A 72,089-nucleotide genomic window follows, 5' to 3' on the forward strand; every position below is an offset into this window, starting at 1 on the left:
CAGCAGTGTCTTCGGTCCGTCTGCCTGTTCTGCTCCCTGCTCTGTCTCTGGTGAATTCTCTCACCCTCCTGCGCCTCTGACCTGTACCCCAGCTCTTGTATAAAATAAATAAATCTTTAAAGAAAAAAAAAGGCCTACAGTGCATAAAAACCATGACTGGCTTCTATCTATACTAATAAAAGGGTCATGGAGTGGAGAAAAGAGTTGAAAACAAATAAAATCATGATTTGGCATTAATTAAATAGTTGACCACATGGATAATATTACCTGAATACTATTTGGTGGATAAAGAATGGCATATGGTGTTCAGGAAGGGTTTGAGTCTCCTGTCTACTATATAGTTTCTCTGTAGCTGAATTGTTGTTTTTTAGCAGGGACAATAATAATATCAGTGCCCAACTCAAAGGTTTCTTGGGAGGATGAAAGAATATTTGTGAAAGTATAAAGTACATTTGTGAAAATATACTTTATAAACTAAAGTACTTGCAAATGTTAGTTTTTAATATTACTTTTTTTTTAAATAATGAAAATTAACTCCTTCAATTAGAATTCTTACCAGTAGTATACCACACAGCATATTAACTTTGTTCTCTGTGTATCTTGTAAACTCAACTTTATATTCTAGAAATTTATCCATGTCAATATTTGCAACTCTAGCTAATCCATTTTAATTGCTGCACAGTATTCCATAGAGTGAATATACTGGAATGCATTTATCTTTTCTCTTACTGAAGTACATTTAGACTTTTAAATTTTTCATTATTATAATACTTCAAAAATAGTCTTTTGGTGGAGACATGTGAATTTCTTTAAGATACATACCTAGAAAAGACAATACTGATTGTAGCAAATAAACATCTTAGCTTTATTGGATATTGTCAAATGCTCTTTAAGTGTCTGAAATAGTTTATACTCTTATCAGTAGTGTGTGAGAGTTCCTCCTTCCTCAAAACCTTGGAGACACTAAGGATTGGGAAGCTTTTTAAATGTTGTCTAATTCTAAGGAAGATGGGGAATGGAGATAGAATGACTGTTGTTTAACTTTGTACTTTCCTAGGATTATCAAACATTCTTTCATATGTTTTTTAAGCCACTCATATTTTCTCTTTAATTATCTAAGTATATCTCTTGCTGCTGTAGAAAGAATGTGTTCACCCAAAATTCATCTGTTGAAATCTAATTCCTAGCACATTGATATTTGGACATGAATCCTTTGGGAAGTGATTAGGTCATGAGGAAAGAGACCCCAGAAATCTCACTTGCCATTTGTGCCATAGGGGGACACAGGGAGAAGACCTTCTCAGAACCAAGAAACTCTCACCAGACACTGCCTTGCACTTGAACTTACCAGTTCCAGAGCTGTGAAAAACAAATTTCTATTGCCCCAATGAACGAAATTTTTGTTATAGCATCTTAAACATTAAGACACTTGCTTATTTTTTTTTTTAATCTTGAGATGTTTCTGTAGTTTTTTGTAGTGATCTTTTTCAATGTTTTAGAAACAAAGTCTGTTTTGGCTGTTAACATTAAAAATACAGGCTCTCTGCTTATGGCTTGAATTTTATTTTATTTTTAAAATTTTTTTATTAAACTTTTTATTTTCTTACATTGCTGTTCATTTTTGTACAATATTTGATTTCTCCACTCAGGAGTAGTCTCAGTAAATCTTCCACCACCACAGCACCCATGAACCATTACCGTAGTCCCTTGTGCTCTTCCCTCCCCTATTTTGACCCATCTCCCTCTCCCTCCCCTACTGTATGCCTCAGATCAGATCTATAGTTTGCCTGAAAGTTTTGTCTCCTTTTTTTTGACCCTTTGTTCATCCCTATATTCCTCCTATAAGTGAAACCATCTGATATTTTTCTTTTTCCTGCTGGCTTCACTGACCATAATCCCTTCCAGCTCCACCCATGTGGTTACAAATGGCATGAGTTTATCTTTTTGATTGCTGAGTAGTATTCCATTTTGTATATACCATATCCTTTTGATCTATTCATCTGCTTGGGGGCATTTAGTTTGTTTCCATAGCTTAGCCATTGTGAAAAGTGCTGCGATACACATAGGAGTGCAAATTTCCTTTGGAATGAATGTTTTTGTGCCCTTAAGGTAAATTCCTAGGAGTGGAATCACTGGGTCATATGGTAGCTCCATTTTTAGTAATTTGAGGAACACTACATGGCTTTACATAGTGTTTGGACTAGTTTGTATTCACAGAGGTAATAAGAGGATTCTTTTTACTCTACATCCTTGTATGGCTTGAATTTTAAATTGATTTATAACATCCTCTAATGAGTTTTGCTTTTTAAAATCTACTCAATTTTATCAATATTTTCTCTTAGGATTTGGATTTTTTACATTGTGTTTAAGAAATAACTTCCTATTTTAAAATCATAATAAATTTTTATTAATAACAATTCTTCATTCAAAATAATACCATGTTTAGTTCTCTAATTACTCTGGATTATTTCAGTGGGGGATATCCCTAGGCTAATATCTCACTTTGTCAATTACCTTAGAAGAAAATTTGACACCCCTTTCTTTTCAAAATTGTGTAGGATAATCTTAGCCTGATAGTTTTCCGTATGAATTTTAGGAACAAGCTTTTTATATTTTATGAAAAAAATTGTCAATGGATTTTAACTGAAGTTGCACTGGATTGTATTTGTAATGGTGACAATGGCCTGATCTTGCTGAGTAGTCCCATTAATTAACGTGGTAGGCTTCATCGTTTATTTAGCTTTTCTTACTGTATTTCAAATCTTTAAACATTTGTTTGCACATCATTTTTAAAATATTTATTCCTAGGTCTGTCACAGTTTTCACTAGTATTTTAAATTATATATCCTTATTCCCTTTTATAATTGTTTTACCAGTGTAAAGAAAAACTAATCATTTGGTAGATTGGTAGTGCCCAGTGAAATTACTAAACTACATTAATAATGACAAAGTGTTTTTCATTTTTTGGATTTAATAAGTTTTATTTTTCTTATTTATAGTATGATATTGAAAATAAAAGGTGTATGTAGATATCTTTTTATTATTCTGATTGCTAAATAACACTTTAGTATATATTGCTAAGTACAATGTTTGAACATGAGGTTTATTCTAGGTATTTGTGGAAAACATTTATCAAGTTAAGGAAGTTTCTTTTTCACCTAATTTGCTAATAACCTTTATGTGGAAAAATAATCATTTTCACCTAATAATGTGTCTGGAGTTACTGCAGTTATCCTATATTTTTCCTGAAAACTGGTATCAATTTTTGGATGATGACTTTTGAAGGAATCCACTTTGTCCCAATATATATTTTTTAGACCACAGAATGACTGAACTTATTTCAGAGATATTTTCCTTTGTGCATTTTTGCATTTATGTTCATAAGTAAGATTTATCTGTACTTTTCATTTTCTTTTACTCTATCCATTTGTTAGCAAGATTAGATTACCCTTATAGGGTACATTTCTTACCCCTAAACAGTTTTCATAAGATATGATAAAATTTGAAATGCTAGTAAAACTGACTCAAAATAGTTTGGGTCTAAGGTTCTGGGGATTATGGCTAGAAAAAATATAATTTATGCACTAGATAACTTTAATGTTTATTCTATTAAGGCCTTTCATTTATGTTTAAGTCATTATTAATTTCTCTATAATTTTGTTCATTCTATCTGATTTTTAAATTTAATGGATAACTACCTTAAATCACAAAATCCTTATGCTATCTTAGTAAAACCTTTTTTGGTCCAAATATTCTTTATTTTTACTTAATGGTTTAATCATCATTGACAGAGGTTTGTTTATTTTATTAGTCCATTCAGATAACTGGCTCTCTCAATTTCGTCCTTGTTTTCCATTTTATTGGTTTCTGTTCTCATCTCTATAATCTAATTCTACATTTTGCAGATTTACTAGATTATTTTTACTGGGTTTTTTTTTAGTTGAACATTCATGTTCAATGTCATTTGACTTTTAATAAGATATTCTATTTACATAAATTGTATTGAATACTTCTTTGGTTGAATAAAAAATTAGAATTTGATTTTTATAAAAATATTAAAATTTTTAAATTTATGCAGCTTCATGATTTTTTTTTACAATTTTACTCGATTATTGCTTGCTGTCCCTCACATGTTTTTGCCTCTTTTGTATGTTCTGTCTATTATTTTCATCTTTTTTGACCTTAAATGTGATTATGTGTGAGATTAAAAATACTATACCACCTTTCTTTCCTAGAGCTTTAAAGTTATCTATATTTGCTTTAGATGTGTATCTTTCAAACAGCATATAAATACTGTGTGTGTATTTATATGCCTGTGTATTTAATCTAATATTGTCTGTTAATAGGTTTTGTCTACTTATGTTATGATTATTTATATTTGTAACTCTTCTTCCCATTTTCTTTATGCATTTCTGTTTGTTTATTAGGCTTTTACTATAGTCTATTGAATAGATAATGCTTACTCTATTCATTATAATTTGTCCACACTTGAAAACTATAATAATTTTTTCAATACGTTAAATTTACTCTCAAATTTAATATGTATCTTTACCTTTCAAATTTTCTAACAAAGTATAAGTAGATATAATTTTTCTTTAAAAGAAGGCAAAAGTTTCAGAAAAATCTCTGTAATTCACTTGAAAACACCTCCTCCATGCCCACACACATATCCAATTTTATCACTGTCTTTAGTCTCTTAAATGTTCCTTTCATTATTAAAAACAACATGCATATTATGCATGCCCAAAGTTAATTACCATTAAATATCTATAATTCTAATCAAATATATTTATATTTTTACACCAATATGTGTTCGCACCCAATTCTCTAACTTTATATTGAGGTTATTTCTTTAGTATTATTCATTACTTAATATTTAATTTATTGTTTTAATATATGTTTCAATGAGGAAGAAGAAAAGAACAGAAACTACATGATCATATACTCCTGGACATCAACTTAGAGCTATATTTTGGGACACAATTCCAAAGACAAGTAAAACAAAATTAAAAATAAACAAATGGGTCACATCAAACTGAAAGGTTTTGGTACTATGAAAGTAACTACTAAAACCAAAAAGGTAACCTATGGACTGGGAGATCTTTACATATCACGTGTTTGACAAGGGGCTCATATCCAAGATCTACAAAGAACACATATAATGCAACGATCAGAAAACAAAGAACCCAATCAAAAAATATGCAAAGACCTAAATAGACATTTCTCCAAAGAAGACATACAGATTGCCTAAGAGCACATGAAAAAATGTTAAACATCATTTAAGGGAAATGCAAATAAAAACTACAATGATATATCACCTCGCCACTGTGACAGTGGCTTATAACAAAAAGACTAGAAACAACAAATATTAGTGAGAAAAAGGAACATTTGTCCACTGATGGTGGGTAATTTAGGGTAGTCTCTAGGGAAAATGGGATTGAGAGTCCTCAAAAAAAAAGAAAGAAAGAAAATACCATATAATTCAGTCATACTTTATAGATGATTACACACATAATAAGAAAACACTAATATGAAAAGATTCATGCAGGGGCCTCCCCGGTGGCGCAGCGGTTGAGCGCTGGGTTGAGAAGCTGCCCGCGGCCTCTGTGGCGCCGGTTCGATCCCCGGCTGCCCCCCGGCCACTGGAGGAGGGTCCCACATGGCGCGCAGACCTCTCCTGCCGCCCGCTGCTCCCCTCAGCAGTGTACTTCGGTCCTTCTGCCTGTTCTGCTCCCCGCTCTGGCTCTGGTGAATTCTCTCACCCTCCCGCGCTTCTGACTGTACCCAGTGCATGTATAAACAAAAAACAAACAAACAAACCAGCAAAAACAAATAAAGCATGCCTCTATAAAAAAAAAAAAAAGAAAAAAAGAAAAGATTCATGCACTACTGTGCTCATAGCAGCATTATTCACAATAGCCAAGTCATGGGACCAACTTAAATGCCCATCAACAGTTATATAGAGATTGTGGAATATATGTTCAATGGAATACTACTCAGCAATTAAGAATAATGAGGCAGAACCTTTGGGGACCAAATGAACGACACTTGAGGTGATTATGTTAAGTGAAATAAGTCAGAAAGTGAAGGACAATTACTAGACAATTTCAATAATTTATGGAATATAAATAGGCAAAGAAAATAAGCTGGCAAAAGACAGCAAAAACAATTCTTAGACTCTGTAAAAAATATACTGGTTACCGGACAAGATCGGGGAGGTGGAGTGGATAGTGAAGAGAATGGGACTGGGTATTGACACTGGAGTATTGGTGGAGGGTATGTGAAGAATGTGTACATATGGAGGCATGAGGTTATACTTCAAAACTTGTGTAGTTATGTAAATTAATGGCAAAATAATATTTAGAAAAAAATAAAGACTTACATTTCTGATACATCAAAATTAATTAGATTTAACCTGCCCACCCCTTCTATCGCTGAGGAAAATACATTAACATTAAAGATACTTAGCATTTTGGTGTGTTTCTTCTGTGAAGGGGCTAAAGAGGAGTAAGGCAATAAAGCCATCTCATAATTATGGTAATGAGATCCAACAATCTATCTGCTTAAAGTTGTGCAAGGTGTAAATAATTCCTAAGAGTTTTTTTTTTTTTTTAAGATTTATTTATTTATTTATACAAGCACTGGGTACAGTCAGAAGCATGGGAGGGTGAGAGAATTCACCAGAGCCAGAGCGGGGAACAGAACAGGCAGACTGATGAAATACACTGCTGAGGGGAGCAGCGGGCGCGGCAGGAGAGGTTTGCGCACCATGTGGGACCATAGCCTGCGGCTGGGGATCGAACCGGGGCTGCAGAGGCTGCGGGCAGCTTCGCAGCCCAGCGCTCAACCATTGCACCACCAGGGGAGGCCCCTAAGAGTTTTAAATGGCATTAGCAGGATGGAATCAAAGTTTCTGCATTCTGATGATGAACTCTGAAACTAATTCTTGAGATAACTCTACTAAGGTATTTCCTGCTGATGTGTTACCTTGGCTAAGACAGCTATATTTTATGTGCTTTGTTCTCTAGTTTTAGAACAACCAGGTTATTACTCATTATGAGATTGGTAGGATTGACTTAAATAGGATCTAATAAAAGTGATTATAAAATGCAGTCATCCATGGATGTTGATTTAGATCACTAGTGGTAACTGTGACATAGAACCAGAAGCGCATGTGAAAATCGTGCCACTACAAATTAAATAGCCTTCCATTTTATGTATATATAATAACAAATTTGACATTATCTAATGAATATGATTCTAAAATTCTGTCCTTGGAGATCAATAGATAAGAATAACTTGGAACCTAAATTTAACTCTGATTAAACTATGATCAACATTGAGACCCAAAAATATTACATTAATAACATAAAACAAATTGTCATAACTCACTATTTTAAGTTCAGTCATACAAAAATACTGGGGAGAGGTAGAAAAACTTAAGCTTTTTGAAAATTATAAAAAAAATTTAACCTATCACTCAGCAAAATATTATTAAAAGCATATATTATGGAAAACTACTTTCAATGGTGCATACCATATTTAATAAGATGTACTCTCAGTCAATAAAAGTATTACACAGTATTATAAGTGAGAAATTTTTGCAGGCACTATTAATTTACTTCAAATATTGATCATGTCCATCATATTTAGTAATGAAGTGCCAATTTGTAGCAGGGCATCTCATGCCCCAGAATCAAAACTGCATTTCTGAGACCCCTTTAAGCCAGGGAGAAATATTAAGTGTTTTAAGAGTGAATGAAAATAAACATTCTCTTCTCCATTCTTGCTTGCTAACTGTAACATATATATAGACAAATATAAATATACAGTGATATGCTGTAGCGAAGCATTTTGATACCTTCTCAGCTATCAAAAATTTCTGACATGTTCTAACAATTTTGAGGTTACAATAAAAAAAATAAATCACACAAGGAGACAGGGCACCACCAGCGAAAACAAGATCAGAAATAGATATAAATAGGTTAAGGATATTAATCTCAGAAACATAAGTATGCTTAAAATATTTGAAGAAATAAAGTATACTCCCATTCCACTGACTTATCCTCTTCCTTCCCTTATCCCCTCTTCCCTCCTCCCATTCCCTCTGGTGACCATTATACTTAATAACATAATCTTGAAAGTGAAAGCGGGTTTAACATCTTTTGCTTTACTTTTTTTAAAATTTCATTTTGAAATAATTTCAGATATTCACAAATATTGAACAAATAATGAAGAATAATTTGTGTGCACCATTTGCCTAGATTTTGCCAATGTACTTCATAAAAGTACCAAAATTGACAATTACTGTATAGCATGGTTAGCCCTTCCAAAAGAAAACAATGTCTCAATTCTACAGAAAGATAGAATGTGGCACTACTGAGTGAAAAAGTTACTCAGCAGGTGTCAGTTTTCTTTAAAAACAAATAAATACATGCATGATTCTAGTCCACTTTGAACCACTGTGTATTTTTAAACTATTTTGAATGGTTTAGGATGGAGTTTTTCACTACAGTATTGTTGGTCTATTGATCAACACTACAGTATTGTTGGTCTATATTACCAACTCAGGAAAATTGTTGAGTCTCTCACTGTCAGTGCAACATCATCCCAGAAGTAATGGCATGATCTATGAAATACATGAATAGCTATTCTACCCTAAAATCATCATAATATGCATGAATATGCTCTCTTTCTCACCCTCTACTCCTACTCCCAACTCCCTGAGACACTGGGATAGGTTACCTGCTGAAAAATTCATCTCTGTGTTTCATATCTATCTCCCTCCACAAACTTTCTTTCTGGCGTTTTGAACTATTAAGCATTCAGGCAGACAGTCTAGTGCAAATAAAACCCATAAAAGAAATTTTCTCTTTACTGTTTTCTATCATTTCCTCATGAAAATCACTATAATAGAGGCCACCTTGTGCTTTCTCTGTGAACGGCAAATATGAGAATGAATTCTCTGTAAAGAAAATTAGTAGTGGAGCCTTGGTGTTTAAAAACAATGTGAATTGCCATTGAATTATGCATCAGTGTTTTTAAAATATGCATGCAATTTCAGTGTTCCAACTTATTCATAGATTTACCCGAAGGAGAGAGAAGCAAAAGGGACAGACTGGTTGAGCGCATATAATCACTGTGGGATGGATGTTTTTGTTAATTGTGCCTCTAAATTATTTGGTGTACACGCTTCCCAAAGTGACATTTCAAGATGCAGCTGAACTTTGTGATATCATTCATGTTAAAAGACAAAATCAGGAATATGGACAAACAATAAAATGTTTGACAGTAAAATGTATTTTGGGCCTCAATTTGGATATAACCACTCTTGTATAGAAGCACTAAGCACATTGCAGAGGGAAGTAGATGAGAAGAAAGGATTGCAGCTGGGCAAAGTGGTTTTGTACCCTTCCACTTAGCTGTCAAGTTTGGAAAAGTCCTGGGAGAAACCTGGGAAATCTCCCACTGTGCTTATCAGAAAAGGAAATTAGCTCTTTCTGGGAATAATCTTATTGAGGGAAAAACCTCCGGAGTATTTTAGCTGAACTCCTGACATACATATGTGCCAATGAATGCCTCTCAAAATCAAGGCTACTCTAAAATGCAAATGCATTTTCCCAACTTATAAACCCGAGGCCCTGCATCTCTATATAAAAAATATAAAAATCTTATATTTTTATATATAAAAATATAAAAATCTATATAAAAATCTCTGGTAGAACCTATATAAACAGTGTAAGAGTTCTTTGGCATTGTTGTAACAGCCTCACATAAAGGATTCCATAATCTAATTTTATGATCTACCAAGTACACAACCCAAGAAGTTTGAGATCTATGGAAAAAGAAACTTGTGTAAAGAAACTGTTTCCCCAGTAGGTCCAAAAAAGCACCAAATAAGGCCTCAGTCGAATAAGCTGATTTTACCTAGGGTTTTAAACAACTGCATCTTTTCTCATAAGCTTTTCCATTATTAGAGTAGATAATAGGTAAAGACCTTGAAGGCCTTGTTACCAAACAATGTGGAAGGGGACAGATTTTCTGACTTATTTATATCAGACAATGGCAGCTGGACATCAGCTTACTGGCTCTTTTGAATGCATGATGTTAAGGATTCTGCAATGTTTTGGTTCATTACACAGTCCTAGCTTAGCTGGACAGGCACACTGGTCTTTAGTATCTGGCATTAGAAAGAAGAAATAATGATCTGTGGAGGGTATGCATGGGAAACATACAAATTTGGAGGAGGGAAATGTGGAAAATGACTTTATAATAATTTCTGTAAATGACAGCTAAATAGATTATGAATAGTTATAAAAGCAGCATTAGCACTTACCAGGAACCAGTCAATCCAAGGAAAACTGGTAGATTTCCCTTTCTGCATAATTTTTCTACCTCTGTGACATCTTTTCACCTATGGAAACTACAGTGTTTATAGACAAAGCATTCCATTTAGAATTTATCTGAAGGTAATGGAAAGTGCAATGGACTATGAAGCAGGAAATTCTTGTCCAGACTCTGCCACCAACTTGCTGTGCGGTATTTGAGCAAGTGCCTCCACCGGTCTGTCTTCTGCTTTTACATGGAAAAGGAGACGTTTGGGTTCAACGGATCACAAATATCCCTTCTACAACCTAAATCTTATGGTTTCTAAATATTGCTCTCAAACTGTTTCATGCATGTGAAATAATCTCAGGGTTGAAAGGGCCTTAATACTCTAGAACATACACCCACTCAATATTGGAAACACTTACAATACAGCATTGATGCCAAATGGTCATTCAGTCCTACAGAAACACTTCAGTGTCCAGAAACTCACTGTTTTTTGTGCTGATTCATTCCATCTGTTTATGCTTCAGATTATCAGAAAGTTCCTAAATACATCAAAATTTCGTATTTCTGTTCAATGAAAGCCACTATGATAATATTAGCAAACAGATGATTGATCAGAAAAAGATACTTAAAATGCTGAAAACTGAAAATACCTAGTATATAAGAAACCATTAAAAATTAACAAGAAAACTATAGAAATCACAATAAAAAAACTGAACAAATTATTCAAATATGAGGTTTTTTGAGATGAGAACCCAAATAATAACAAATAACTGAAGAGATGATCTGAGTAATAATCAGAGAAGTGGACTTCAAACAGTTGGGTTTCTGTTTCCCAGCATTACATTGACCAAAGCTCCAGTAGTGAACCCTCTGCCACATGTTAGCAGGGCTGTGATGCAAGATAAGGCTTTGTAACAGCTTTAGGGACAAATTAAGTCCTTGCTCATTTTTGAACACCCACAAGAATGGTTTTAATATTTTTTTAAAGATTTATTTATTTATGCATACAAGAGCTGGGGTATAGGCCAGAGGTGTCTGTGGGGGTGGTGGGAAGATTCACCAGAGACAGAGTGGGGAACAGAACAGGCAGACTGACTGAAATACACTGCTGAGGGGAGCAGCGGGCAAGTCAGGAGAGGTCTGCTGTGCCATGTGGGTTGCTCCCTGGCTGACCTGGGATCGAACTTGTGTTGCAGTGGCTGTGGATTGCTTCACAGTGCAGTGCTTAACCCTTTGCACCACCAGGGAGGCCCTGGCTTTAGTATTTTTGATGGGTAATTTTAAAGAAAAAGGAGGAGGCGGTGGAGGAGGAGGAAAAGGAGTTAACAAAACTTTTTTAAGAATTGTTTTAATATTTAAAGTATGTTTCAAAGAATAATATCTTGTAGGTTATGACTTTCTGGTCATCCACTTATAATGCAGAATTAAATATTTTGTAGGAAATTTGAATGAAGGAAAAGTAAGGAACTCAAAGAAAGAATAGTTAGGGTTTTATTGGACATTTTTAGAGGCATTACTTTTATATTCATCACTGCATTCCACGATAGAAAAATGTTTTACCTCCTTCTAATCAAAAACACACTGAAAACTATCATAAGTTTTCACAGTCTCTCCAGAATTGCAAGTTTACTTATAAGACCTAGCATATATTTTTCAGGTTTTGAAGATGAATGTACCATGACTACTTACTATATCCAGAAACTTTTTATCTTAGTAACTAAGCATGCATGGATGACTCATTTTCATATCTACAAGTCAATAGGGTCATGAGGAGCTTCCATAATAAAAAGAAAAATACCAAAGTATAACATAAACAGATGTGACTCTCCAAACTTTCAAGAAGTCCCATGAGCATCTGGAGATAATCCATCTTGCTGTCTCTTAATTGCCAGTAGGTTTATCGCAGCTCCCACAGTTTTGATTTTTAAGCAGGCTGAACTGTTGTTATAATTAGCTTGCTAAAGTGTGTAAGGCAAATTAGAGAATTATAATTCAGTTTATAAAGACTCTGAAAAACAGGAAGTCAGGAAAGGGACTCATTCATTTTTCTCTGCTACTGTTTGGGCATAGGTAGAAATCAAGAAATTGCCTTGACATTCATTTCTGGTTGTTTAATTTTGCTAGATTTTTTTATGCAGTTTTCATCTTTGTGATCCATAATTCCAGAAGAGGATGGAAGTAGTTAAGGTGGGAAGCTTATCTGTTTTAATTTGGGTCTAATTATGAAACTGGCCACATGCAAAACTGTGATAAGCAAGCTTTAAGTCGTGATAGAAATTTGATTCAAATGCCAATAAGCCTAGTAATAGACATTACAGAATACTTAGTAGGCCAGGACCCATTGGGGAAATCAACTTTTTCTTTCCCAATATGCTCATCAAAGCTATTGGTCTTAGTCTAATTTTAGGTATACTAAATATTTATGACTTTACAGAATAGCCTAGAAGCTAACTCCCTCTGCAACAGTTGGTTGCCTGCTAACTATCTATTTTGCCCTCTTTATTCTTACATAGACAATATTTCATGTGTCCATTCCTAATCCACATAACTCAAAGAATAAGGATCTTATTCTCAGCCCTAGGCTTAAATCTTGATCAGTCAGTCCAATTGTTGCAGTGCTATTCTCATGACCAGTGTTTTAAGAGTAATTGTGTGAATTGTGACCAATGAGACATGAGTGATGATATGTTGCGAGTTTCTGAGAAATATTTCCTCATTCTTCAGAAGACACCAATGGCATGACTCCCTTTCTGCTGCTGGACATTGCCATATCTGCATGAGATACATGGAGCTGCTGCAGTCGTCTTGTGACCATTAGGTGAATCATCATTAAGATGGAGCTGATATCAAATTCAGAGAGTAGAAAAAAAAAAGACTAAAGTATCTGATCATTTAAACTATATTCATCTGGGTTCTTAAGAAATATAATTTATAAGAAATCACCATAATTACCATATCTTGTTAACCTAAGTTCTCGAGGACAATTAATAATAGTAGCTTCACTTTTCCTATCTGCAATATACAAGTAAACTAGTGGTTAAACATGGTAGATTGAATGCAGATGTTTGTTTCTGTTACCACCTGAAGTTCCTAAATAATGACAATAATAATATAATCATAAAAAGTGATGATAAAAATAGTTGACATTACCACTATGGAAAGCTGTGTGGAGATTTCTGGACCTACTAAACATAGAACTTCCATATGATCCAACAATTCCACTCCTAGGTATTTACCCAAAGGACACAGAAACATCAATTCCAAAGAGCACCTGCACCCCTATGTTTACAGCAGCACTGTTTACAATAGCTAAGCTTTGGAAACAACCCAAATGCCCAAAAATAGATGACTGGATCAAGAAGATGTGGTACATATATACCATGGAATATTACTCAGCATTCAAAAAAGATAAACACATGCAATTTGCAGCAACATGGATGGCGCTGGAAGGGATCATGCTCAGTGAAATAAGCCAAAAAGAAAAAGAAAAATACCGGATGGTCTCACTCATAACAGGAATCTAGAAAACTTAAATAAGGGACCAGGAAAATGAATAACTTTAAGAAAGTGAAAATCAAAATCAACAAAAAACTATGAACCAGAGACACTTTTAGGGGGGCGGGGGCGGGAGGGGAGGGATTGGGGTCAGAATGGGGGGGCTGCAATTGTATGGGGAATATAACAATAAAGTTTATTATTTAAAAAATAAATAAATAAATAAAAATAGTTGACATTGAGTGAGACCATCTGGGTATTTTTCTTTTTCTTTCTGACCTATTTCTCTGAGCATGATTCCTTCCAGCTCCATCCATGTTGCTGCAAATTGCATGAGTTTATCTTTTTTGATTGCTGAGTAACACTCCATTGTGTATATATACCACATCTACTTGATCCAGTCATCTATTTTTCGGCATTTGTGTTGTTTCCATAGCTTAGCTATTGTAAATAGTGCTGCTATAAACATAGGGGTGCAGGGCCCTTTTATTTATTTTTTTTATTTTTATATTAGCAAGTATATTTATTTTATTTTATTTTTTTTTCTGATAACATGTTGTTTTATTTGTTTGTTTTTTTTTTTTTATAAATTTTATTGTTATATTCCCCATACAATTGCAGCCCCCCATTCTGACCCCAATCCCTCCCCTCCCGCCCCCGCCCGCCTAAAAGTGTCTCTGGTTCATAGTTTTTTGTTGATTTTGATTTTCACTTTCTTATAGTTATTCATTTTCCTGGTCCCTTATTTAAGTTTTCTAGATTCCTGCTATGAGTGAGACCATCCGGTATTTTTCTTTTTCTTTTTGGCTTATTTCGCTGAGCATGATCCCTTCCAGCGCCATCCATGTTGCTGCAAATTGCATGTGTTTATCTTTTTTGAATGCTGAGTAATATTCCATGGTATATATGTACCACATCTTCTTGATCCAGTCATCTATTTTTGGGCATTTGGGTTGTTTCCAAAGCTTAGCTATTGTAAACAGTGCTGCTATAAACATAGGGGTGCAGGTGTTCTTTGGAATTGATGTTTCTGTGTCCTTTGGGTAAATACCTAGGAGTGGAATTGCTGGATCATATGGAAGCTCTATGTTTAGTAGGTCCAGAAATCTCCACACAGCTCTCCACAGTGGTTGGACCAGTTTGCACTCTGTAGGGGCCCTTTTAAATTAATGTTTCTGTGTCCAGGAATTTAGAAAACCTAAATAAGGCACCAGGAAAAAGACTAATTATAATAAAATCAAAATCAAAATCAACAAGCAACTATAAACCAGAGACACACTATGGGGGAGGCGAGGAGAAGGGAGTAGGATCAAAACAAGAGGGGGGTGGGAATTGTATGGGGACTATAACCAAGATGAAAATGCATATATTGTGAAAAAATGAAAAATGATATAAAATATATATAAAATTAAAAATAATAATAATAAAAATAAAAAGACATAAAAAATATTTGACATTTGTTAATCTGGTACCTTGGAAAGACACTGTTCTAAGTACTCTACAGCCCATTCAGTATCTGACATATCGTAAGTGGACAAAAAGTATTATCTATTTTCAGTATAATTATCCAGCCCCCACACCAGGAAGTTTTTTCATTTTTTTTTAAATTGTTCAGGGGCCTCCCTGGTGCACAAGGGGTTAAGCACTGCACTGTGAAGCAATCCGCAGCCTCTGTAGCATGAGTTCGATCCCCGGGCCGGCCAGGGAGCAACCCACATAGCGAGGCAGACTTCTGTCTCGCCCGCTGCTCCCCTCAGCAGTGTGTTTCGGTCAGTCTACCTGTTCAGTTCTCCACTCTGTCTCTGGTGAATCCTCTCACCCCCCACACCTCTGGCCTGTGCCCCAGTTCTTGCATGCATAGATAAATAAATCTTTAAAAAAATGTTCATAAACATTTCCTAGACAATCCAACATACAATCCAACATTTCTTTCACTTTACATACAATGGAAAAATAAGGATGTATATATACATATATCTCCAAGTAATACATATATATATATATATATATATATATATATAGCCCGTTAGTCTTCTGTGTATATTATTTCCAGTATCATTATTAATATAATTATCAGTATGATCATTAGAGGTGACACAAAAGAATCCCTGACTTTTTACCTCTAAATTCTGAAAAATAAGATATGGGTTGTCCTCTGGCAGTTTTCAATATTAATATAATATAGGCACCAATTTATTCCTTTCACAAAAGAGTACCAAAAATACTTATAAATGATTTTAACCTATAAATGGTCCCCATAATAGGTCATTGTGTAGGCTCCAAGGAGCTTTTTAAAAAATATACTTAGGAATCCTAATTTTAGGGCCTTTACCTCATCACTGCCTAAAATCTAATGTTTTCCTTGTTGTTGTCCACAATGATTCATACAGAGGAGAGCAGTAACGTATCTGCTGAGAGGTCAGTTTACATATCCCAGTCTATTCTTCAGTTTACTTATCATTTGCTAATGAACTGTAACTCAACCCCAAAGGCCATTGCTGTCAAATGAGGCATCTCGCTCCCTGAGATGAGAAATTAAACCAATAAATAACATTTACCTCTAATTTTGTACAGAAACAGCCCAGCACTGATCTGTCAAATAAAGCATAGATCTCCTTATTTCAGGGGTGACAAAGAGCTACAGCACATTGTGTGGGTATATGTAGCAGCTAAAAAACATCCAATATTTTCTTTGGAAATGACTAAGTGTGAGTTAACTGCTGATACCTCTTTTTTTTTTTTTTTTTTTTGTCCCTTTCTCTGTAAGGCAGAATGACTTCTCATGGTCACTTTCCAACTGAGTATTTTTGCTAACTCCTCTTTTATACATAAAGAAATATTTAAAATCCTTCCTTTTCCTGCTAAGCACTCTGTAACTGAGCTCAAATGTGATGCAAGTTCCCCCCAGCATTAGCTGTGAATTCAACCTGCAGTAGAATGATCTCAACAGTGGTAAAATTTAAATTCCATTGTAGGGTATAACAAGGATTGCCACCAGACATTTGGTAATTTAATAGGTCTACGTTTACCTCTGGTCTTCTTGATACAGTGCCAGGTAAATAGTAATTACTCAATAAACACATATTCAGTGAATGTCTCTTTGGTATGATAGTAGGGAAAACAAGAACCATTTACCCAATTACCTTGTCTAAAATTATTTCCTTCTCTTACTTATCATTGACTGAGGAATGTCCATGCTTCTTTGTGAGGAACCCCCCCCCATTAATAGAGAATATCAAGAAGTATTAAGTGACTCTATTAGTCTCCAGATGTTTCCTCAAATACAAATGGTGATGTTATATAAATACATGATAGCTGATATAATCCAGGTTCTTGAAAGATTAAGAAGGTAATGCATTGAATAGGTGCCTTGACAAATGCTGTTCATCTTTTTATCTAGCTATATAAAACCAAATGAAGGTGGTAGCTCTCAATTTTAATATGAAACCACAGAGAAAATTGGTGAAATCAATAAAAATGATTAAGTCTATAAATCAGGAATCAGCAAGCTTTTTCTGTAAAGGGCCAGATAATAAATATTTTAGGCTTTTCTGAACACATATAGTTGCTAAAAAAAAAAAATTATATCTTGTAACCTTGCCACAGTTTAATGTACACTTAATTTCTGGTCATGTTTAAATAAACAACTAATGGGGCCTCCCTGGTGGCACAAGTGGTTGAGCGCAGCACTGCGAAGCTGTCTGCAGCCTCTGCAGCATGAGTTCAATCCCTGGCCAAGGAGTTACCCACATGGCACAGCAGACCTCTCCTGACTCACCCGCTGCTCCCCTCAGCAGTGTACTTCAGTCTATCTGCCTGTTCTGTTCCCCACTCTGTCTCTGGTGAATCCTCTCACCTCCCGTGCCTCTGGTCTGTACCCCAGTTCTTGTATGCATAAATAAATACATCTTAAAAATAAATAAACAAACAACTAATAGACACCCCAAAGTAATGGTATAGATTTATTTAATCCTCTGATGTGTCTGTGATTTGACCTTTAAACAAAGCATTTTAGCAATGACTATAATAATTTCATGCAGGAAAAAATCTTTTGCAACACACAATTTAGAGGACAGATTACTAAATAAGATGGTTGGCAAGAAAACACTGAGAAATAAAAAGGGGTTGGTCATTTGCAGACCACAAGTTTCCATGCCATGAATATCAGTTTTCAACAGAGCTCTAAGATAGTGCCACTGATCTTTGAAAAGGAAGTTTTGTAGTTTACATTTCATATAATAGTTTCAGGGAGAAATTGATAAGTGAAAATATTATTTCAACAGAATGAACTGGAATCTCTAAAGCTGGAAGTACCTGTAAAGACATTGCTATTGTAGCCACCATAACACCATCTAAGGTCCTAACATATAAGGTCATAATATTGAGGAAGATGGCTAAGCCTATTTAAAACATACCTCTCCATTGTCATATTTTGTGCTTTTTCATCAATGTAGTAGAGGGATTTTTTTATCTTCTCAACAAGTGTTGGAAAAGTTTTCTTTAAATGTAAATTTGATGAAGATTCAACTAGAACCACAAGGTCCAAGGAATGTTCTCATTGTTCTTTTCACTGCACTTCCACCATTACCCATGATATTTTATTGATATCTTTGGTGTTGCTATTGTATGGTGTCGTGTGATGTAAGGGGGTATAAGCAAAGGATGGTATATAATGCTGGTCTTTCTTTCTTCTGTATAACACAGAGGTTTTTATCAATGCTTTGTGTAAAGATATTCATTTCTAAGTTTTCCAGGTGATTGGGACAATTACCCAGGACTTACAAAGAGTGGGATAGAATATCAGGAGCATGAACTTTGAAGTCATGTAAATTTGCGATCAAAACTGGACTACTCTTTACCAATCTGTGATTTTAGGTGAGTTCCCTAAATACTGTGAGCCTCAGGATATTGCTTATCTTGCTTTGCTATTTGAAGAATAAATGAGTTAATATAAGACAACCTACATTATCTAACACATAGTGAAAATTTAAAAATGGTAGCTGTTGTAGGTTGAACCAACAAGCCCAGAAAGTCCAGAAAAATGTTAAATCCTTTGACATACACAACTCTTATAATAAGTGCCCCCTCCTTCTCTCAATTCCTTCCCCGTATACACATGACCACACAATGACCACCAAGGTAATTTTTCACCACAAGTGAAACTCTATCAATATGATCTAAAACTTCATTAGTACAGTTCAGTATCTTACACCATTTAACTTGGTACAAGTCACACGTTCTTTTCAAAGGGAAAGATTTATTTTTATTGTTTTGGAGATGTCACACATCACTGGAGTAAAATGATAAAAGAAATAAAACTTGGGAAATGCAATTTCAGTTGAAACTTCAGACCAAGATAGTGGCAAGGTCCCAAAATGTGTCTGGCTCTCAGGAAATCGTGACCATACAGAGTAAGTGTTGGTTTTTCACTTTATTTTCACTGCAGCCTATGCCTAGGCTGGAGTTGTGAAGCTGGTGACAACTTCTGTAAATCATCATGAGCAGTAATCCCAGGATGCCAACTCACTTTGCAGGTGTCACGGTCACCAAGAAAGACAACAGTCACACAAGCATTGGATGGAACAAACTTGACTCACATAGAGCAGAGCAAGATCAGTTTCAGTAATGAGTTTTGGTCTCCCATAGTGAGTGTCTCACAGGGAGATGGTTTGCATGCCTCCTTCTTGTGCTACTAAGGAAGAGTCCCATTTCCTCCCCTCTAGGAAGAGATAAGCACTGGGGTTGACCAGATGTCATATGCCACGGATACTTAAGCAAAACAAAAAGTTATACATCAAACCAGGAACAGGGAACAGGGAAAAATATTCCCAAAGAAGTAGGCCAAGCACAAGCTTGAGGACTCAATATCTCCTTGAGATGGAATGTAGTGAGCCCACATACAGTCTTATGTGACCATGTATGAGTCAAAACACTACATGCAAGTAACTGCCTTTTCCAACAGAAATGCATCTACAAATTTCCTATATAGAGATATCAAGTATGCCATCTTCTATGCTTCTTCTTCTGTGAAAATAAACCAAATACTTTAAGTTTATGACTAGTCATAAAGCTTTAAAAATGCATTATAAACACTGAGGATTGAGATACCATGACTCTTTTGTGATTAAAAATTTCTCCATATCTTCCCGATCCTAAACTGTTTTGCTCTTATCTCAAAGAAAGAGAAAAAAAAAAAAGGAACTCTACCTTTTCTCCAATGCTCATTACCTCGAACCAATGCTATCTTCTCTTAGAACTGGCATCATTTTTCTCTCCTCTATATCTAATTTTTACTCTGCACACAAACTTGCCTTCTGGCTACAAATACTTTCAAGTAGCTCAAATCTTTGCCACACTAACAAAAACCAAATTCCCTTAATTTTACCTCCATTTATTCCTTCTCTTCCAGATTTCCTTCTTTTCAAAGCTTTCTCACCAGCTATCCTCCAGAACCATTTACTGTTATTTTGATGCCACTCCTATGAAACGACCCTCTCAAAGATCATCAATAACCATTATTAACAGTCCTCTAAAGTTCCCCTTTGTATCTTTCTGCTTTTTAAATTCAATCTAATTGGATGCTTTTTTACTCTACTTTCATTCTTTAAATTAAAACATGTCTTAAAATTCTGTTATTGGCCTACTTTGTCCATACTGTTTCTGATAACATAACATACTCCTATAATTTCAGCATCATCCTAGCTTCAGTGACTCCCAAGTCTGTATCTCTAGTCCTGATCTTGGTCTCAGATTCCACAGTTTAATTACAACTGCTTGCCTTGTGAGTGTACATAGATTTTCCACTGGCTAAGGAAAACACAAAATGTCCAGTCCAACATCATTTTCTTCTGTTCCTTCATTTGCTCCTCTACTGTGCTTTCTAATTCAGATCGTGGCAATAGCATCAACCTAGTTACTGTAATGACACAGACTCAGAATGAACTTCAACTCCTTCCTTAGCCATCAGAACTGTACCTTCAGAATAATGGCTATCCATCCACCTTACAGTCTTTGCTTCAGGTACTGGAGCTGTATCAAAAGAAGCATAGAGTTGTCATTTATATCATTCTTCTAGCTAAAAACTCATTCTTTTTTGTTCTCTCTCACTCCATCTTTAGTTACTAGATGCTACTAATTCTATATCTCAAGTATTTTCAATTTTATCACTTTCTTTCCATTACCACATCATCATCTTTTATCGAGACTATTCTTTTGACACAGCCTCTAAGCCATTCTATACTCTGGATATCTTAGGAGCTCAAAAAAGGTAGTATACTATAAGAGTAGTATTTCTGGTTACTTGAAACCAATGTATTTTAACTTCTGATATTACTAGTTTTAAGTTTTCCCACTTTTTGTATTAGTAGATGTCATAGTTTTGGGGATAAAATAGAAAGACCATTAGAAAGTGAGATCATTGATTAGTTCTTAATTTCAAATTAAGTCCTATGGTTGTATATTTGAAGTCTGCAATGAGAAATCCAGTCGGATAATCCAGGATTTGTTGAAAAAGTATAGTGTGTTTATGTTTCCATGTATATGTGTTTCTAAATTCTAAATATTCGAAATTCCAAATATTTCTTTCTAAAAATATCAAGAGCAAAGCATAGAATTATAAATTACTGATTTCATCAAAGTCATAAAACAGAGCAAATACAAAGTAGATTTCCTGAGACTGGAAGGGAATAAAAATTGAATAAAAAATATATTCACAGGTTATGAGATTAATGTTGAGATGTTACCTGATTTCCTGAGAAAATATGGTGTATACTCATTCCCTAATACTCAGCCACAAGCAGTAGAAAGGCAGGTAAGAAATTGCAGATAGGTTTTTGGAGGAGATAAAGTCAGAAATTCATGGTTTTTCAAATAGAGCACTGAAAAGAGACCACATTATTGAGTGATCTACTTCAACATAAGACAATCCTAGTAGAGAGAAAATGGAGGCTTACCATAACTAGGCAAAGCTGTCAAGTGTCCCACAGCCAGCCATATGCCAAATATGAAATCTGGAAGTCCCCACACACCTTAGAGGAGGGTTGCACAAGTCCTGAGAAAGCAAAGACCTGGGGTCTGGACAAGGTGACCACATAGTGTACAGACCTCATGAATGGAAGTGTCAGCCAGCAACACTTCAGCAATCCCATCAGAGTCTTACTCATAGCCAGACCAGATAAGGAGCATCTTGGTAGAAGCCAAGAGGGACCAGGGGACAGCATGGGAAATTGAGGTTTTTCACATATTATAAGGATATATTTAACATACACTTTTTGTGCATCTAGACACCAAATTGAAAAGGAAGAGAGGAAAAAACAATATTCTTTGAAAGAGCAAATGCATAATGAAAGGCAAGTTTCACCTTGAATTGTCAGGATATTTATATAAATTATATTGTCATTTACGTTAGATCAAATTTCACCCAGTAAGAGAAGGGAAGGGAGAGGGGGAGGGAGGAGAAGTGGGGTGAGGGAAGAGCACAGTAGACTGTGGAGGGGGACTATGGGTGCTTTGGTGGTGGGAGAGCCAAGGTGATCACATCTGAGGGGAGAAATCTTATACTATCAAAATTTTAACAAGGATATAAGAAAATGGTACTTCATTAAAATTTTTTTAAAAAATATTAAATCACCCTCACTGCAAGTCCATATTCTTTTGTTCCCTCAGCAGGTATAGGGGCTTGAGGACAGGATGCATTCAGAAAGAAAATGAATACAACTTCAATTTTTCAAAACATCTGAGTCATACTGGATATATTTTTACCCTGTCCTCTGCAATCTGGCCCAAAATTTTTCTTTCTACCTTTAAGATACTTTCCCTTTACATTTTATTAAAGCCCTAACCTAGTCAAAGTACTCACCATGAATCTATACCCCTCCAATGACTGACTGCTGTTTTTCCTTCCCTCAAGCTCACATGCTCTCTGCTTCCTCCACCCATGAAAGTCTTACTTATCACTTCTTCCACAAAGCCTTCCCAATTGTCCCAGACCTGGTCCTTTTTTGGAAGTGATTGTACCTTCTTCTACCATCCCCACATATCCCTCTCTCTGATTGAAAGACTTCAGGATGCTTAAGTTGAACTGAATCTCCTTCTCTGCTCTAGCATGCTTAGTAATTTTTATTGAAGATTGAAGCCTGGAAAAGGTCTCAGATTTACTGTTCTTAATTTCAATGATCACAATATAAAGCTGTAGTTATTGAAAATATGGAAAATCTTTTAAGCTATTATTGGTGTTATATCACTAAATGAATAGTGCTGTAATAAATACCAGATTTCCCTCAGCTTTACTGAGGTAAATTGGCAAGACTGTAATATTTCTAAAGTGTACAACATGATGATTTTATATGTGTGTGTATCTATATATATATATACACACACACACATATATATATATATATAACATATGTAGTGCAAAGATTCCCCATTGAGTTAACACCTCTATCACCTCACATATTGACTTAAAAATAAATCTGATGTTTTAAAGTCACTTGTTCCTTTAAATGAGAGACTTCTTTTAGAGTTACTTAAGCCATTTTTGGGAGGAGATATTTTTGGAGTCAATTATAGAATCCCTTAGATAATTTGAGATGGCGTTTACAAAGAAAAATTAATGTACCATGTCACACCACAGGAGAGTTACATTAACAGGTATGAGATTCATTGGGAGAAGTTCAATAGAGGTTTGACTCAGATGTAATTGCCTAGGCCAAGTGAAAGGGCATGAAATTAAGTGAGCTGCATGATCCATAACTGCCACTAGAGGGCTCAGTGGGAGCATTGGTACAGATTATCCTGGAAAGGTGCTGGGAGATAGCCACAAGCTGTATTCGGAAGGGAGACTTCCCTGATGCTGACCAGCTTCCTGTAAACTCAATGAATGGATATAGGATATCGGTATCTGTACATGGAGGAAGGCAACCTCAGAAATGTCATTCCACATTCTATGAATATATATAATGAGCCTGACACTTTAGGAGTTATTTCAGAGAAGACAGATCTTGTGATGTTAAGAACAGCCAATGGACAGGACATCTGGAGCTTTACATAGAAGAAAAATGCATTAGGGGACATCAACCAGAAGATAAAGCATTGAGCTCTGGAAAGCTTTTCAACCTGGATGGAGGCCACCAGACCTTCTTACCCCCCAGAATGAGCCACCCAATGAGGTAAAGGGATCAGTCATTCATCTTGCTTTTGTACCTTGGGGAGGAGGGTATAATGATATGATGGGCTTCCTTTCACTGAATCCCCTTAAATTTTTCAGCTATGGAACATAATCCTTTCTTGGTTTTGAAGTTGATATTATTCTTAGTCAAGATAATAGACGGGGTTTTCTAGCCCTATTTCAGAAATTCAAGATCAAGTCAATCTAGCTATGATGCCATCTAACTTTGTACACCAATTCTGCTGCTTTATTTACAAATACTCAAAATTTCCTCCAATTTCTGGTTTCCCAGTTTTATTTTTTCTTACCAGTTACACTATAACTAATGTCCTTTCTTGCTTAGATGCCACCTTAGAAATCTTGTACCCTGCTATCTCTTCCTGGAAATTTCCGACAATTCCAAAAAAGGGCTATACCCTTTTCTTTATTGATTCCCATTTGTAACCCTGGGGTTGTGATAATTGCCTGCCACTCCCTAAATTCTACCAAGTGTCTAGAACTATCCTTTTCCTTTCTCTATAGTGTCTCCTTGCCTAAAAATTCCCTTGTTACTAGTTGTTGCTAGTTATTCAGAAGAGCTGCATTAGGTAGAATGAATCATGATTATATACTCTGGGGATCCACAACCTTACTTAGCAATATGGCCTAATCATCTAATTCCTCAAAATTGGGTAGAGTAGTGTTAATGAAAAAAAATGAATCCAGACACGTTAAAGATGGTAAGGCTGACTTCATTCAAGAGAGGCTACTACAGTGGAGTTTTTTGTAGTAGGGGAGAGAGACTGAGCAACTCCTAGAAGGACAAGTAGGAATTTGTAATCAAGAATCAGGGTGGGTTCAGTGGATGGAAAATTGCCAAGAGGAAAACTCAAGTGTAGGGGAATCCTGGTTAAACTGACTTGACAGGATTTTCAGGTAAGACATCAAGGGATCTGGGATAAGATATTTGATTAGCTATCAAGGTTAGAAGAGTCTCACTAAACTTGTCTTGTAGGATTCTTGTTAAAACTGGAATAAATAAGACAAACAGAAAAATTCAAGGGTAAGACCTTGTCAAAAAGAGGATTCAGAGAAGCTTGTCTATACTTTGTTCAAAGGAGAGAATCTTAGTAAATAGCTAAGCCAGGGAGAGAAGTTCTGAACTACAACCTGTCCCAGAACCGGGAACCAGAGATTGTGTTGCTTAAGAAGAGGACCAGACTAGGCTCTACCTCTCTCTTCCTTAAGTTCAAGAATCTCTGGAAATTGCAAGGGCAGAGTTAGGGATTACTAAAGTAGACCTATTTTATCAACATGGTTATGTGTTCTAAAATAAATCCAGGATTGTTTTTCGTTGTTATGTATTTGTGGGTTACATAGTAGTTTTCTACTAACCATTTTGACTTTCTGTATCTGTTTCTAACTTCACAAAGTCAAAATCATTCTTCTGAAATATGAACTTAATTAATCTTATTTGTTCCTTCACATATTTTCTTAATTTAAGTGAGTCTTGGGACAGAGAAGGAACACAAATTTTTCTCAGAGAACCGGTCAGGAAATATAATACTGCTAAATTTCTGCAACAAAAAAAGGGATCTATAAGCTCTTTGAAGTCACACATTAAAGCTGAAAAGATGCAAAACAATTGCTCATCTCCTCCCTACTTCCACAACCCACCAGCAGAATCTCAATAGAGTAATTACAAATGTAAATTTTGCCAGTTGCCAACTCCCTTAGAGACTAATCCCCCTTCTGTAAAACTTGTTAAATGAATCTGTGAATTTAACTGATTCCAAACAACCACTCTGGGGAAATAATGAGCTGTGCACAAATTTCTAGAATGTAAGTATTTATTCAGTAAATAATGAGCTGTGCACAAATTTTAGAATGTAAGTATTTATTCAGTAAACACACATTGATGTTTTGTAGTGTGTCAGACACTGCCCTAGGCACCATAAACACATAAACAAAAGGTTCCTTGCCTGTCATCAAGGAACTCACTGTGTAGTGGGGGAACAGTCAAATAAACAGTTAAAATACATTGCAATTTGCTCTAAAGTCAAATGGCTCTAAAACCAAACCATTCAATGTGAATCAGCTCCTGCAAATGGAAGGTGGTATTGTAACAGGGTGGTCCCCAGGAAAAGGGGAAGATCCAGGCTCCCTGCCCCACCCGAAGGAGGGTGGAGCTGAGGAGAGGAGAAAAAGCTGGAAAAGCAACTGAGGAAGGAAAGAAGCAGTATGGAGAGCCAGGAGACCCCGAGGAGGCACATAGAGCAGAGAGACACGTGAAGAAACTGCACTTGCTTTTTAGTCCTGGACTGGTTGAAACAGATGTGGGTGAGAGACCCGTGGAGAGGTTAGCAATGGCAGCTTTTATCTTGATTTTGATTTTGCTCTTTTCCTCCCAGACTTGTCTGGTTGTTTCTGATCCTTTTCTGTGGGTCCCTACTGGAAGGTGCTTTGGACTTGTGGCAGGCTTTTGGGCCTTGCTCTGGGCCAATCCTGTTTGGATGGACTTTTACCCACCAGGGGATGAGTAACTTTGGGTGCTTGATTTAGAAACTATATTCTTTGTCTTTTCTGTATTGTTTACTAATTGTATTAAAGTTCCTTTCCATTAAAGTCTTATATGTTTTGTGTTGATGTGGCATATGGAAGAACCTATTTAGAATAAGCAGGTTTGGGGGCTCTGGGGTATTTTTAAGAAGCCTCTAGTCAAAATTACTTGGGATTAAACCTCAGCTCTGTCACATGTCAAACCAGATGTCTTTAGGCAAACTATTCATCACTCTATGCCTCAGGTTCCTTACCTGTGAAATGGGGATAAATTATAACAACTTTCATTTCATGAATGCATATTCTTAACACTAGAAGAAACACAGTGTCATTAAAAATAGTCTAAGTTTTCTTAAATTATTAAACATTTTAAGAATTATTTGATCAAAATTTGATTCAAATTGGGCAATATCCAATCTAGCAGATAGAAAGGAGCCCCGGGGGGCTGTCCAAAATAAGACTTATGTAGGCAAAAAGATGTTATACTAGGCAAAAAAGAGGTTGGTTATTGCAAGATTATTTTCTTGTAAGGAGATAGAAAAGGTCTATAGGGTAGATTACCTAACTAGTACTGATTCTGAGACAGCCTAGGTAAAAGCAATTGTGCACTTGTGGGATAAGAGTTGCCCGAGTCTGATGGAACAGGTGGACTACGTCATGGACTGGTGAGCCGTGTCCTAATATTCTGTCCAACAGCTGAGCCCACTACATTGGCCATAAGGCACCATGCTATACCAGAAAGGTTAGATCTTGACTAATTATTACCTCACAGTTTCCTGGAAGGAGAAGACTGAGATTCTGTTTTTGTAGTTGGAAGGTAATCGGCCCACCCATGCCCCGGGTAGCCCAATGCAGAACAAGCTAAGACTGCTCTCCTCCACCCCATTTTGTGCATCTACCCTTAAATATCCCCTAACTCCCTTCAAGGAGCCAGGCTAAATCCTCCTTGCTGGCACTGGTTCCCTCATGTACAAGCCTCTGTGAAAGCATTGCCTGGGTCAACTGTTCCTAACATTCTCTGGTGAATTCTCTCCCTGGACAGCAAAGGACCCACTCTTTTGAGTTGGAGCTGTAACAAATCCTTATTGATGCATTTAAGATTCCATACCTGGGAAAGCAAAAACTGTGATTACTTCCTGGTTTAGAGATGTGAGTCTTAGCATAAATGACTTCATTTTAGACCTGTTATCTTGTTTTTAACAGTGCTTAGTTAATTTTAGTTATTATTGCCATATCGTTAAACTGGAAAAAGCTTTCCAGAGGACATGACACTTATACTGACTGGAGCAAGATTTATCAGCCTCATCACTACTGACATTTTAGGGCAGCTAATTCCTTGTTGTTAGAGGATATTGCTTAATTTTAAGAATGTTTAACATCACCCCTAACCTCTGTCTATCCACTAAAAGTCCCTCCAAGTTGTAATAAGCAAAAAAAAAAAAAAAATTCAAGATATTGCCAAATGTGTTGCTCTGTTACCAAGCAAAAATCTAGGAAATGAGTCAAAACCTCTCTTGCTGGCTCTGGGGCTAGGCACCCACCCCCAAAATGCAAACACAAGGACGTTTGGTTCAGTGAAAAGAAAAAAAAATGATTTATTTTAACTTATAGTGGAGAGGGGGAGAGAGGAGGTCCAGTTACCATCATGGTGTGTTCTCGGCCCAGTAGGCTACACTGGGTCCCCCCCAAGGTGCTCCAACAAATCCTGGTTTATCACGATGGAGAGAGTAAGTATTATCAGAATATTCTTTTAGAAAAACAACTCTAGCATTACTTAGGAGAATAGATTTAAAAGAGGGAAAAAGTGGAAGTAGAAAGAACCATAATTTTAAAAATTCTTGATTGTTCTCTTTTCCTTATCTTCCACATCAGCAACTGCTGTCATCTCTTACTCTAAAATACACTGGAAATCTAACTATTTCTCACCATTCCAATCCTAATCATCTCTCATCTGGACTCATGCATTAGCTTTCAATATGATATCCCCATGTCTATACTTGCTCTTCTATGGTCTCTTTCCTACACAAAAGTCAAAATGTACATCAGATCATAACTTTTCATGATTTACATTTCCATTAAACCTAAACCTGAAATCAAGTTAGGTAGCATACCCCAAACAAGCCTATATAATCCTCTCCTTGCCTCCCTCTAACTTCATCTTCTTTCACTCTTCTCTACCACACTTCTGTCACAGTGACCCTTTTACCTTTTGGAAATAATTAAGCTCATACCTCTTTTGGGAGTTACATTTGCTGCTTCTTTCTAGAAAGCTCTTCCTTGATTCACTTAACTGTTTTCTTTTTCATCATTCAGAGCGCCATTCAAATCATATTTTCTCAAAACGGGCTTTCTTAAATACTGTGTCTAAAACACAAACCACATGTACACACACACACACGCACACACATGCACACCCAATCTTGATTACTTTACCTTCATTTACTTTTTAAAAAAATATTTATTTTATTTATTTATGCATACAAGAACTGGGGTGTATACCAGAGGTGCAGTGGGGGGGGTGAAAGGATTCACCAGAGACAGAGTGGGGAGCAGAACAGGCAGACTGACTGAAATACACTGCTGAAGGGAGCAGCGGGTGAGACAGGAGAGGTCAGCTGCACCATGTGGGTTAGCTCCCTGGCCAGGAATCGAACTTGTGCTGCAGTGGCTGTGGACAGCTTCATAGTGCTGAGACTTAACCCCTTGTGCCACCAGGGAGGCCCCTGCTTTACTTTCTTAATAAGACTTGTCACTGTTTAAATTATATTATTACTTCCTCACCTGTTTATAGTACTCCAGCAGAAAGCAAGTTTCATAAGGATAGAGATTGGTCCATTTTGCTCATCACTATATCGGTGAACACAAAACAGTGTTTCACAGAGAATAGATGCTCAGTTAACATTTATTAAATAAATGAGTTCACAACCTAGGAATGAAATGATGCAGGACTGAGTTAAGGCAGTAGCAGTGAATAAAGAAGAAGGAACTACATTAAATTAGTAGAAGAGGACTTGGTGATTAATTGGTTAGGAAATACACTTAAGAGAGAAGAATTAGAGACAATTCTTGGATTTCTGTCTTGGAAAATGAATGAACATCAGTAGATAACATCAAGAAAGTAAACATATAAAGAAGAAAATAAATGGGGGGAATGTTTGAAGACACTAAGTTCAGTATGCTTAGTATAGCCATGTAGACATATCTGATAGACAATTGACAAAAAAACACTAGAAGAAATAAGAAAAGTCATTAAAACCTACATTTACTGAGGCCATACCCTTACTGTGCTTTCAACTTTTCTCCTTGAAGTTGGAGATAAGGTCACCAGCTGAAAAGAGTAAAACTAGGTGGTGGAGAACGGAGTTGAGGACAATGATGAAAATGTGAAACAGCTTTTGTGGTAAATGGGAGCAAATTACTTCCATATTTCAGAGATATACTAGAGTTACATTTTGCCAACATCTTTGAATACGTTCTCTTTTAAAATATCTGGAGGCATAAACAGAAATCTGCATTGACTTCCATGAATCATAGACCTTGGACAAATCAATTAAAATTTCCTGAGTCTTAGATTCCTGACTCTATAAAATGAAAGGTTTGGACTTGCTGGCCTAACTATCAGGTTTTTTATGGTTCTATGACTTTGGTTCTGTTGTCTCTAATCAGAAATCATAATAAGACAGTGTCTGCATTTCGTTTCCTTCAATTTTGTGACACACTGAGATCACAGCAGCAAACCCGTGGAGAGGAAAATGTAGGAAACAGACTATAGGACTGGTAGAGGAAACAGAGGTAGGAATGAGAAGTGCATTTGTGTTATTACCCCAAAAAGCAAAGTAATCTTGGGTGTAACCTGTATTGGTGATATCTAGCAATCACTCAATATAATGGTTGTGTTATAGCAGCATTGATTTCAAATTCGTAGTGATATTTGGTATCAGATGGATTTCCACATCATGGTTCTGGGTTTAAAGCATGGTACTGTCCTAAAACTGAGAACAAAGAATGCTGGATACAATTATTAAAAGCAAGGGTGTCGGGCCTCCCCGGTGGCGCAGCGGTAGAGCGCTGGGTTGCGAAGCTGCCCGCAGCCTCTGCAGTGCCGGTTCGATCCCCGGCTGCTCCCCAGCCACCGGAGGAGGGTCCCACATGGCGCGCAGACCTCTCCTGCCGCCCACTGCTCCCCTCAGCAGTGTACTTCAGTCCTTCTGCCTGCTCTGCTCCCTGCTCTGACTCTGGTGAATTCTCTCACCCTCCCGCGCTTCTGACTGTACCCAGTGCATGTATAAACAAAACAAACAAACAAACAAATAAATAAAACATGCCTCTATTTAAAAAAAAAAAAAAAAAGCAAGGGTGTCAGCCAAGTATACAGTCATAAACAAATCCAATCAGAAGAATTACTGATAAAATCAGAAAACCAAGTCCGTATCCAAGAGATCCAGATTTCACAATCTTGCTCAGTGGGCATGTGGAGGCTCAAGTTTTCTTAGACAAGGTTTACCAGATTTCAAACTATAAGACCAATTCCATTTCCCCTTGCTCAGGAGATGGAAACCCCAAGGTAAAGTTTATCTGATTATATTTAAGAATCGCCATAGTTTTCGTCTATCTTCCTGCTCCCCAAAAGGAACTTAATAGCACATTAGATGTAGTCACCATCCATGGAGTGCTTCCAACTCTGTCTGTATATTTGCTCCTATAATTATTTCTATTTGGAATGCTCACCTCATTTTTCCATCTATCTGAAGTCTATTTCATAACCCAATATAATATCATCTATTTGCTTTATAACTCACCATCTGAGGTTATTCTATATATCTACACTGTTACTACCTGCATTAAATGGATATTAAAGAGAGGATTTGACCCTGACTATATTATATCTATTTGTTTTATCTATGCTTCTTAGCACCTCGTCTTGTGCATAGAGCAGACACCCAGCTTTTGATGAGGTAGCATGAATGTTTACGTACACACTCAGAAAAACTGCAGACAGAGAAAGAGAGCATTCTCAATGACACGTCACTTTGGGGGCAAATATTAGGCATCCTCTTTTCTCAGACTTTCAAAGTTTATTTTACCAACTTGGAAGGCCCTCAAATGAATTGTGCTGTAGGATAGTAGGGAGAATAGAATTGTAGAATGACAGTATAAGAAGCATTTTCCTTAACTCTGTGTGTGTGTGTGTGTGTGTATGTTTTACTATTTTACTAGAAAATAAGTCCTGGAAAGTGATCAGAATGCCTTATAATGTTAATAAAAGGCAAAAGAAGATAAAGAGTAGACAGTAAAGATTGAAGATAATAAATCATGATCATTAAATAATGAACTAATTTCATACAGACTAAAATTATTAAATCCTCATCCTCTTGGAGGATGATTTTTCACTAAAGGAACAATACAAATTTGAAGAATGACCTGAGCAGACACAATATATTTAGGGCTCCTGTCACTACCACTCAATTCCATTCTGAACTTCTGGATACTGATGTGTAGCTGACATTTTAACTTTGGCATAAAGCAGTAAAGAAAGGAGTCCATATTTAAAGGGATAATATGAAAAATGAATGGTGTTGTGGCTTATAAATCTAAAACATGACAAATGCCACGACATTCCAGAAAATAACCCTTCTATTGTTTGTGTATTTCATCTTCCAAAATGCTATTCAAAGTGGTAAAAGATGGACCACAAATGTGAGTTGGAACCAATTCCCAAAAAGAATGTAATCAATAGCTCTGAGAGAACACTGCTCCATTTAAAAACTGATCTCTGATAGGGCTTTATTTCAAGATGATTGTAATTCTATTTAGCTATAATGGTAAATGGAGCATGTTCAACTTTCAAATTCTGAATCTGCCTCCATCATCAAAGAAAGTTAAAACTGGAAGTCAGTCACCACGTGCTGAGTGGCCAATTCTCATAATTTCATGACTACATTGATTCAATATGAAATATTATTGCTGCTAAATTGTTTGAAATATTAGAATATTTTCAGCCTCATAATGCTAGAATTGCATTATGGTGAATAGTGCCAGAAATGAAATCTCTGACTTTTTCAATTGACTCGTGATCGAGAAAAAATGTAAAGCAAATCCTTGTCAGGTATCTCTAGTATATTGGGCAATCAGAACAAATTCCAGATGTTTTAGAAATCAGGGATGGATTTGGCCCTACTAGTTTAGAGTTAAGTAAATGGTTGAAGTAAGTTTGGGGACAATTTACAAAGTACGAGATACTAATGGAAGAAGCTATAGGAAAATGAAAAGAAAGAAATAGTTTTGAAAGATTATCGCATTAGTGGACTTCTTTTCGTAAGAACTTTTAAAGTTCCATTACCATTCATACTTTTACCATGGTTCTTAGTAAATAAAAATTCTTACACATTGATAAAGGATGACAATAAATTCAAGGTTCAACAGAAATGGTTAGATGACTGACAGACACCATTAGCATGATGAATAAACCACTGCTTAGGATCTGATCCTTGACAAATTGGGAGAGTCAGATTATGTTTATAACACAGACTGTCAATAAAATTACTGCAGTAGACAGTCCTTTCAATTGTCGTAGTACTTGTATTTCTACCTAGGGTACCCTTTTCTGGTATTCAAAAATCCAAGAAAATGAAATGAGTAATTAGGCTGCTACTTTGTCAAGATGGAATCCCAGCGAAAGGAAGTGCATGATTGAGAATTATATGTCACAATGAAGCATAGTGCATCATTCCTACTCTCATACAGATTTAATTTCTCCAGAGACTGCAAATTCAGTCTCTGTGTAATGTAAACTTAATGGCTTTTAAGGGTCCCCTGTCTGTGCTCTAGACCAATACTACTTCAGCTCTCTCCAGACCTACTAAGCAGGTCAACACATCCAGAAGTGAATGCATTCTCACTTTGTGTGAAGAAACAAAAAAAGCTAAGTGATAACAAGGAATTAGAAAGAGATAAGTAAAATCATGCCCAAAGGAAAGAAATGATAAATGTGAAACTAGTAGTAATCTTTTGGCCCTTTTAAATGAAGTAAAAATAGCAGCACTGATTCCCTTGGTTAGCTGGAATTTAGGAAGATGTGGTTGTGGAGCAGATGGTGAACAGCATGCAGGGCCAGGACAGGAATAAGCGACCACAGTGGCACAAGGTGTCCAGAGGGACCCAGGGCCACTGAGAGAGTGATCTACAACCTTGGGTTTCAGGAATGGTAGCTCTCGGCCTCCTTAGCTCTGGGGTTAGGAAATCTCAGACTCTCCTCAGACATGGCTGGGTCCACCCCCTCACCAGCCTTTTTGATGTGGGACCCCAAGGCCTAGTTCAGACTGGTGGCGACCCCGAATGCAGAGACTGAATTGTCCCAAGATGCTGAAGCTTCCTCCTGGGTCACCCAGGATGATCTCAGTGACTAGGGCAAGGACTGTAGAGGCACTAAAAGAGGAACCAGTGAGGGGGCCTCCCTCGTGGTGCAAGGGGTTAAGATGCAACCTATGAAGCTACCTGCAGCCACTGCAGCACGAGTTTGATCCCTGGCCAGGGAGCTACCCACATGGTGCAGTAGACCTCTCCTGTATCACCTGCTACTCCCCTCAGCAGTGTATTTCAGTCAATCTGCCTGTTCTTTTCCCCATTCTGTCTCTGGTGAATCCTCTCACCCCCACGCCTCTGGACTGTACCCCAGCTCTTGTATGCATAAATAAACAAATGTTAAAAAAAAAGAGGAACCAGTGACAACTAAGTTTCATGATCATCAACCGGAATTAGATCCCAACCCTGTGGAAGAGTGTTGCAAACTGCATCCTTGGAGATGACTCAAGGCATTTCAAAGGAAAGAATTCACATAACGTCTACTCTGAAAATGAGAGAAGTGATATCAGCCCTCAGGAAGAACTTCACTCCAGATTTCCCCAGTTCTCTACCACTCCACCACCCCCAAAATAGTCTGCCTATCATCAAAGCATTCTTGGTGGCAAGTGAGAATAAAAGGCATGTCTCCCTTTCATCAGGCTATCACAGAGCTCAGGTAATCCATTACTGTCAACTTAAGAGAAGTCCAAAGAATGCCAAAACACTAATTTGAGTGGCTGTATGCACTCTTATGTTCTTTGCAGCATTATCAGCATTATTTACAGTAGTTGAGTTATGAAAATAACCTAGGTGTCCAAAGACAGATGACTGGTTGGGAAGGTGTTGTCTATATGCACAATGGAATACTACTCAGCTATAAGAAAACACAAACTCTTAGCATTTGTAACAACATGGATGAAACTGGAGGCGATTATGCTAAGCAAAATAAGTCTGAAGGAGAAAGAAAAATACTGGATGGTGTCATTTATATGTGGAATATAGAGAAACAAAACAAGGGGTCCGATAAAACCAAACTAATGAGTAACCCTGCAAATATGACTATAGAATTGAGGCTACGGGGGTGGGGGGCAGAGCAAAGTGGGAAAGGGGAGAGCGAAGTAGGGAGAGGACACGATGGACTATGGTGGAGGATTATGGGTGCCTTGGAGGGGGTGTGGTGTGGGAACATGCACCTGAAAGTTGTTGTGATCTTCTACCCCTAAATCATACACAGTGTTATAAACCAATGTTACCTAAATAAATAGAAATAATTAAAATGAGAAATTTAATGGGTTTTCTCTGTCCTGCTTTCTAGTTTCCACTTCTCTGCTAAGAAACCTGAACCTTTCCTAAGAGGCACAGAAGGCTTTGATCTTGAACATTTTAGAGCCACAGTATCTTCTCTTTCTGAAGAATTGAAACATTTTGCAGACATTCTGGAAGGTAATGGAACTCTACAAAAATGTTTTAAAGATTCATAGAGAAAATCATCTTAGTTATCTCTATAAAAGTAGCAGCTCAGATGAACGAATTCTAAACAAAATTTTCTTTTGAATTTCAGACTGGGGATCAGCTCTTGCTGCACCAGCAAAAGGAGGCAGAAGTGACACTAGCAGGAGGATGAACTGACAAGAGAATTACTGAAGTTAAAGTGTAAACTATGACCTACCTTGGGTTTACCCAGAATTAAGTCCATAATGTGAAGCTCGACTATCACAAATTATTACAGATCCAGAACAAAGTCTTTGATTGCAAGGAGCTGGTGATGGATAAAACAACAAGGATCCATGAAGCAGTCGCATGCCCTTATGACTGACAGTACCTAGTGTCTCCAGTAGGTGTCAGTGCAGCTTGGGAAGAGAGGTGTACAAGGATTAGATCCCATACCAGCTAGAAATTACCCAAGCTTCACCTTTGAAATCTATCTACCAAACATTGCTCTTGCTCTTGCTCTTGGCCTTACTGCAGCTTTTCTGCCATAAGGCTCTCCAGAGGAGAGCAAAGGGAAGAGTAACCCCATGCATGGCAACTGTGTGGCAATCTGCCATCTCTTGTTATTTTTGAGGTACAGTGGCTGACTGTGAGCATTTGGATTTCTTAAATGATGGAATTATGCATCGGAAGAATGTTGTATAGACACTTTTTCCAAGAATGTGAAAAATGCATGAAAATTCTCTTTTGGAATGACTTTCAGAGCTACTGGCCCATACTTTTTTAATATACATAATTTTTTATTGAAATAACATTGCAGTATATAACATTATATAAGTTTCAGATGTACATCATTGAAAGTCAACATATGTATAAACTACATTAAGTTCACTGCTAGAATCTAACCTTCACCCTTTTTACCCAATTTACCCATACCTCTTCCCCCTTTCTCTCTGCTAATTGCTAATTTGGTCTTATGGTCTAGAAGTTTATTTTTGTTTTATTTAGTTCATTTGTTTGTTTCTATATGTACCACATATGGGTGAGATTATCCTGTGTTTCTCTTTTTCCATCTGACTTATTTCACTAAGCATAACACCCTGTAAGTCCATCCATGTTATTTCAAATGGACCATTCTTTTAAATATGTTTCATGGTAAGAAACCTTCACTGTGTGAAGGTTTTAGTTTAAAGGAGTAAGACTGATTTTTTTTTAGCATGGCTTTGAAGGTGATTTTAGGTAGAAGAGCTTGAACATTGTTTGTATCATGTTGAGATATGTGTGTGTGTGTGTGTGTATATCACTTTATAAAATGTCCACACTGAAGGAAATACTACTCATTCTCTATGTCTTGATCACTATAGTGTGGCTTGGCTTTTAACACTGAGTTGATATCCTAAATCCTGGATTCATGAAAAGAAGGGTCTAAGGAGTCCTATCCATTGTCTCTGTACTTGTTAACAACCTCCATTATACTACTCAGCTATTTAAAAACCAAAATAGTGCCTTTTGGGACAAAATGGGTTGATCTTGAGGTGACTATGCAAAGGGAAATAAGTGCAAAATGGGAGGACAGTTATGCAGACTAGTGGAAAACCAATAGTACTTGGAAAAAAATAATCTCCATTATAAAAGTGCACAATTAAAAAGTTTTTCCTGTCTTTGCATATATTTTGAGTGTTTAAGAAAAATTAAAAGGCAGGGAGGGATTCACAGAAAATAAGATTCTTTGCCAATATGCAGAAGTAAAAAGTAGGGGGGAGATATGCTTCAACATCAATTATTAATAAAGCACCAAATGAAACAACAAATAAAGCAAAACAAAACAAAATAATAGTAATTGAATCCCATTACCAAATCGAGAAAGCACTGATGATTCAGAGAAACAAGGTAACCTTCCTAAAAATGTTGAGGGGTCTCCTGAGGACTTTGTATACTTGCCAGCAATTCATGGCAGTTATGTGATGTTATTATTTTTATGTCCCTATGAGAAGTACTTCTTGGTACAATCCTGAATTAAAATATTCAGTAACTCCAGCACTGTGCTAATTTATCTAGGTATTCTAAAGATAACTCTTACTATTTGTTTCTAATAAAAAGCATATTTTATGGGGCCTCCCTGGTGGTGCAAGGTGTTAAGACGCCATCTATGAATCTGTCTGCAGCCTCTCAAACACGAGTTCGATTCCCCGGCCGGCCAGGGAGCAGTTGCCCACATGGCGCAGCAGACCTCTCCTGACTCGCCCACTGCTCCCCTCAGCAGTGTACTTTGGTCAATCTGCCTGTTCTGCTCCCCACTCTGTATCTGGTGAGTCCTCTCACCCCTCACACCTCTAGCCTAAACCCCAGCTCTTGTATGCATAAATAAATAAATATTTTTAAAAGCATATTTTATGAAACTGGGGACTCCCTGGTGGCACAAGGGGTTAAGCACAGCACTGTGAAGCAATCTGCAGCCTCTGGAGCCCCAGTTTGATCCCCGGCCAGGGAGCTGACCCACAGGGCACCCCAGACCACTTCTGTATCCCTGCTGCTCCCCTCAGCAGTATATTTCACTAGATCTGCCTGTTCTGCTCCCTACTCTGTCTCTGGTGAGTCCTCTCACCATTCCCCTCACCTCTGGCCTGCACCCCAGTTCTTGTATGTATAAATAAATAAATCTTTTTTAAAAAGCATATTTTAGATATACATAAAATAAAAATAAAAGTATATATGATTACATAATATTCATTTATGAGAATTGGAAACAAAATATATTTCATTACGCACCAGCTCTTGGCCCATCAGGAACCTCTGTAAACCAAACAAGGTGTTCCCAACCATTTTTTAGAGTAATTTTTCTAGAAAAGTTTTTGCTTTTCTAAATAACATATAATAAAGTTGATGAGTTTTCTGTTGCTTAAATTATAATCATATTCATGTTCTGGATTCTTGTAATTGTTCCCAGGTTATCTTGATAGGTGTTTTGGGGTCTTCTCTATTGCTTGAGTCTTATATGTACAATACTGTGATTTAGCATATAACAGATGGATATTCACATTAATCGTGAGTTCTTCTGGGTTAGCTATCAAAAGCCATCATTATTTCTAAGTCATTGACAAAGAAATAGTACTGTGTCATTACCATCATGTACAGTAATTTTTTTAAAGATTTATTTATTTATGCATACAAAAACTGGGGTACAGGCCAGAGATGCAGGGCAGGGGAGAGGATTTACCAGAGACAGAGTGGGGAGCAGAACAGGCAGACTGACTGAAATTCACTGCTGAGGGGAGCAGCAGGCAAGTCAGGGGAGGTCTGCTGTGCCATGTGGGTAGCTCCCTGGCAGGTTGTGGATTGAACTCGTGCTGCAGAGGCTGCAGATTGCTTCATAGTGCAGTGCATAACCCCTTGCACTACTAGGGAGACCCCATCATGTAAAGTAATAATAAATTTTGCATTTTATAAATGCATTTTGTTATTTACAAGTCATTTTAAATTTTCTAACCAAAAGACAGGTTAGCAAATATTTTTGTGTTCATAGTCCTAGTAAAAGCAACATCTTTCTTATGTAACTTTCTCAGACAGCATAAATATAAAGAGTTTTATCTAATGAATATGGTCATTGGTCTTCTCTGTTCTAGTTTTTAGTTTGGAAAATATATATGTCATGATTGTATATGCAATTATTTCAGAAGAAGAGATTTCAAATTCTATAATGAAAATAAAAAGGAAATAGTATGTTATAAATAATTTAGCTGATTTTTTTGTAGTTGTCTATTCTATAAAGTGAGGTTTACCTGTAATAATCACACATTTCAAACGAGATTATGCATAGTCTTTTAGAGTCCCTTGAAAGGTGCTAGTAGATATATGATGCCACAGGGCAAAATGCAGCATTTTTCTAGAGAGTCATTTTAATTCATTTCATGTATAAACAAGCATAATATATTGAGGAAGAGGATGAAAAATGTACTCACATTTTTGAAGATAAAACAGTGGCTCCTCAATGCTTTCAGGAGTGGCTTCTCGGTATAGCTTAGGTAGTCAGGATACCATTCCTTGAATTGAGGGGGAGAGGTTTCATAAATATAGTGACAATAAATTGTACTACAATTTTGAGTTCAGTACTGTGTACGGATGTCACTTTAACAACTTAATGATTTACCAAAAGGATATGATCTCTTTTTATTTTACATTAAAAGTATTAATAATGTTAAACCCACTATTAGATAATGCACTATTTAGCTGTGTATTTCCTGCAGTACCTAACTCATGTTTGTACTAGGTAGATACTCAGAAAATATCTGTTGACTAAAAATTGTTCAGTTTGCTAATTACCCTCAGCTCATTTATATAAATAAAAAATCTTGTTTGTAGGCACATCTCTGGTATCTGTTAATTTCTGACCTTGCTGTCATTCATACTGACCTCATTCTGATAGCACTGCACCGACTCTGCAAAATCCCCCATGATCTATACAATGTACAGTGTTCACCATCAAAGGAAAAGACCAGGTGTTCCAAGCAAGCTGAAAAGAGCTTTTAAATCTAGTCTAGTTCTTGGGACGTTTTCTGTGCTTTGTTCTTGATGATAAATCTTGCAGTTTCCATTATCTTATTGAGCAGAGACATAGATCCTCCTTTTACTCCAATTTAGAGTACAGCTAATGATGGTTTTTAGAGAATTTCACTGCAAACTCCACACAACTAAACAAAACATGCCAGAACACACTCATGCTGAGCACATAAGGGAGAAATTCTTCACCTGTTTTTTTCTAACAAAGAAAATAAGCTCTTAAAAAAATAATGTGCTTCCGACTTGTGACAGAAATGGGATTACAGTCCTTTAATGAAAATGCACTATCAAAATGCTCACATAACTAGGTAAACAACATTTATGTCTTGGATTTTCAAAAGATGAGAAAATCCTTTTATGGATGGAAAAGGCGCTAAAAACAGAGGGGAGAAATGGGAAATGCAGCTGTTTTCAAATTTCAAATGTATATCCATTCCGCCCCCCCCCCCAGTTCCATTAAGCTGTCTCAAGGGCACCTTAAACAATGTATCAAAAACTGAGCTCATGAACTTTATCCCACCAAATTGCATCCTCTTGCAGTACTTCTTTTTTTTTTTTTAGATTTTATTTTTATTTATACAAGAGCCCGGGTACAGGCAGGATGCGCGGGAGGGTGAGAGGATTCACCAGAGACAGAGAGGGGAACAGAACAGGCAGACTGATGAAATACACTGCTGAGGGGACCAGCAAGCGCGACAGGAGAGGTCTGCGGGCCATGTGGGTTGCTCCAAGGCTGGCAGGGATCGAAACAGCACTGCAGGAGCTGCAGACAGCTTCACAGCACTGTGCTCAACTGCCTGCGCCACCAGGGAGGCCCTTTTGCAGTGTTTCTTATCTAACGGAATGGCATCATCATATAGCCCGATCTATAAGAGGGAAATAAAGGTGGCAACACGGACAACCAACATACTTACTTACAGTCCTTCTTCCCCCATATCTAATATATAACCAGACTCCTCTGATTTTGTCTCCTACATATTTCTAAAATCTGTCCCCTATTCTCCATCGCCACTTTCACCAAAAGAGTTATCTAATATTCCATCACCTCTCAGGATTACAGCAATATCCACATACTTTTCCTGTATCTGTTCTCCATCTTCATCAATCTTTATCCAATGGCCACAGAACACTTTTTAAAATGCAAAGCTGATCATGTCACACATGAATATTTCCAACTTAAAATCTTCCAACAGACTTAGAAAGTAGACAAAAATTCTACAGCATCCTACATGGTCTGGTCCTTGTATATCTCTCTACCTTTATCTCAACCAGATTGTGGCCAGTTTTCCACACCCCAATTAGGCTGACCTTTATTTTCCCACATGTTTTAGCACATGTTCTTCTTGCAGTTGGGAACATTCTTTTTTCCTGCACCAACATCATTCCCCCTTACATAGTTACTGTCTGCTTGTCTTTTAATACCTTACCACAGATGTCACTTCCTGAGGAAGTAGTCTCTAATTCCCTAGGGTAAATCAGGTCTTCTTGTTTTACAGTCTCTTCTATGACACATCTGAACAGCTGTTGTTTTTTTTTTTCTTATTGTACCCATCATGGCTTATGACACATAAAATCATCGTTATCCTCTGTATTTTAAGTACCGTGTCTGGCTTTTGTTTTGTTTATAGTTTACTGTATGTTTTCTCTTTTAAAAAAACATTGAGGTGCAAAGTGTATTTAAAATACATTTTAAGTATACAGTTCAAGGAACTTCAACAAATAATACCTATGTAACCAGTAGCAAAGTCAAAATATAGAACATTCCTGTTACCTTAATTGTATACCTTGCAAGTTTTCTCTTAACTCCAATCAAAAAGAACCAATTATTTGCCTTTCCTCATTCTGGATAGTTTTTCCTGTTTACAAATTTTTGTAAATGAAATTAAAAGTAATGTCTTATATGAGGCTTTTTTAAATCTCAGTATAATACTTTATATTTATACAGATTGTCATGTGTATCAGTACCTTGTTCTTTTTATTTGTGAGTAGCATACTATTTTTTTTATAAATAACTGTTTGTTTAATCATTCATCCATTGATGAACATTTGGAGTAAGTCTAGTCTCAAGCTATTATGAGTTCGTGTGTATAAATACTGGCTAAATTTTTTGTGTGTAGGAGCATATGTCCTCATTTCCCTGAGCAACTATTAAGAACGGAATTGTCAGGTAGAACATAACTGCATATTTATAAGAAACTGCCAAATCTCAAAGGCTTTGAGGCACTGGGATGTGCTGCCTTGTTGTTGTCAGGGGCTCTCTGTGTATAACCAAGCCCCAGATTAGACACACCAAAAAGGACTCATGCTTCATGTTGTTTGTGAGCAGAATGAGGGGCACTATAGGACCCCCAAACCTGCCTGTTCTAAGTGGGTTCTGCCATCTGCTGCATAAAGACAAACATGCTCTTAGTGCATAAAACCTTCAATAGAAAAGAACTTTAATATAATTAGTGTGCAATAGAGAGAAGAGAAGAGAAGAGAAGAGAAGAGAAGAGAAGAGAAGAGAAGAGAAGAGAAGAGAAGAGAAGAGAAGAGAAGAGAAGAGAAGAGAAAAGAACATAGTTTAAATAGTTTTTCCATGAAACACCAAAAGTTACCCAAACCCTGGGGGTAAATGCCCAACCAAAGAGGGTTGGCCCAAAGCAGGGTCGTGGAGGCCAGAAAGCTTGCCATGGGTCTAAGGAACCTTATGATGGAGAGCAATAGGAAAGGAGCAGAAGGAGTCAGGCAATTCTATAATTGTTAGGGGAAAGGTATGCCCTGAATAAACTCCACCCCCACCTCCATGCCTAAGAGATCCCAGGTGCCTAGGACTACAACTCCCATCATGCCATAGATCTGCCATAACACTTGGAATGGGATTTCTGGGAACGAAGGGTGGGGTTAATCAGTCATGTCTGGTATAAAACCAAATACCTGTGGGCTTGAGGGGTTTGATTTTGCTTGCCTTCAGCATGCACTCAGGGTCCCAGCTCAGACAGCATTACTGGTAGGACATATTAACCAACTACTTTCTATCTCTCTCTCTCACTCTCTGTGCTCCCCTTGTAAATAAACCTTTCATTAATATTTCTATGTGTCCCTTGAGTCTTGTTCCAAGTTTTTCAAGTGCACTTAGGGCATTCCATTTCTCTTTGGGGTTGCCCTGCAATAGCTGGAAAAGAGCAAAATCAAAGTCCAAGCAAGATAAAGGTCTCCATTGTCAGCTCTAGGACACTAACACATTAGTGTTTGGAAAAAGTGATTTGTACATTAAATAAAATACTATTTTCATGCCACCTCATTTCCAAAAGATGGTACCATTTTATATATCCATTACTAATGTATGAAGAGGGTAACAGCTTATCTATACCCTTCACCAACGCTTGGTATTTATTACATGTCTTTTAATTTTAGTCATTCCATTGAATACATTTTGGTATCACATTGTGATGTCAACTTGTACTTCCTTAATAACTAATAATGCATGTGATTTCTAAGCATTTGTAAAGTTTGAAAAATTTTCTAGTCATTTTTAATTATTTTCCTCTTTCTATTTTTGAATTGTGAGGGTTTTTTTAATGTTATAAATACAAAGCATTTGTTTTGCCACAAGTCCTTGACTGGCTTTTTCATTTACTAAATGATATGCTTCAACAAAAAGAAGTTTTAAAATTTGATATAGACCAGTGTATCACTAACTTTCTATGGTTTGTGCTTTTGTGTCCCATATAAAATTATAAAAATATTTGTCTAATCAAAAATAACAAATATTTCTCCTATCTATTCCTCTATACGTTTTATGGTTTTGAATTTTATCTAAAGTCTAACAAACATCTAAATTTGAGTTATTGAGGAGGAGTGAGATATAGTCAGTTCTCCCAATAGCTTTTTCTACTCATTGTTTTAAATAAAATGTCATTAATAGCTTTTCAAAGGTATTAATGTTTGTGTGGGACTTTCAGCTCTTCTAGTTCCAGTAATCTGTATGGCTACTCATATACCAATGCCATGTTGCCTTCTCTACTGTAGCTTTAAATTAAGTCTGAATTACTCTCAAATTTCTTTTTAATTTTTTTTTTTTTTGCTACTCTAGGTCCTTTGCCTTTCTACATGAGTTTACAAGGAATGGGTCAATTTCTTCAAAGAAAAATCCAGGTTGGATTTTAACTGATTTGCTTTAAATCCATAGATGAACATGAGAAGCATTGCCACCTCTGCTTTATTCAGTTTTCTGATCTAATATACTTATGCTGTATTATATTGTATACAGAAGAGCACCAAATGAAAAGTAAAAACTTAATTGCCCTTGAAAATATTTCCTAAGGTAAAGCTAACATTTGAGAATGGGTCATGGGAAAAGGAATATAGGTAACATTAATTATGTATTTATGCCATGCCAGATATGGTATCATGCCAGATATGGTATCATAGACACCACATCATTTAATTATAATGACAATCTCATGAGACAAGGAGTATAATATTTTACACATCATCAATGAGAAAATTGAGATTTGAACAGTTGAGTAATACTATGTAACTCATTAACCTAAATTTAAATGTCAAGTTTCGAATCTAAACCTATATAATTCCAATGACCATGCAGTTGTTCTCTAAATAATACTAACGACCAAGTTCCTATATTCTGAAGGGCATAAGCCCTGGAGAAAAATAATCTCAGGCCATACAATGTCCTCTCCTACAAAAAATTTTAACATTTTCATATACAATTGGTCTTACCAAACCTTAGGATTACATTTTTGCAAAATCTTTATAAAATTAGTACTTATTTTGATTTGCATTTCAGTAGTTTAGAAACATATATAAATGTTTAAAAAGAACTCTATGAAGTAGCATCTGTTTTTTCCCAAGACAAAATCAACCACAGTTAAAGTGTTTGAATAAACTGAATAAGCCATTCTAGACATTTGCTTGCAAAATTGTTGCAAAGTCTGGGAACACAGGCTCTGGCAGCATCTAGAGCAATACCTTCCAGAATATCTTAAAACTGATCACCTAAAGGTGTTTCTGCTTCTATTACAATCAGAAAAGGGGCAAATAAGAAAATAGGTTCTGTATCAATGAGTTCAAGATCACACTATTACAACTCTGATATAGGAAAGCCATTGCCAGTACTGCCACAACTGCCCCTCAACACAGCGGAGTTTGCACATTGACTCTGAAATGCTGACATTGGTCATAGCATCTACTAAAAGTCAGCATAACCTAGGGGCTAAGAGCCATGTGAAAGATTTATCTGGCTTCTACCATTTATTATTTCTCTTGTGCTTTACTTACCTGTATCCCAGTTTCCTAACTGACAAACTGGGAATAAGAATACTAGCTCCTAGGGTTAACGAGGGTAGTATACAGCCTGACATTCAGCTTGTTGATTGTAGTGCAAGTGCCTGACATTAAATTTTTGATTGCTGAGGCATCTACTTCAAAATGAGTGTCTCTACATGTCACCCCTCTGAGTGTCTCCTTCCATGTCTCCTTCCCAGCAGTACCAGCATGTAAGTCAGGCCACAGAAGAAAAAGCTCTTTTCTTTTTAACTCATCTGTCTTCCACGTTATGTACTTTCACTTGGCTGCTCAGCAACACCCACTTGTTCCCAGTAACTAGTCCCAGGTGGCTGCAAGTAAGTGGAGATAGGAAACATGGTACCTTCCCTTAATGGAAGTGTACCCGTAGAAAAAAGTGCATGCAATAAATCAATGTATTTATAAGATTATCAACTATCGATTTTCCCAAACATATTTAATGCATGACTTCTATACATGCAAATTTATTTGTTTTAAACTACTATACAAGCAGCATGAACTTGCAGTTTTAAAATCCTGGAACATCAAACCTCTAAAAAGGCTTAGCATTTGGAAATGCAATACTTCAGAATAAGGTCACCCTTGTCTCTATATTCTCGCTGGTGCAGTTTGTTCTGCTTGCTTAGAAATCCGCATGCATTCAGGAACTTTTATGGAACAACATTGCATTTAATGCTATCAAGGGTCACATCAATATCTTCTTATTCACAATGGAATTTTAAAGCTTTAAATAGTACTTTTCTTAAGTAGCCTGGTATTTCACAACCTAAAAACGAAATCAACCAAATGGAGGCATTTCCCACAGTTGGTTTAATGCTATGAATTGACATCTTTGCTCCTCTCTGCCAGTGACATTGTTTTGCTTATTTCAGGCACCTTCAAAAGCAAAGCTATATAAATTAGTGCACTTTTTATGTAAACATTTAATTTAAAATGAGAGTTGCTGTTTGCACAATATATAATATTTAACTTAAGTACTTTCAGAAAACATACACATACATGAGAAAAAATAATTCTCTGCTAATCAAAATAAACCTATCTGGTTTATATTGTGTATTACACAATTGTTCGGTGGCATCATGCTAGTTTAAATACTAAATTTAACTATGCTCACAAAACTTACAATTCCCATTATTGCAATTCCCTGAGGATTTTAAGGATTGTGAAAAAAAAAAAAAAACTATTTTTAACTCCTTGTGATTTTTCTCATCCAAATATTGTTCCTTTATAATTTGATTGCATACTTTATCACCCTTCCTCACCTGCCCCCACTCTCAATACTACTTCTGTCCCTTCCTTCACAGCTTTTTGTTTCAGAGCTCAACTTTTAATTCTGCCTATTTCCACCATATAGACAGAAGAACGATATCTATGTCTATTTCTATTTTTCTTAACTATGTTATTTTTTATGGAGGTAACACTGGTGTACAACACTCCATGTTTCTGAGGTTCACATCTCTTCAAACTTATGTTACCACACCATGCCTACCCTCAAACCACCATCCACTCTCAAATTTTCAAATTTTAATTTTGGGGTTACATTTTTGCTCCTCCATATGTGCACATGTTCCACTCACCCTCCACCAAACCACTCTTGTCAATACTCCCTCTGCTTCCCTCCCCACCTCCCTCTGGTAAATATTAAATTCTTTCACTGAGTGCAAGATTTATTTCTTCTGTGTTTTGTCTGTGTATGCTGTTTGGTAATTTATAGTCCACGGATGAGTGAAACCATCAAATATCTTTCACTTTCTGACTTCACTTAACATAATCACCTTGAGGTCCATCCATTTTGTTCCCAAAGACACTATTTCATCTTTTTTTTAAAACAGTTTTGCAGTATTCCATTGAGTATATAGCCCAGAATTTATTTATCCATTTGTCTGCCATTGGGTACTTAGGTTGGTTCCATGACTTGGCAATGTGGACAGTGTTGCTCTGTACACTGGCATACATAAATCATTTTGTGTTAGAGAGTTTTCATATTTTGGGGATAAATACCTAATAAACAAGTTGCTGGATCATAAGAGTTTCCATTTTTGTTTTTTAAAGAAATCTCCATACTGTTTTCTATAGCGGCTGCACCAACATCCATTCCCACCAAGAGTAGAGTTTCTTTTTTACCACATCCTCACCATTTGTCATTTCCATTCTTCTTAATGAGGACAATTGTCACTGGAGTGAGGTGGTATCTCATTGTGGTTTTGTTTTGTTTTGTTTTTAAAGATTTATTTATTTATTTATACAAGCACTGGGTACAGTCAGAAGCGCAGGAGGATGAGAGGATTCACCAGAGCCAGAGCTGGGAGCAGAACCGGCAGACCGAGGAAATACACTGCTGAGGGGAGCAGCGGGTGTGGCAGGAGAGGTCTTTCACCCCATATGGGACCCTCGCCAGCGGCCAGGGATCAAACCGGTGTTGCAGAGGCTGCAGCCAGCTTCGCGGCCCAGCCCTCAACCACTGCACCACCAGAGGAGGCCCTCATTGTGGTTTTGATTTGCATTTCTCTTCCAATAAGTGATGCTGAATAATTTCTCATATGTGTGTAGATCATATGAATGTGTTCTTAAGAAAATTGTCTAATTAGGTCTTTTGCCCTTTTTTTTTTATTGGATTGTCTGTTGTTTTGTTATTGGATTATATAAGTACTTTGTGTATTTTGAAAATTAACCCCTTGTCAAATGTGTGATGTGCAACTACTTTTTCCCATTCTGTAGGTTGACTTTTTATTTTTTTGTTATGGTTTCTTTCTACCATGGCTCATGATTTATGAAGATGGAGGCTCCTGGTGAGGGGAGCGAGCTCTGGTCCACAGGGCTCATACTCCAGCAAGAGACACCCATGCAGGGCATGTGCCCATTGTCTAGCTAAGGCTGCAAGCAATGACCACCACTGCCACCCCCACCACTGCCTCACAGATTCTTGAGGAACTGGAACTATAAGCTCTGTGTACCCACTTGGTAATTTCCAAGGGATTGATGAGATCTCTCACTAGTGCTTTCTGCTATTAGGCCTGTGATGGAGCCTGGTCTGGCTCAGCCTGGTGTCTCTTTCATCTCTTCTGGGAGGGGGATGTGTTGTGGGAGAGCGTTTCTTGCCAGAGCTGGTCGCAGAGTTTCCAGTATTCTGGGCTAGACCCATGCCTGTGAGTGAGCAAAGTGTGCAGTGTCCCAGAATACCTTACCATGCCCCGGATAGCAAATAACCAGCCCATTCTGCCAGCTGGTGTATCTACTCTTCCAATCATGTTTCTCTTCCATTTTCCTATTCCTTCCTCTCATTAGCCACTAAACCTAGTTTGAGTTCTCCATGGGAAAGTCCTGGAACTCTATCAGGGAACATCTAAGTCTTCCTTTGAGCAATTTTTTTTCTTTTTTGTAGTTGCTTTAGGGGATAAGGTGATCCCAACCTCTCTATTATACCATGTTGTGGGTGGATTCTCTAGAAAATCTATAATTTTAAAAGGGCACATAATGTCAAACCTTTTCATAGCAAAAAGGCATATGGCTGCAGTAAAACTTTATATTTTCATTTAAAGTCACAGAACTATTTGTTTGATATTATAGGTATGATTATTTATAGTGTCTACCTAAATTCTTTTGTCTTACAAGAATTTTTCTTCATTAGAGATGAACTGATAAGCAAAACAGTTTTACTGGCCTGGAAAGCATTTTGTTTTATAAACAATTGTAGCAATGAACTCAAGCATATTGTAACATAATATCATCTAAATGCTATATAAACATTTCCTTTCTAACAACTACACTATGTAGGTACTACATTAAAAGCTCCATTTTACAGAATGAAAACTGAGAATAGCAGAGAGATTTAGCAATTTGTGAAGGTTACAGAGCCAGTAATAGTAAAATTTGAACCCAGGCAGCCTACCCTCAGAGGAAATGCCACTGCTATACATTACCTCTACCTGATTTTGTCATGAGGTCAAATGCTTATAAAGATACTTTCATCCCACAGCAAGGAATTGAAAAGGCTTTTGTTTATATAAAAATATATTTCCTCTGGCTTTTTTCATAAGTGCCTGTTACAAGTACTAAGAGACAGAAAAATCACATAGTGATAGCTGGGAATTGAGAAAATAGTAACCCAACAACTAACTCCTAAAATTTGCCAACCTGGAATTTTAGTATAGATAGGGAAAAATGTACAATTTTATTGCTAATAAGAATGATGTCCACAGGCAGTCATTTCCTTTAGTTTACAGTCAAATTCAGAAATAGTTTTCTGGGAAGTTGCACCAAGCGGAGGTATTGTTAGTGACCTACCTGGGTCATATCACTAGCACTCAGAAAGTCAGACTATAAACTGTGAGATTTTTTTCCACAGTGGAAACAATTAATGAGCTGTACCACCAAGGGAAAATGGGAGTTAGTATTTTAAAGAAACTGTCTTCAAATAGTAAGTGAAAGAAGATTATATAGGAAAGAAAGGAATGCATGGATGTGATGGGTGTTGGGGCAGTTTCTTCATTCTCAGGTCTGGGTAGGCACTGGCATTTTAGTAATAATTTGTCACTGTTTTACAGATGACCTTCCTGGAATAGTTGCTCTCCTCTTTGCTGTCAGTTTAAAATGGTCTGTGGGTGTTCATCAGGCAATGATGTTATCAGCATCCTCAGATGCAACAGAAATATTTTGTTAAGCATTGAGTAACCCATTACCATTGCTTGAAGAACATGGCATACTGTGTTGAACTAAACTGCTAGATTAAGGCAGGGTTTGTGCCATTGTCCTTGGCTTAGGCCCTATCACAGTATTGCTCCATGAAAATATAATTCTTCTTCCAAAGGGAACATGTAAGTAATATATACAAGGCTTTAAAGGTATATTATTTTAAAAGTTATTTTGAAGTAACTCATTTCAATTAAAAACATATGTTATTTACTCACTACTGTATTTCCTGACATGTCTTATGTTCAAGTTCTTGCAAGAAATAGCTTCATCAGGCATCTTCATAATGCCTGAGATTTCTCTAACAATTCTCTACCTTCACCTCATTGCTCATCATAATTACAGTTGTGTCCCTGTCAGAGGCAGCTGTGAAAGAATCAGAATGTTGAAAGCTAATCAATTCGCAGCTGATCTAAATGTGCTTACCAGATTCAGATAAATGTATGGATTATACCAATCAAAAGCAATCTAAACAGTTTTTATAAAGTCTAAACACAAATAAAGAAGGTCTTCATCCTTCATTAGGTGGGGCAGGAAACATGGAACCTCCTCTTTTTATGGAGATCCTCTGTAACAGGTCCACAAGATGAGGTAGAGGAGAGCAACATCATATCTTGTCCTGCGTTGGGCTATGCACAGCCATGTGCAGAACAGGCTACATTCCAACTGAGCAGGAAATTGTGATAATCATTAGTGAGGATCTAATGCCTTTTTCATCTAGCATGGCACCTTATGGTCAGTGTAGGGGGTCAAATAATTTGGACAGGAAGTTGGAGAAGAGCTTACCAGTCCATGACTTAGTTCACATGCTGACACAGAACTTAGGACAACACTTATTCCATCGGCTCACAATTTCTTTTACCTAGACTGTCTCAAAAGTGCCAAGGTATGAAATGAGATAAGCATAAATGGAATGTGTGATCTCAAAATTCCTAGAAATCTGCAAATACAGGTGCCATGGAAGTTTTTGATTATTTTTAATCTTTTTTGACTTTGTTCACAGGATTTTGTCCATATAAAAATGGAAGCCACTGTTTATATAAATCTAAAGATTTGTAGGTTCATGTCACAATATATGGGGAAATTGCCCCACCCCTCTGGGTTTTTCTCAGGCTGGACTAGTGAGCAAAATAACATCAGACAGTTTAACACTACAAAAAGCCTCAGTTGAAAACACATGTATGGAGAATTTAAGTGGCTCTAAATTTTAAAGTAAAGTGGGTATGTAGGGGAGCAAAAAATATACCATCATAAAATACTTTGTTTTGGCAAGAGGCTTATTTCATGGGAGAGACTCTGGGGGCTGGGCAGAAGCTATTTTGATATATCTAAACCTCTCTCTGTAAGGGTCTTTTCCAGAAAGACCTAATCCCCTTATCTTTTCTCAATGAAAGCAGATGTAAGCACCATTGCTTGCCCCAGTAAATACCCTGACTTCCTCTTTCTTCCCCCAACCTCCCTTCTCCTAGCTAAGCTATCTATGAAGACATCTGAAGCCATTTGGGAGAGACTCAGTCATGCTGGGTACAGGATAATTTGCTTTGCGCCCCAACAAAAGACATTTTCGGGCCACAATAACAATACTATTCCCATGGTGTTTGACTACCAAGGAAGAGAATATACAGAAAGAGAAAAATCTGGGACATATCATTTGGGAAGGACAATAGTTCCAGTTGCAGCCAAGTATGATTCAATTTTCTAAAAATAATGATATATGATATTGGACATTTATGGCAAGTAAAAGCAGAAACTGCTGGATAAGACTTTCAAGATCATCTAACCCAATACCTTCATTTCAGGGATATGGAAAGCAGAGAGAAGGTAGGTCTTGGTCCAATAGGTAATGGTGGTAATCTTGATATCAAAGGTAGTTTTCCCTTCAATTTCTAAGGAATAATGCTTTCCTCCTCAAAATGTCAACTGTTGGAAGATGAAGCAAACTCTGAATCTGTGATTGATGTCTTGAATGAACTCCACCCTCACCTCCATGCCAAACAGGTCTCAGGCATCAAGGACTATACTTTCAGCATACTCTCAGCATGCCATGGATCTGACTTTCTCAGTGGGTGGTTGCTGGGAACTAGGGGTGTAGTTAAGCAGCCATTCTTGGTTTTATAACACATATGTGGCTCAGACTCTTGCTTTTTGACTTTTGACTTGCATTTGGAATTTAGGACATTTAGAGTCAGAAAATTGTTGGAAAACACACAAATGAAGAATATAGTGGACCCTGTACATGACAGCATCATCTGACACTTCTTGATCCATAAATGAGACATATCACTTCTGCTAACATTCTGTTGACAGGAGATACACATATGAATGACAGGTTACTGTTATACCTCGTTGAGCAGACACATATTAGAAACAACTCCATATTATGGAAGAAGAATACAAATCTTTGATGGCAAGCTAGCTTTCTCTGCTATAGTGTCTAACTCAAGAAGATAGGGCAAGAATAACAGAATAAAACTAAAGTCAGCAGAAGAAAGAACAAAAGAAAGCATGGCAGGTACTTAAAAAATCAAGCAAAGTGGAAATAATTAACAAAACCAAAAGTTAGTTCTTTGAAAAGATAATAAAATAGACCAAGCTTTGTCAAGATTTAGTGCATAAATAAATAATATTCAGAATGAGTATTATGAAAGAGAGGACAAGCAAAGATAGATTACAGATTATAGTAGAGAACTATGAACATCCTATGTTAAATTTGGAAACTTAAATTGAATGGGAAATTACTTAGAAAATATAAATTTCAGAAATGGTTTTAATATTTTTTGATAACTGAGAATATACATGTAAGCACTAAAAAATAAATCAATGCTGTAGCAGTCTGCCCAGCAAAAATCCTCCACTAGAACCAGACAGATTAATAGGTGTGTTCTATCATATATTTCAATAAGAGAAAGAAACAATCTTATACAAAAGTTCAAGGAGAAAATAGCAAAGTACTCAATATCCTTTTGTGAGAGCAGTATATTCTTTTTGCCAAAAACTAACAAAGATAGTAAGAAAAAAGAACAATTAAAGTCAAGCACATTTAGGGACATAGATACACAAGTTTTAAATGAGATTTTAACAATGAAAGACCATAAGTGTATTTTCAAAGTGGCTTAGGATAAAACTAGATTTCTACTAGTAATTAAAAAGTAGTTTATCATTAAAAATATACTACTTTAAATCACTACATTATCAGATTAAAGGAACAAATTATATAGTCTCAATACAGTCAAATGATTGATTAAATTTAACATACTTTTGTGATAATAACTCATCAAACTATAGACTGAGGAAATCTTTATAACTCATTGAAATGTGTCAGTAAGTTTCTACAACAAACGTTGTATCTATTACGTTGTATCTAAACATTGTCAAAATTAAAAACAACCCCTTATTCAAAGATTACCACTTCAATTTACCATTTAAAATGAAGGTACTAGAAAGTTCAATAGCAAAAATTAAAAATTAAATTCATAAGGAACAGATGGAAGAAGCAAAACTGTCCTTATTTACTGTCCATATATTTGTTTATTTAGCAAATCCAGAAGAAATTGAAAGTAAACTATGACAGATATTTAGACTTAAGTATTATTTTTGTACTCAAAAGCAATAAAAATAAGGAATTGCTCAAATTCAAAACACCAATGAAATCCAGATAACCAAACTGTTAGACTGCTGTTCACACTGGAGATAACACAGTTGTGAATGTACTCATATAGGTACAAAGTACATAAGTTTTAACCCACAGATGGTTTGATATATGTAGAGAATTCTCACAGGTCTTTAGTTCATGTTACTTCAAGACAGGATTTTTGCATTCCTACCATCAATGAAATAAATATTTTTTCTGTATTCTCATCAGCAATTTGTATTCTTAGTGTTTTTGTTTTTTGTTTTTGTTCAACAAACATCTTTAGCATTAGTAATTTATTATTTCATATGATAGTTACCTACCTGAAAATCCTCACTGAGAAAAATGTGTATTCAGTTTTTGGGGGATGCAGTGCCCTATAAATGTCTATTAAACCCATTTGATCTAGACCTTTGTTTAGGGCAATTGTGTCCTTGTTTATTTTCTGTCTCATTGATCTGTCCACTGGTGACAGTGGGAAGTCTCTCAACAATGTCTGTTTTCTGATTTCATAGTAATTGCCTAATGTACCTTGGTGTTCCTTTCATCAGTGAATATAAATATTGAGTGTTATGTCTTCCTGGTGTATTGTTCTTATTGTTTTTAATTATGGCAATTTTGAATTCTTTATCTGATAGGAAGAAAAGCTCGTCCATGTCTGTGTGGTTGGGTAGTGGAATTGTGTTTTCTTTCTGTGGTGTATTGTTCCCTTAAGGACTTGGTTGAACATTTGTATTTTTCTTTCTCCCCATTGTTTGCCTTCATGTATACTCCGTTGTGATTGAGGTTTCTGTTGGGCATGGGTCTTCCTTTCCCACTATTCTATGTGTTCACCAGGTGGTGGGTACAAGTAGCTGGGGCCTCCTGTGAGGCAGATTCTAACCTGTGGCTGGACAATGGGGCAGTTGGTGTGGCTGGGCCAGTGGGTAGGACCTCAGTCACACTTAATGATTTTAAAGCAAAGTTATTTGACTTATCTCCCTAGTGCTATAGCATTATATTAAAATAAATGCAAAGTTTCAGAATTGTCTGTAAGACACATATAAAAAACTTGTTGAGATAATGATAAATACAAGATTAGGAAAGTCTCTAAGATCCTCCTTCTCATCAATTTCTAAAAAGATGAGGATAGAGTCACAAGATAGAGTCACAAGAGAGAGTCACAAGGGATGAGATATTTCCTGCCCTCCAATTGTTGCTCACTCTCCTCCAGATTCTCTCCATCCAGCTCTATCCATTTCTTTTTTTTTTAAAGATTTATTTATTTATTTTATATAAGAACCGGGATATAGGCCAGATGTGTGGGAGGGTGAGAGGCTCCACCAGAGACAGAGCGGGGAACAGAACAGGCAGACTGATGAAATACACTGCTGAGGGGAGCAGCGGGCAAGACAGGAGAGGTCTGCTGTGCCATGTGGGACCCTCACCAGTGGCTGGGGATCAAACCGGCACTGCAGAGGCTGCGGGCAGCTTTGCAGCCCAGCACTCAACCACTGCGCCACCAGAGGAGGCCCTCGATCCATTTCTTAAGAAATGTGAAAGTTGACCACAGTCCCCAAGTCTATAAGAGGTCTCCCTCCCTGGGTTGTAATAATGTCACACATTGACCTGAGTAGGAAACTGGGAGAATAGAGTTAATGAAGTGAATTTTGTTTGTGTTTTATGCCTTTAAAAATACACTTCCCCTCAGGACCATTATTAGTCAACATAGAAAACCAATAAGAAATCTTGGAACAGAACTTGATATTGATATTTAATTTTCACTTTCTTCATTAAATCTTACACTTTAAAACAATGGCTAAGAAAAATGAAGAAGATCTTTATTTTAATGAATTTTTTAAAAATCCTCTGTAGTAAGCTAGTATATAACTATTATATAGTACCTCAAAATGCTTAAAGATGCATTTCATTGTAATAACATAATTACTTAGATTTGAATCAAGGTCAATGAAATTCTCTACAGATTGTTTTGTGATTAAAGATGCTGTCAGGATCAGCAATGGTAATCTTTTACAATTCATTTATGTTCATTCAAAGGAATGTTATCATGCAAGAAAATGAAGTCATTGATGAACTTTAGGCTAGAAGAGAAGCCTAAGATATTGCTAGTAGCAAATATGGAATTCTACATTAGATGGAATATATCATGTAGTATTTAAAAGCCTTTAATATAGACTTTAAAAACTGTCTGGGTGCTTGTTTTTACTAACTTTCAATGTTCTTTGCCTTCTTCAATTATACTTGCATTAGAAATACAAAAAGTTTCAGAGAACTTCTTCAAATTAGCACAACAAAATAAGTTCAACTCCAGTCACCAAATATTTTAAAACAATTTGTTAAGACCAAATCATTATTTATAGAAACTCTTTTTACCTCCTACACATATTTCCCAAACACATAAAAAGAATCTCTACAAATAGTTTATATAATGCATGTAATATAAAAAACCCCAAATCAGAGCTTTCTACTTCAAAAACTTTATTGTTTGCTCACACTGCATTTAGGTCATTTTGTGTCAACTGTGTCTCAGTTCCGTGTGTCTTCTCATTCTTTAACCTAGGGTAAAGGAGATTGTCCTATGAGAAATGCTGCTCTTGTAGCAGATTGCAAATGGAATGAGCCTTCGTCATTTTCTTCTAAAATGAAAATGTATGGTTTTTGTAATCATACAATGAAAACAAAGGCTATTTTAAAAGAAAAAATCTACATTTCCCTAGAAACCATAGCTAAAATGCAATGATGTTAAGCTATTGTAATCTTTTTTTAATATATAATACATGTGACAGTGATTATTCTTTTTTTAATTTTATTTTTATATTCCCCATACAATTACAACCCCCTTATTTTGACCCCAACCCCTCCTTTCCCCGCCCCCAACCTCCATACAGTGTCTCTGGTTCATAGTTGTTTGTTGATTTTGATATTTTCTTTCTTATAGTTATTCTTAAGCTTACTGTGTGTCAAGTTAGATTTCAAATACTAGTAGAGTGAGGTATGTGCACATATGGAGCTGTGATGTTCAAAATTATATCGTTGTGTAAATGAGTAACAAATCAATAAAATTTGAGGAAAAACTAAAATTTACATAAAAACTGCAAACCTCCCCACACACAAGTGGAGGTGTGAATGGACTCATACAAAAGGTGACAAAAAGAACAATTCATGAGAAAACCTGCAGATGCTTTAGGTAATGTGATATTCTGATCAGTCTTCAGGATTATTCCAGTCTCTTTTACAAGAATGTTAATATTGTAAGGAGAGGTTTTCATAGCTTGGTGACACTCCTTTAAGATTGTCCAATTCTCCCATAAACTAATAATATCTTGACATCATTGCTATTTTTAATAGGCTTTTATTATAGTGTAACATATAAGGAGAAAATACATAAATCATAAGTATACAGCTTGATGGGTTATAAAAATTGAGCAAGCCTGCATAACCGCTATCTAATCCCTAGATTAAAAAATAGAACATTGTTAGCATCTCAAAATCCCCCTTTCTGCAACCTACCAAGTTTGTACCAATCTCCAGTTTCCCAAAGGTTACCACTATCATTATTTCTTTTGCCATGAATTAATTTTGTCTGCTATTGAACTGTATAGAAATGAAATCATATAGTAGATTTTCATTTTTGTCTGAATTTCGTCAGTCAACATTATGGTTTTGAAAGTCACTCATGCTGTTGCATGTAGCAGTAATTTTGTTCATTTTCATTGCTATATTACGTTCCATTGTATGTATATGGCATGTTTTGTGCATATTGCTATTGATCAATAGCTATGTTTTTTCCTGATTTTGACCTTTCTGTATATGATGATCATAGGCAAATTCATCTAGAAATTAATGAAGCTTGAACTTCATGGGTCCTTATTTGCACAGGACTCTGTGAGGGCTTTGAATTGTTAAAATTTGTGGAGTATACTAAATAGGGAAGGGGAGCCATATTCTATAAAAATCTCAATAAAGCCTTTCTGGAAAATATATGGAAAGGTTACAGAAGAAACAGAATTTGATCTTAAAGCCTACTACTGCGAATGTACTGTTCACATATTTCACTCTAATTTCATATTCATTTCTTAATCATTCTTACATTGTATTTTATATTAATCAGAGTCCCATAAGTCTATTGTACCAAAAGAAATATATATAAATTTAATACAATCAGCATCAAAATACCAACATTATTCTTCAAAGAAATTGAATAAAATATTAAAATTTATATGGAATCATATAATAGCTAACATGAGAAAGAAGGAGAGAAATGGAGGCATCATGTTACCTGACTTCAAACTATAGTATAATGCAACAAAACTTTAAATAATATAGTAATGTAATGAAAACATACAAAATGATCAATGGATAGAATTAAAAGTGCAGAAAATAAATTTATGTACTATATGTCAATACATAATTCATGGTAAAGGAGCTAGCTAGGACCATACAATGGGGAAAGGAGAGTCTGTTTAATAAATGGTGTTGGAAAATTAGACAGAATGAAATTGGATCTCTTGACTCCATGCAGAAAAATAAATCCTAAATGGATAAGCCCTCTAACAACAAAATATGTTTATCATATGATTCAGCTACTCTACTCTTAAGTATATACTTAAATATATACAGAATATATACCAAAAATAAGGTATATTTAGTGGTTCAAAAGTATTTAAGTATAGGTTTTATTTGCCTCTCATCTAGTACTTGAATATCAGCAAGTGTCTTAAGAGATCGCCAAGTTTACCTCTCTTTGGCTTCTTCATCTCCCAAACTTTGATCCCACAAGATCTACTACCATAATAGCTTCTCGGTAACATTAAAAAAAATTAAAATACTTTGTCTACCTTTTTAGCTGCTCACTGCAACAACTTCATTCTGTAAGTTAGTCCAAGAATAGATGAAGTGGAAATCATTTCCCATGTTATCATATTCATCATTGTAAAAAAATTATATGTACTTGACACATGTGAAAATTTATTATAAACTTTCCTGTAGTGGTTAAACATCAAGAAACTGAATAATTGACTGAGTATAGGCTCTGTATTCTGAGTACCTAGGTTAAAATCCCAGTCCTGCCATTTAGTAATTTTGTTGCCTTGGAAAATTGATTTAACTTCTTTTGGGCTCCATGTCCTCATCAATAAAGCTGGAGTTGTAAAAGCATGTACTTAATTGCGTTGATATAAGAAATTGATGAAGTGGTATGTATAAGGTGCTTAAATTAGTATCTGTAAAATAATATGTCATATAAGTGTTTGTAAAATAAATTATCTTACATTGTAAGACTATTTTTACTAAAGATTAGTTACTTGACTTCTTTCAATCTTTTATAGATGCAACCAATACATAACTTAGTGAAATACAAGACAGGATAAAAAATGTGGCAGTGTAAGTTTTTTAAGCAAATATTTGTTGAGAAGTGTTACATAGAGGGATCACTAAAGCTTTATGGGAGAGATGATACTTGAGCTACAATGTTAAGATTGGATAGTAATTTGGAAGGGGAGATAATAAGCAGGGGAATTTCATGGAACAGAAATAGCACAAATAATATTTTGAGAGTGGATAAATACCATGATTTGGCAGGAATATGAAGAAAAAGTATGAAGGCAGATTCAGAGAAAAGTAGAGGTAGTTTGCAACCATTCTGATGCCACTCAAAGGAATTTGCACTTAATTAAATGAGCAAATGAAAACCATTCAGTGACCTAAATATCTAAGAGTAGGGGAACACTTTTGTAAATTATAGAACTTTAAATCAATGGGTTATAATGCAACTATTGTATAATTTGAGATAATTTGGAGATCATGGAGCAATAGTCTCAAGTTTTCAAGAGGAAAAAATGATCAAAGTGGAACATAAACTTATATCTATGCCTTATTAGTAACTCAGAAAATTTGTATATCCTGATGAATAAGGATTAGAGAAGAACAACATAAAATAAATGGTTTTAGAGGGGGTGCTGTTGAAAATTATGTCTCCATGTGCCTCTCACTACCCACCTTTTGTTGTATAGAGCCAAATTTCCTCAGTGTCTCCTGTTGTGTGTGGTTGGTTTTGGTCCCCAATGTCCTAGAGGTATTCCACTTTCACCCCAAGTTATGTGATTCTCTGAGTTCAATGTCCCCCAATACAACCTCAAATCATGCTCTTAGGAGCAAAGCCAGGAACCTCCTTTGACACCATCTTCCAACATTTTCTGACTTCCTATTTTAACTGGTTAGTTTGTATAGCGTTTGGCATTACCACTATATATTATAGTTTTATAATAGATCTTGATATCTGAAAGTGTAAATCCTCCAACTTTGTTGACTTATTTTGTTGGCGAACTATCAGTAGAGGCTAAAGGAATGAGCTTTATGTGCCAGTAGTATTATAACATGTCTTCTCCAGATCATTGCTACTATAGGCAAATATTTTGACAGTTTTAACTAAGTGTCCAAATTTTGAGGTCAGCTCTTAACTATCAACTTCAAACAGAAGTTTATCTCTTTTCAATGCATATTAGACTGTATACAATCTATATGATAACAAAGAAAAACATTAAGCGACACCAAATAAATATATCTGTTGGACTGACCCATTAAAAATATTATGGCCAAAAATTGCTACTCTTCTTGAAGGGTATGTCTCAATCAGCTGCAGTGGCACTAGCATCATGGTACAGCTCAGGACAGTCCCCCACAGCAAAGAATTATACAGCCAAAATGTCAGTAATGCCATTGTTGAGAAACTCTGATCTTGAGATAGATGTAGTACTGAAGGAACCTGACTGGAAGTCAACAAGAGTTTCCAGAATAGGGCCTCCCTGGTGGCGCAGGGGGTGAGTGCTGGGCTGCGAAGCTGCCCGCAGCCTCTGCAGCTCCAGTTCGATACCCGGCCACTGGCGAGGGTCCCACATGGCACACAGACCTCTTCTGCTGCACCCCTGGGTCCCCTCAGCAGTATATTTCTTCAATCTGCCTGTTCTGTTCCCCGCTCTGTCTCTGGTGAAGCCTCTCACCCTCCTGTGCATCTGGCCTGTACCCCAGTTCTTGTATAAATAAATATATAAATCTTTTTAAAAAATAAAAAAAGAGTTTTCAGAATAGAGTCAATAGTTACAACAATTAACTTAAATCAGTGCTCAGCCTGAAAAGACAACAGAAGTCCTCAGTCATTAATATTTGCCAGGGCATTTCCTGGCCACCATTGCCATATGTTCTAGGAATTTTGCTGCCATTATTTTTCAACCTTAGGTTATCACAATATTTTGCAATCTCTTCAGGAACTACCACAGTCATTCATACAAGGAAGAAAAGAGCTCAACATGAGTATCTTAGGCATTTTTTCAAATGAACTATCTTAGGCATTTTTCATGAATAATTCCAAGTTATTCTCACAACAATATGAAGGAAATATTAACATATAGTTTTAAATGTCAGGACAATTTTAAACTAGTGAAATGGAAATAAGAAGAAATAATTTTCTTTAGGTATGGTATATGATTGATACATCTCCCTGTCAAAGAGCTTTCAGTGTAATCAGAAGTAATATTATACATAACATACAGGGTATAACTGCAGTTTGGAATTCATACTCACATGCCTTGTACTTAACACATACCATCAGAATAGTCTACGCGCAACAACTTGATATTATTTACATTAAATCTGTAGAGAAATTTAAGTTCAAAGAGATGAAATTAATTGTACTGGGCTGTACAACTAATAATTCATGGTCTGTTAGATTACAAAATATTCTACCACTACACTGCTATATCAATTGATGTATGTACATATATGCAAGTTATCAACCAGGAATATATACAAACAGTGGTGCAATATTCAATCTGGAAGTAAATTAAAGAAATTATGCCTTTACCATTACCAATAATAGGAAGAGAGAAATGTGTTTTTTAATAACTATGTGCTTCAAACCTCTTACTGACAAAAACTATGTGAATTCCTATGGGATTTGTTTCTTGATAATGTACTTAAAGTTTTTTTCAGATATCCTCTAATCTGTAATTCTGCAATCTATTGGGCTGAAAGCTTTCCTTAATACAATTACTTTTACTAGCTAATCAAATGGAATCATGCAAAATTTCTTGAAATAACATTTAAGTAATTTTTCTCAATTATTTAACTTTATTACTCATAATAGAATCACTGAGCAACTGTCTGTCTTTGGAGATTATTACTGTCAATATCTTCTCCAGAATTGAACTGTGTAGAGCAACAACTTTCAAGTGTGAGTTATTTGCATTTGACAGTAATGGTTCATGTTTTAGCTAAATTCTTTCAGAAGTTTATTGGCAATTGCTTCTCTGAGCTATAGGCAAGTAGAAATTCTCTTCAAATGTAATTTTGAAGTTTCAATATGCTGTGCATAATTTTATAAAGAAGAAAAAAAAATTACCAAAGTTTCAAGAAATGCACTATTATAGAGTACTCATAGTATCATTCTCTGCATTTCTTTTTTTTTTTAAAGATTTATTTATTTATTTATACAAGCACTGGGCACAGTCAGAAGTGTGGGAGGGTGAGAGAATTCACCAGAGCCAGAGCGGGGAGCAGAACAGGCAGAAGGACCGAGGTACAATGCTGAGGGGAGCAGCGGGCGGCAGGAGAGGTCTGCGCGCCATGTGGGACCCTCCTCCAGTGGCCGGGGAGCAGCCGGGGATCGAACCGGCACTGCAAAGGCTGCGGGCAGCTTCGCAACCCAGCGCTCAACCGCTGCGCCACCGGGGAGGCCCTGTGCCAAATATTTTTTATCCATTCCCAGTTGAAGGATATTTTAACTATTGTTAATTATTATTAATAATGTTTCTTTAAACATTCATGTACTTTAAACATTCAAGTCTTTATATAGATACTTTTATTTCTTTTGGTTATATACTTAGTAGAATTGATGGATCATATGCATAGCATTTTGAGGAACTGCCAGGCTGTTCTCCAAAGTTACTGAACACTGTACCTTTCCATCAACAATATGTAAGGTTTTTGGTTTCGCCACATCCTCATCAATACTTGTTATTTTTAGCCTTTTTTAATATAGCCAACCCAGTGGGTATGCAATTGCATCCCATTATGATGTGGATTTATATCTCCTTAATGGCTAAGGATGTTGATAATCTTTTCACATGCTAATGCCACTGGCATTTCTTGGAGGAATGTCCATTAATATCTTTTGTCTATTTTAAAAATTGAGTTATTGCACTTTTGTTATTAACTAAAAGCCCTTTTTGTTATTAATCAAAGCCCTTTTTCATCTCTGTTTTTGTATATGAAATAAAAATTTCATGCTACATATTAGTATCTTATAGGTACTGAGAGCAAAAGTTTACATACAGCATACATTTTAAATGCTACTATTTTTCTAAAAGAACTCAGGCAGAAAACATTAATTACACAAAATAAAATATTTTAGATTCCCAGTTTGGTGCTAATCCTCTCATTTCTCCTGAACAGAATTTGAATTTACTCATATTTTCTCTGTGTGTTCTTTGAAAGTTCTTTGGTTCAGTAGTCTGTCTTTGAAAGTTCTTTGATTCAGCAGTCTGTAATATATTGGAGGTTTTAAATAGCCTTTAATGTTTCATGACATATCATGTGGATATTATGACAAATATCCCCTACTATTTTGGCTTCAAATATCTCTGGCTTTTCCTATGCAAACTCTATCAAAGAATCATATATTTCTAGCCTGCCTATGATGTGTGAATGATGTATAACTGAAAAACACCAGAAAAGATTGCAGGAGCAAAGAAGCAATTTCTCAATACCTCTCTGAGTTTTCCTTAGGCTGGTCAGGCAATCAAATAAACATCAGCTAAATTAGTAGGAGAAAAGAATACATTAATTACATACCTATGGAGAATCTACGTGGATGTAAATTCTAAAACGAATAGGACAACATAAGTATATTTATCCTGATCTACGGAAGGGATAGGGACCTGAGGCTTACAGGAAAGTGGGGCAGGACTCACATGACCAAAAAATATGTTTCTCTTAATTATATGTTTGCCCTGCCAGATAGGTAAGTTTTTTCCAATAAAAAGTTGTTTCTGATGAAAGCTTTAACATTGGGTAATAACCTCAATTGTCATTCTTCTAGGTAGGTAAGGGAATGGTAAAATTTTCTTGTGAACCTACAGGGTCTTTTCTTTTTCTTTTTTTTTTTTCATTTTTTAAAATTTTATTTTATTTTTTTATTTAAATTTTATTTTTATATTCCCCATACAATTACAACCCCCTTATTTTGACCCCAATCCCTCCTTTCTCCACCCCCCAGGGTATTGACTGACATCAGCTTAAAACAATCCACATGCCAAAGTGGCACGTCTTAGGAATGCCTGGCCACAAAAGCTCAGGGAGGCTTATTCTTCAAGATCATGCAGTAAATTCTTTGATAACTTGAGAACCTTATGTAAACAACTTCTCTGTAATTTAAATCTTTTGTAATTCTTAGTTTGGATATTGCCATGCTTTCTTCAAGCAGGATCAGCTGTGGGGTCAGTCTCCACAAGTGTCAGATGGGCCTTTCTCAATATGCCCAGAGTAGGCTTCTTGACATCTTGCTTAGGAATTAGAGGTCAGTCAAAGCCCTATGAGCTTCAGAAGGTCTATGACCATTACTTTCAGAAGGAAAAAAAGTTTTTTTAAGATTTATTTATTCATTTACACAAGAACCAGGGTACAGGCCAGATGCACGGGAGGGTGAGAGGATTCACCAGAGACAGAGCAGGGAACAGAACAGGCAGACTGACAAAGTACACTGCTGAGGGGAGCAGCGGGCTCCATAGGAGAAGTTTGCAGTGCCATGTGGGACCCTCGCCGGCCAGCCAGGATCAAACCAGCGCTGCAGAGGCTGCGGACAGCTTCACAGCACTGCGCTCAACCGCCTGCGCCATCAGGGGAGGCCCAGAAAGAAAATTGTTTTAGAAGAGTTTAAAAAAGAAAACCAAATAGATTGTTTTGGATTAAAAGCACTGAGAGGCTTGAGGGTAAGAGAAGCTTCTGTGCTTGCTTAAATCCTTCACCTCTTCCTAACTGAAGAGATACCTAGAGGGCCTCACCCTGTTTTAGGTTTATCAGTGAACATGTACTCTTCATCTAAGAATCTTACCTTTCTCTCAGAGTGAGGATGAGGTAACCCCTTCCCCTCCTTGTCTATCATCTGAAGTCTCCTACTCTCTCTCCTAGTGCTCCAGTCCACAAAGGCACCATGAATATCCCTGGTCTGCTGCTTTAATTCCTTAGAATTAAAGCCATATAAACGCTCCAAGCAGATGTCATTAAATTGATTGTTTTCCCTTCACTAAGCCATGTGATGTTGTTTTGATTAGTTGTCTAAGCCATGATGAACCCAGAGGGGAATGGGATGATTTTCTTTGCACCCAAACATGGCTACCTTATATTTCTGTGTTTTCTTCAAGGAATCATGAAAACTTATTGCTGGATAGAGAAACTCAGGATCAGAGAGGATGTTTTGTTTTTTTTCTTTTCTTTTTTTTTGGTGAGGTTGTCTTTTTCAAGGTCACTAACCAGTTAATAACAAAACCATCATAATGAAAGTCCATATGGTGGGTTATTTTTGATTGCTACTATTCTTGTACATGATCAAAAACTCAAAATAGAGATAACATTATTCTAGAATGAATAAGCTTGTATGAAATTAATTTCCTATAAAGCACACTTAAATTGGACTTTATATGAAATATACCCTAGATAAATTCTGAGTTATTATTTATTTCCTTTCTGGAAGAATTTTTGATAATTCAATCAGTCATTTCTTATGTTAATATTATGAATGATAACACGGTATATGCTTTTGGAAAAAGATTCATGAATGAGGATAAAATGTTATGACTTATAAAGAAATATAGAAAAACTATAAACAAAGATATTTTCATTGGATTATTAGCAGAATGTTGTGGCTAGGGGTTGTCTTTACATTTGCTTGTAATTAAAAACAAAGTTCTATATGACTTTAAAAATATATTCATATGGACTTATAATTCAGAATATTAAAATATATGAAATTGAAAAAGAAATATAAATATATCTGAAACTTTAATAACAATTTACTTAGTGTTAAACACATTAAATAATTCAGTTTACAATTCCACAGGGAATTAATTTCCTCAAAAAATTTTGATCACTTGTAAGCTAAAGCAGGAATATTGTTTTGAGGTTTCTAAAATTTAAAAATGAAACCCTGGTGTTCAGATGTAACACCTAACATTTATAGCTATTTTAGCATTCTCACTGTGGAACATGTAACCGAAAATAGGGCAGACAAATCTATTGTATTTATTCTTGTTATTTTTCAGCCAAACAACATCATGTTCAGTCTGGAATTAGTTCATTTAGTTTAAAATGCACTGTTTGGACAAAATCTACTGCATGTTTACTAAATCAGTCATCAAAATTTCAGAGATAAATGAGTTAATTAGCTGAAGAAAAGGACTGATTTCCCACTTTCAATAAGTATAAATGTGTTTACATTCCAGTAGCTCATAAGCAAAATTGGGAATACAGCATATCTTTTCATTCAGGGGAAAATAGGCTTTCAATGAAGTTTATTTCTATGCTATTGTAAATTTAAAAGAGTGATTTTAGGCAATGAAATTAATTTCACTCCCCAAAGCATCATAATATATAAATGGATTTTCTTCTGACACAGGCAACGAACAAACTTTGAAAATTTGTGACTCACATTATAGGCAGAAATGCTCAAATGAAAGGGTAATTAAATCATTTTATGGGCTAGAAATATGAGGACAAAGGAAGACTTCTCCTTCCTCTAATGCTACTCTAGAAATTGTGGTATAGTCTTTCTTCTTCTTTTGTTGTTTTTGCAAAGTGTTAGTTGAGATAATATACCAGCATGTAAAGGGTGTATATTTAAAACCTTTTATTGCAAAATGAAAGCCATATTTTTTATATTAAATACTTTATACTTTGGCTTAAAGATGTTTAAGACAATAGAGATAGAGCTCTGGTCCAACTGGTCATATAAGAGGCCCCCAAGTCAAATTTTAATCATGGGCTAGGTGGCACATCCGAGCTCTTGATGTATCAATTTCTTGACTTATAAAGTGAGGATAACAATATGTCATCTATTTTGAGGAAATGAAACAAAGTAATTCATTAAGGTTTTCACCGAAGAACCTAGTTCCTGGTAAGCACTCAAACCAGTATCTATCCCAACTTGAGAAAAGTCAGGGAGCACTAACAGATAACCTAGAGCAGAGTTCTCAACCTTTACCTTGCATGAGAATCCCCCAGGGGGCTGATCCCAACACAAATATTTTCAGGATGAGTAGAATATTTTCAGGATGAGTATTTCCTACTTTACAAATCCTTTGTAATTTGAGTATGAATGTAAAGGAAATTTCATTTGTATCCATAGGTTGAGGAGACAGGTTAGGTTGTATGGAAATGAATGGATTTGAAAACATGATTCTTAAATTCCCTATGTGAACTAATTACCATTCTCAGATTTTTTTAACATTTAACATGGCACCATAAACATATGGATGCAGTAATATCTTACTCTGATGCAAAAGAAAGAGCACATGGTATTCTGAAATTCGTATTCTACTTGATTTCTGGTAGAAGATGACATTTTTCCAGTTTCATTGTGATAAAATTCTACACTGTAGAATTTAAGGTGTAGTGGACAATGGTTTGACTTACATATATTGTGAAATAATTACCACAATAAGTCTAGTTATCATCCATCATCTCATATAGATCTAAAAAAGAAAAAATGGGGTATTTTTTATTTTTTTGTGTGCTTAGAATCCACTTTCCTAACAACTTCCAAATTTATATTGTGGCAGTGTTTAACTGTAGCCATCACATATATTAAACCCCCAGTACTTATTTATTTTGACCAACTTCTTTCAATTCCCTCCCTTTCCCTCCCTCTGGCAGCTACAGATCTGATATCTTTCTCTATGAGTTTGATTTTTTTTTTTCCTGGCTCCACATATAGTGAGATCATTCAGTGTTTGTTTTAGAAAGTGACTTTGTAAACGGTGCTTGGTTTTTATGAGCCTCCTCTGCTTCTGGAGGCTGAGTAGAAGAGAATGCATCACAATATCATTCAGTGCATATTTAAACATAGTGCCAGGCTGCTGAGAATACGCCATATGTTTCCAAATAATATGGGAAATCAGTTTCATCAGAAAAACCAAAGTGCACACTGGGTATTTGGCACAGCAGTCAGATTGCAACCTTTTATTCTGATTGATCCAGACAGCTGTGGAGGGAACCAAACAGGAAACTTAGTGAAAGTCCTATTAAGCTGCATTACACCTCAAATGATACAGGGAAGAACTTTGCAAGCCTAAGGCAATTTTTAGAAGTTTAAGCAGCCTACAGAACTCTGGGCATTACGGGACAAAGAAAAAGTTAAGTCAGTTTTTCTACAGAAGAAAATGCACTGTGCTCCTATTGAAGGCCTGCCTTTCCAAACGTGCTTTGCATTCGCTTACCTCACACCACGTGATTTTTGCTTCTCAATTATCCCTTCTCTTTCTGTTGTATCATCAATCTCTCATTTACTACTGGATCATTCAATATATGTTCTCCATTAACTCCATGATTAAATCAACAACAAATAAATAAAGCTCTCTTGGTTCATCTTCCTCCTTCAGCTACCATTCTATTGCTCTGTTCCCTTGAACAGCAAAATGGTATGTCTGATCTCCATTTCTCCACAATCAGTTTACTTTACTTTTCATTGTGAAATACTTTAAGCACATAGAAACCTTGGTGAATAACACAATGTGTATAACCATGTGTCTACCACACGGTTAGCAACACTTAGTATTGTACCATATTACCTCAAGATCAATCATTTTCTCCACCCTTTAGAAATTAAACCTACCTCTCCAATTTTATTCCTTCATTTTCAAAAATTAACCACTATTTTGGTATTGTATTAATATGGCTTTGCTTTTTATTTCAATTATTATTACACATATGTGTAGCCATTGTATATGTGTATTCTGGAATATATACATATATGTGTATATATAACGACTATAGTTTTATGTATATGATTTGAAGTACACAGTATAGTACTGTTAATCATAGACTATATGTAGTACAGGATAGCTCCAGAATTTATTTATCTTGCATAACTGAAACTTTTACAGCATTATAATAACATGTCATGAGGTCATGCAGTATTTGTCTTTCTGTATCTGGATTATTTCACTTAGCACAATATTCTCTAGGTCTATCCATGTTATACAAATGGCAGGATTTCCTTCTTTGTTAAGGTTTAATAATATTTCACTTAATGTACATACAACATTTTGGATACATTCATCTTTTTTTTTTTAAAGATTTATTTATTTATTTATTTATTTATTTATACAAGCACTGGGTACAGTCAGAAGCGTGGGAGGGTGAGAGAATTCACCATAGCCAGAGCGGGGAGCAGAGCAGACAGAAGGACTGAAGTACACTGCTGAGGGGAGCAGCGGGGCGGCAGGAGAGGTCTGCGCGCCATGTGGGACCCTCCTCCAGTGGCCGGGGAGCTGCCGGGGATCGAACCAGCGCTGCAGAGGCTGCGGGCAGCTCCGCAACCCAGCGCTCAACTGCTGCGCCACCGGGAAGGCCCTGGATACATTCATCTTTTGATGAACAGTTAGGTTCATCCATATATGGCTTTTATGGATACTGGTATATGAACTTGGGAGTACAAATAGCTCTTCGAGATACTGCTTTCATTTCTTATGGATATAAATCTGAAATGGAGTTGCTGAATCAAATGGTAATACTATTTTTAAACATTTAAAGCCCACCATATTATTTTCCATAGTGGCTGCATCAATTTGCAGTCCCATCAACAGTGTCTAAGGGTTCCCTTTCTTCTCCTTGCTGACACTGGATGTCATTTTTTCCTGATAATAGACATAAGTGTTAATTCATATTTCATTGTGGTTTTGATTTGCATTACCCTGACGATGAGTGATGTTGAGTCCCTTTTAATCCATCTGTTGGTTACTTGTGTGAATTCTTTGGAGAAATGTCTATTCAGGTTTTTTGAAAATATGGAATTTTTCAAAAATATATATTCCTAAGGATCTTGTGTTTTTTGCTATTATAAGTTGTTCTTTTTTAAAAAAAAAAAAAGCTATATTTTATGATTATTTGTTGAAGTGTATGGGAATACACTTTTATTTTTATTTTGGTTTTTACTATACATTGTTTTTAGAAGAGTTTAATAGTTAAAAGAAAAATTGTGAGCATCATACAGAATTCTCATATTTGCCAGACACTACTGCTCCATAGCTGATGCCTTCTATTAGGATGGCATATTTGTTACAACTAATAAAACTGCACTGATATATTTTTTTAAGATTTATTTATTTATAGAAGAATCAGGGTATAGGCCAGATTCGTGGAAGGGTGAGAGGATTCACCAGAGCCAGAGAAGGGAACAGAACAGGCAGACTGACAAACACACAGCTGAGGGGAGCAGCGGGGGAGACAGGAAAGGTCTGTTGTGCCATGTGGGACCCTCGCCGGGATCAAAAGGGCACTGCAGAGGCTGCAGACAGCTTCACAACCACCTGCACCACCAGGGCAGGCCCTGCATTGATATATTATTAACTAAAACTCATAAGATACCACATTGCATTTACTCATCATGACTCCTTAGGCGCCTTTTAGCTGTGACAGTTTGTCTCACAGATGTCCCTTATTTTGACGACCATGACAATTTTGAGGCGTTATGGCCAGGTAGTTTAGTATGTCCCACAATGGCTTTTGTTTTAGGGATTTTTTTTTGAATGATTATATTGGATGTATGGGTTTTCAAGAAGAACAGAGAAAGAAAGTGCCATTTTAATCAAATCATATTAAGGGTATATACTATTAACCTTAGTTATCTCTGATAATGATGACTTTGACTACCTGGCTGATATAGTTGTGTTAGTGAGGTTTCTCTGCCATAAAATTACTCTTTTCTTCACCCTTTCTATATTGGATTCTTTGGAAGAACTTCCCTATATTCAGACCCTCGCTTAAAGAAAGGGGAGCTGTACTTCACCTTCTTGAGAGTGAAGTATCAGCATAATTTTTTTTCAGCTCTCCTTCATAGGAGGTTTATTTTTTCTTGTTTATTTATTTATATAACCATTTATTTATATTAGCATAAACTCCTGGGCATTTGTTTTGTTCTTTGGGTAATAATCCAACACTATTTTATTTATTTTGTTACTGAAATTGTTCCAGTTTGGGCCATTAGGAGTGCTCTCAGCTCGTTCCTTTGTCCATTTTACTTACTAGTATCATGGAAGTTTTTGAGCAATTTCTTACTTTATGGCACTATATAAACTAACAAAAGAGGTAAAAGACCTATACAAAGAAAACTATAAAACACTGTTAAAAGAAATAGAAAAAGACACAAAGAAATGGAAAGATATCCCCTGCTCATGGATTAGAAGAACAAACATTCTCAAAAAGGCCATCCTACCAAAAGCAATTTACAGATTCAATGCTTTTCCAATATAAATTTCCATGACATTCTTCAAAGAAATAGAACAAATATTGATGAAATTTATATGGAGCCACCAAAAACCCCAAATAGCCAGAGCTCCCCTGAAAAAAAAAAAGGGAATGGAGGCATCACACGCCCAGACTTCAAACTATGCTACAAAGCCATAATAATCAAAACTTCATGGTATTGGAACAAGAACAGACACATGGATCAATGGAAATGAATAGAAAACCCAGAAATAAACCCACAGATTTACAGTCAACTAATCTTTGACAAAGGAGCAAAGAATATGCAATGGAACAAAGAAAACTTGTTCAATAAATGGTGCTGGGAAAACTGGGTTGCTACATGCAAAAGAATGAAGCTTGTCTACTACCTCACACCATGCATAAAAACCAACTCAAAATGGATTAAAGAACTAGACATAAGACCTGAAACCATAAAATATACAGAAGGAAATATAGGCAAAACACTACATGACACACTTCATTAACATCTTTAATGACTCATCACCCAAAGCAGTGATAGTGAAGGCAAAGATAAACAGCAGGGACTACATCAAATTAAAGAGCTTCTGTATTCTTTATTTTATCAAAATAAAGAGCTTCTGTACAGCACAAGAGACAGCAACCAAAACAAACAAATACCCCACTGACTGGGAGAAAATTTTTGTACACAACACTAATGATAAAGGACTGATCACAAAAATCTACAAAGAGCTGAAGAGTCTCAACAAAAACAAAGTAAATAATCCAGTCAAAAAATGGGCAGAAGAGCTAAAATAGAACTTCTCCAAAGAAGAAATGCGAATGGCCAACAGGAATGTGAAAAAATGTTCAGCATCACTTGAAATCAGGGAAATACAAATCAAAACTACAATGAGATACCATCTTACACCAGTGAGGATGGCACATATTAAAAAAAAACTAGCAACAACAAATGTTGGCGAGGATGTGGAGAAAAAGGAACGCTCTTGCACTGCTGGTGGAAGTGCAAACTGGTCCAACCACTGTGGAAATCTGTGTGGAGATTCCTCAGCCTACTAAAGATAGAGCTTCCATATGACCCAGCAATTCCACTCGTAGGTATTTACCCAA

The 72,089-nt window shown here is 36.2% G+C and overlaps 1 pseudogene; it reads left to right on the forward strand.

The window, feature by feature from the left end:
- Positions 1-19,345: 19,345 nt before the first annotated feature.
- On the forward strand, positions 19,346-35,856 carry LOC129145900 (kinetochore-associated protein DSN1 homolog; annotated as a pseudogene).
- The last annotated feature ends 36,233 nt before the right edge of the window (positions 35,857-72,089 follow it).

Source organism: Talpa occidentalis, unplaced genomic scaffold (assembly GCF_014898055.3).
Source record: "Talpa occidentalis isolate TD23 unplaced genomic scaffold, MPIMG_talOcc4v2.1 talOcc4.15, whole genome shotgun sequence".
NCBI classification, from domain to species: Eukaryota; Metazoa; Chordata; class Mammalia; order Eulipotyphla; family Talpidae; genus Talpa; species Talpa occidentalis.